At 36.4% G+C, this 71,965-nt stretch overlaps 1 protein-coding gene across 4 annotated transcripts; it reads right to left on the bottom strand.

Moving 5' to 3' along the window:
- Nucleotides 1–13,959: 13,959 nt before the first annotated feature.
- On the bottom strand, nt 13,960–64,580 carry LOC110441112. Of its 4 annotated transcripts, none has more exons than XM_021484228.1 (10): nt 64,545–64,580; nt 57,846–57,937; nt 57,566–57,634; nt 53,435–53,456; nt 52,746–53,242; nt 46,932–47,009; nt 43,494–44,170; nt 41,725–41,764; nt 41,237–41,302; nt 13,960–14,547 (listed from the first exon to the last, which is right to left on the bottom strand). In XM_021484228.1, exons 3-10 carry the CDS (start codon nt 57,606–57,608, stop codon nt 14,528–14,530), a joined length of 1,443 nt encoding a protein of 480 aa, XP_021339903.1. In that variant the 5' UTR covers nt 57,609–57,634; nt 57,846–57,937; nt 64,545–64,580; the 3' UTR covers nt 13,960–14,527. The 4 variants fall into 4 exon arrangements, with proteins under 4 accessions (XP_021339903.1, XP_021339890.1, XP_021339897.1 ...); XM_021484215.1 differs by lacking the exon at nt 13,960–14,547 and adding an exon at nt 36,601–39,011; XM_021484222.1 differs by lacking the exons at nt 13,960–14,547; nt 64,545–64,580 and adding exons at nt 36,601–39,011; nt 63,969–64,027.
- Between the last annotated feature and the right edge of the window lie 7,385 nt (nt 64,581–71,965).

The raw sequence follows: 71,965 nt of genomic DNA, 5'->3' as shown, positions 1-71,965 counted from the left end.
CCCCATTCACACGCATCAAGTTAACCGTTTGACAGGTTCCATCCCAATGTACACGCATCAAGTTTTCCAATTTTCTCTTTTGCAAACCACGTTTGAACTTGAAGGTAAGCTTGCATTCTATGCAATGCAGCAGCAACTGATGTCGGTGGCAAAGTCTGAACTTGTAAAAAAGTTTTGTTAGTTAATGCACGATTTTTGAACTTCCTGTATCTTAATTTGTCAAGTCTCTCGAATTCATGGCCACCTGAATAGGCCGAAATAGGATATTCTCCAGCATTGATTACTTCTTCTGTTGTGCTTGCATTCTAAAGGGTGGCCGTTGGTATAAAGGCAATGTGGGTTTTTTTGAACGATCGTTTTAAATGCTGCTCCTTTTCCAACTCCTATCAAACGTGTCGTCGTGTCACAGCCACTTAAGGCACACCTTCCATATACTGAATCCAAGTACAAGTCTGTTTTTTTTAATAGTTTTTGGCTATATTTTGGTTGTAACTGCGAGCATTATAAGTAAATTTAAAACTACGTAATATTTTAACGAGTAATGGTAGAAGCCATATGGTGACTTATAGTCTAGTCATTCTAGCTGAAATATGGCAAAACCTCAAACAAATTGCAACAGAAAAGTTTTGGTGTTTTTCTGAATTAATAACATATGGACATCACCAGAAAAAAAATCTAGAAAATTATAATGTGGGAAAAATTGTTTACTTCCGGTTTAATTATCTCCCCTTGCCAACTTTTTTTTCGTTTTGTCGGAGACTAGCTTTAAGCTTACACGATCAAAATAGACATAAAATTAAACTATTTTATGACTTGAGAGTTTATTTTTTGTTCACAAAAGCGTATTATTGCATAAATAAGTATATGCCCATAACAATATGGAATAAAAATGGCTGATTTTGTCCGACATGTTCAAGTTTTACACAATGTTGATGGGAATATTGACATCCAGGTTTCACTTTGAGAGGTAAAAATTATTTCAAAAGTCATCCAAACCGAGCAATGGCACTAGTTGCTGAAAATATGTCTTGAAAACACTATAAGCACTCATTTCCAATATGACAATCAGCGTCAAGGACTGCTTCTGCATTGGAACAACTCAATCCTTTGCACTCTCCACATGCCTGTGAACATTCCAAACCATGCTTTCTGCATGTACATCGTTTCGAGTCACAGTTAGTTTTGCAGTTGCAGCGAATAATTTTAATCAGGTGTTCCGGAGCAGGAGGGGAATGTGTCTTGATGGGAAGAAGCTTTCCATTGTCGAGATACCATCCCCATTCCTGTTGAGGAATTGTGTCGCCATTTCCCATCCATATTTGGGTTTGGAGATAAACTCTTCTGCTGTGGTATTCTGCTGCAGCCGAAGTTGGGGGTAGCGATTGCACTTGCACGCACGATTTTCCAACGAAAACTTTATCAACAAATTTCTTATATCTTAGAATGTTAAGTCCTTCTTCTGGATTGCCATTGTAAAGAGAAACAATGGCCTTTTCCCCGGCTGCAATAACGTCTTTTCCAGAGGCAGAATCATCGGCAAAGACTCCAGCTAGATCCTTGAAATCTGAATCATTTTGTTCTTTCTTCAGTGCTGCAGCTTTCCCAATCCCAAAGATGCGTGAGGTTGTATCACAGCCCGTAACTGCATGAAGAAATGGAAGATGGTAGCATGTTTCTGATCCTAGCATGTGTTTCGTTTTTTGTATATCCCATACCTTCATTTTTCTTGAACATGATTCTACAGAGTGGAAGAAGATGTTGTGAAATTCCAAACTGGTATGGAATAGAAGAAGAATGAGAAGGTCTGTATCTTCTCCAATCACAACAGTGATTCTGTTCAGTGCATTTTCTGTAGCTTCATTCACAATGAGGACATCGGCATCACTTGGAGCGTGAATGGTTCTACAGCCGTTTTCTTCCATTGCCTCTGCTAGCATGTAGATGAAGGCTTGTTTGTTGACTTGGTTTGATAGGAAGTGTTCCTTTTTAGACCGGAAAGTGGTATTTTCTGTAAAGTCAAATCGAGCTCCTGTCGAACCCCCGTTGCGCCTGAGGTGGGCTGCATCCTTTGTTGACGGACCGGAAGAATACCCATCAAATACGATGGATGGTTTGTCATATTTCTTTGTAACGTAATCTACATACTTGGCACATATGGAACCGAATGAGAATCCCCTATTCCAAGGTAAACGATGCAGTAAGGATCCCCCGTCAAGCACGTAATGTACATCTTCTGGTACGGGAGAGGTGCAATCTCCGAAACTCCAAATTGCATCTGCAAGAACTGATTTTTGTGCAGCCCTCATTAGACCTGACGGTTCAAATAACGAAGATGGACGGGTGGCAAGTTCATATGAGAAGACAGTAGATACGTCCTCTGGTAATCCATTTGCTGCTGCCATTAGCCTTTGAAATAACAGCTGTGGGTCAACTTGGACATCATCATTTTCTATTCTCAAAGTTGCAGGTTTCGCACTCAACGTAACAGCTTTGTTTGCTTTCTTAAACACATAGTTAGCCATGTTCTGTCCCTCCATTGACTTTACAATTGCTTCTCCAATTGACCTAGCATTTTCTGTGTTTGCCTTTCCATCATCAGTTTCTCCAGTTTCTATATTTCTGAGAGAAGCATCTCCCTCAAATGGATTTCTTTCAAGCAGAAAGGCAAGGATGGTTTCTGTATCTTTCCCGTCTTTTTCCTTTCTTGATTTCCCACTTTCTTTGTGTTGGTCATTTGTAGCATAGCTCACGTTACACAGCTCTTGCATCGCATTGTTCATATCCGCGCAAGCCGGCATTGAAAGTAGCCATACTGCTCTCTGAGTTTCACTCATGCCACGACCCCTCGTCAAGCCTCCAGTTGATTTCACGCTTCTCATAAGAACTTGTTCAATGACAAGGTCAGTTGATAGACCTGCCCAAAACCTATCGCTTCTTCGTATAACATGATGGCCCGTTTGGAAGGCATTGAACACTTTAGGATTATCCTTCTCAAGTGTGAGCATATTTTGCAAATACGCGTAGGCCGATTTTGTGTATAGATTGTGTCCTGCTGCAGCGAGGTAGGGCAGCATCTGCTGCACGGAAACTAAATGAAGGTTCCAATTTCCGGTTCGTTCTGCCTTGATGAAACGTTTGAGAATAGAAATCATTTCCATGTACTGGATCCACAACTTGGCTGTTCGATTGCAGGAAATTGAATCCATCCTTGCTTTCAATTTTTCTTGAATTTTGTCTAACAGATCTGAATGTATAACCTCGTCTAATGATATTTCTCCTGACAGCATCACATCGTAGAGTTGTGAAGCAACATCCAGGTCGTTTTCATGCAATTCTGACGATCCGCTGGCGTGCTGAAGTTGTTCATCTAGTATTGTTCCCTCCTCAAAACTGGTTGGCTCAATATGAAGTTGACTTTCCTCTGTTGAAGACGGCAAGACTATGTCGTACATACTGGACAGTAAAATTGCATGCAATGCAGCGTCTACAAGAAAATGCCCTCTCACTGCTCTTGCCACAGCTTTACCGGTCATCATATGAGAAACAGTCGTTGGTGCATAAACAGTTTCCAGTACATGTTGCAGGCCTGATCCTCTCATTAGTTCGCCAATGCTTCCAAGGAAGCTCATTTCCATATGAAATCCGCCGAGCCGAAGGACAATCTTTTTGAGTTCACTGTCAGACGGTTCACTCGCAACAATCATCAAGGCCTTCCAATAGAGCGGCTGATCAAATGTCAGTATCGGGTGAGACCCATATTTTGCTGCTTCTCTACTTACAAAGCGCATGGTTGAGTATATGCAAGAAAGATCCCCTGGATTCATGTCTATCATTGGCAAGAACACAACAGAAGACTGGCCAGGAAACATGCCTTGATTAACAGCCTGCATTGTTGCAGACCATCCTGGGCGAGTGGGTCTCAGTGGCCAAACAATGGACGACAGAAAATCAATCTTCCAACAACCATCACACCCCTCTAGCCTGGTAAGTTTCTTGTATGTCATCATATCAAGAGGATTGGAATGAAGCTTGAAAAAGTCAATGTTGATTTTACATATAGCTGCAACCTCATCCAAAGATATGTCCTTTCTAGGAACAGGTCTGCGTCTAGTCGTCGTGCTCGGAGTAATGCCAGCGATGATTCCCATTCCATGGAAAGTATTATGGCCATCTAATGTTCTGAGGTTGTGATCGACGTTGTCGGCGATGTACTGAATCACATGGTCATTGGTGATTCCATCAATATCAAATCCTTGAGATTGAGCAGCATTAGCTTCAAACTTCTGTACCTCCCTATAAGATACACAAAACCCAAGGCTGTGAAGCGTGTCTACCAGAAACTTCGATGCAAACTGGTGATGTGTTTGAACCCCTAAACCAAGCTGGAGTGGAGCGATGAGAAGTCTTGGTCGAGAGGCTTGAATGATTGCTTGCCCTATCGCTGCTATCTTTAATTCAGCTTCATTTTCGCTGAATAAGCATCGCAAAAATTGCTGCAAGCTTTTAGGAACAAATTCAACATTAGCATTGGTAGATGAAACATCTGGTGTCGAAGGATATGTTTCTTTCGATGCATTGATTTCCTTGATGTCATTCATAATTAATTTTGCCGCGGTTTCAATTACATTCTGTTTCTCACACTCGGTATCTTTGTTTTTTGGAAGCTGGTAAAAATCTCTGAGTATGTATGATGCAGTTTCTTTGAAGGTTACAATGTTTGCACTACCGTTGATTTCTGTGATTATGACCGAAGGTCCAAAGTGTTCCTTTAGTTTAGATTTCATGTAAACTGTACTATATGCATCTTCTCCAACAATGGCTCTCATCCTTTCCACGAGGTCGCAAATAGACAGTAAATCTGCTGAATGTTCATGCAGGCACTTCACAACCGTCAGGAAAGCGTCAGCTTGGCGATCATTCTTTGGTCTTCCACAAGATTTTCTCTGCTGCTTGGTTGGAGTAAATGCTACTGGGATATGTTTATGTGTACGGAAATTCACGCTACACAGCTGATGGTATACAGCATCAGCAGCGGGTAAGTCTCTGATAAATTCGAGGCGTCCTTTCACATCATTTGCCCATTGGTCTTTTCTGTGCTCACACACTTGCTCCACTGTCTTCTGTAATTCCAGAGTTCTCACAGGATAAACATCTTGACCTCTTTTCTTATCAGAATGTTTAGCCATCCTTCCACAGAAGAAGCAATGGTCAGAAAACCGGAACACTGTCTCTTCCATCGAGCGAAGGGAACACCCCTGAGGAGAATCATTTGTGATATCGTCCTTCGAATTTTTGGCATCACGTTTTATAACATTTGCGTTACAGTAAAGACGTTTATTAATCAATAAAATAAATACGAATGTCACCTTTTTCATTCACATTTTTGTTTAAGTGTTTTTTTTTTTAAATGTATGATTTTTCACACACTGTATTCAGGGAGGTAACTCTTCCTCACATATTACTTTCTAGCCTTAACACAGAAAATGTCAATAATTATTTTTACATAATACTTTTTAATTTTTTAAATCAGAAATCATGCAACTTGTATGTGCGCCTACTATTAAATCCTACTTGCAGTATGGGTGTTCTAACAGTACCAACGTATCTGCATGAAAATAAAAGCAGATATCATGTCTATCTTTATTAAGATAAATATAACTCAAACTACAACTGGCAAATTTGTTTTAAAACCTTTATTTTACTAAAACGACAATCAGTATTTTGAAACCATACAACTTGTTATAAATAAATACGGACGGCAATAGGTAGTGAATTGTGGAAATCCAGACAGGATACAAAACGGCAATTAACGCAAAATCAATATCGAATTGTAAACTTGAACTGTTCAGATAGGAAACACAAATTTCCTATTATACAGCCAAATTAGAAAAAGCTAAATAAAGACAAATCACTCGCCAAAATGTAGAATGTTGTATCTATTTATTAATTTGCGGCGAATGTTTCCCTATATCAACTAACGAAAACTGGGTATAAATTGTAGAAACCAATAATATGGATTCAAAAACATGTTTAGGTAACGCATCATTGATGAAACGTTTCGATGAAAAGGTGTCGCATACCATTATAAATGTTAAAACATGTATTTGAATCCTTAAATATATCTTCGAAAGGACAAAGAAATATGTATTTCATATTTTGTTACGATACATGTCGTGTTTTCGATGGTTACCAGTTCCGTCAATTGGAACGATTTTGGAATTTCCGTCATAATTTGAATACGACGTCATATCACGATTCATCCCCGATTACTGCTTGGTGAAAAGACCTGAACAGTTTTCGACTAGGTAACATTTACGTGTAATAGTTCTTCCTGTTACTTGTTTATATAATATACAAATTACAAATTATATAGGGCGCTATATAAATGTTATAAATGTTGTATAAATGTTATAAATGTTGTATAAATGTTGTATATAAATGTTGTATATTATAATATAAAAAGGCAAAGCCTTAAAAGAGCGTAGCTTTTGTTGATCTCTGATATTTCCCGATTCAGAATACAACTTTCAAAATGAGATAAGATAAACTTTATTTAAAGTCGGCTAGTCGAAGAATAACAATAAAACACAAGCTCTAATGAGATTAAGACCGACATAACAATAGGGAGGCCGGGGCAATTTCGGCCTTTTTTTATTATTAAAGTCCGTTCTAGGAAGCATGGCAGCACGTCCTTTTTTAAACATATTTAACTTTTCCTGTCGGAAGATCGGATGGCCGAACGAGCCCCGCCATGGAGTAAGTTCGGACAGGCATTCGGGTAAGTTCGGCCCATTGGAATCAGCTTAATTATGACGTCATAAAGCATGCAACGTCAGATGTCACCGCCAATTTTACGACTTTTTATGTGTTAACTACACAGGCCGACCTTGCCACGGTATTATTGGTCGAACCTGTTCGGGCCCAAATTGATATTTCAATAAATTCTTATCGTACAGCAGTATGGTAGTGAGTGATTGGCTTGGCCTTTATATATTATCACTTGAAGCTGTCAGTGTGTTAAACGTTTGACTGTAAAAAAGTAGCAATTCCGTTTCAATGTGCATATTACATATTTGACGATTAGTCTAAGTAAATTTATAGAGATGTTAGTTAAAAAGAAATGAAATTAAAAAAAGAAAACATTGTAATACTTTGATGTAACTGAAATTATCTGTATATCGATATGTAGTCTCAATTACTGTTCCATCTTGATACACCGGATTGAATTTCAAATTTTGTAACTGTCACCGAGGTTTGACAGGTAATGATGCCAAATAAAATTACAGTGTCTGTCTGTAACTAGTTATAAATCGGCACGCGTTGTGAAAAAATGATACGTTCCTGGAAAAGGGCGTTGCACTTGGGTTGGTCGTCTGGAAAATTATTGCTAATTTCGTCATAAATGCATTTCCCATTGCTTCTTTTATGAATAGTGATGCATAAATAATGTAAAGACTATTACCAGCCTTTGAAAAATGTTAATTATTTCGTTCATATTCTCAACATATGGAAATCAAAAGCTGATTTTAATTGATCTCTTTTAGAAGATATCTCCCGGTAGAAATATCAACAGAACCGGGTTGATGACAAACAAGATCTTCAGAAAATATACCCTTTTTTACTTTTTGTGCCTGTGGAAACTGAAATAAAAAAAGTCTTGAAGCACTGACAAAGAGATAAATTAAAGAGCTTCGCTCGGGCGCCTTCGGCGCCCGAGAGCTACGCTCTTATTAATAATATACAACATGTATATAGCGACCTATATTATTTGTAACACTACTCTAAAGTACAAAGACATAATTAAAGCGTATCACGTTCTTGGTTTTTAGGTTTACTTAACGTCACAAAAGTAAATGTCGAGTGTGTCCCTTTACTATGAAAATCTGATAGTCTACAACTAATGGGGGGATCTCAAGGACATTGTTAGCCAATTGCTAAACACGGGATGCATCAAATATCAGCGATTTTGACCAAAACATAGAAAAATTGAATTCACACGTATTATAATCTTGCGATGTAAACATTTGAAGGAATTACATTTTTGCGGTGTTTTAGCATAGAGATGGGACACTCGCCATATACAGTGCCAAATAGTCAAATGAATAGGGTTTATGACAGCATATAGAGCAACAAGTAAGTGTAATTTGTTAAACAAATCATCAACAAAACTATTAGATGTGTTTTCAAACATAATTACTTTTACTATTTATACATATGAATCGTCACAACCACACGCGCGCTATTTAATAACGACATTACCGTTATAAAGTTTATAATCGTGACTCATTTTTACGCTTGGCGCATTATTCTGCGGAGCATATTTTCGCGATCATGTTACTTACCGGAAAATCGCGAAAATATCATCCCTGCGTAATTATCCTGCTACATTTGTATACAGTATTAGAAATTTGAGACCGATTTTAGCTAATCATCTTAAATAATTAACCACTTAATACTAGTAGTATGGATTAGCAAGATGTTCCGAAAATAATATAATCACTAAAGAGATGATATAACTAAAAACTTGTTTTGGTGAACAAAAACATATGTCTCCCCTTATAAGCCAAAAGACAAATTTCAGTATATATTTTTTACAAATGTCCCCATCTCTTTATATAGTTGGGCACGAGACCCGAATTTAGAATGCGACACCCCTACTTCCCGAGATAAATTACAATAGCAACTTTGGTCAACGTAGGTGAAATAACATGGAAGTTTTGGCTTGGACAAACTTCGGTATTAAAAATAAACAAAGGGGCCATAACTCAATATAAAGTGGGACACGAGACCCGTTTGCAGTGCGAACCTTCCAAAGATACATAAATATGGTAATGTTGGTCAACATAGGTGAAATAACATGGAACTTATGCTCCAGACAGACTTCGGTATTCAAAATAGACAAAGGGCCATAACTCTGTATATAGTGGGGCACAAGACCTAACTACAGTGCACTGCACACTTTCACTTTCTGTGGGTGATACAGGTATACTTAAAGTTTGATTAAGATATCTTTAATTGTTTAGAAGGTATGCCGTGGACAAACTTCGGTATTAAAAATAAACAAAGGGCCATACCTCTGTATAAAGTGGGGCACACAACCCGATTTCAGTGCGACAGATTCCGCCTTCCCAAGATACATGAATATGGTAAGTTTGGTCAGCATTGGTGAAATAACATGGAACTCATGCTCCAGACAAACTTCGTTATTCAAAATAGACAAAGGGCCATAACTTTGTAAATAGTTTGGCACAAAATCTAACTACAGTGCACTGCACACTTTCTGTGGGTGGTGCAGGTATGATTTAAGTTAGATTAAGATATATTTAACGGTTTAAAATGTATGGGCCGGACAAGAATTTACTGTAAATGTTGCACTTATTTGACCTTTGACCTTTATATGAAGATCACAGTGACCTAATTATAGTGCACTGCACACCTTCTGTGGGTGATGCATGCATACCTCAAGTTTCATCATTATATCTTTAACAGTTTAAAAGTTATGGCCCGGACAAGTTGCGATTAGAAAAACAAGAACCAGAAGAAGAAGAACCAGTACTAATATAATATGTCTTCCTTCATTCGTTCGAAGGGGAGACATAATATTATTATTTTGTGCAGACAAGTTAGGGGGTTTCTTTTCTTAGAATTTAAAACGCATTGGCACATATCAATTGGATTTATGTTTAATACTGAAATAAGTTTTTGATTTATTGACTGACCTCTTTTACCCGGATAAAAAATTGGTATGTGTATATCTCTATTTAGAATTTAAATGTTTTAAACTAAAAAAGGCGTCTTGCAAGAACGCCTTGTTTCAGAGTTGATTTTATTTGATAATAGAAAATCAAGCCTAAATATCTGTAAAGATAACACCGTAAAAGGAAAGTAAAGGGGTCAATGAAAACAAAAACTAAGTTAGTTCACAGATGACCCTTCCCTGTTCATTATCTCACCCCAACCCAGGCTCTGCAGATATAGTTTTAAAAAGGGAGGTATCGGGTTTGATATTGAATAAGTAATAATAATAATAATTTGAGGTTCCTATCTACCGCTTTACCACAACTTAGTTCGTAGGTCGTCTCAAAGCGGTTCCCAAATTATTATCCGTGGTTATAGGGCCTTTGTGACCAGGTATATTTGAGCGAAAATATCAAGTGTAAAAATTGTCTTAATATGCGGAAGGTAAGCGAACAAGCATTTATCGCTAAAAATTGTAATCAATATTTAAAACTAATTATCAAATGTACTGTATAATCACAGCAAACGTTTGCGTATTTTGCACAACCCAAGTAAGGCAAAAACAAACAGGAAGTGGCATGGTCATCTTACCTATTGGAGTGAGATTTGCATTATCAAAACATTGCTTATTTCACAATTTAATCATCTTTTGATAGCTCTTCCGAACCCACATGACTCTTATATATAAAAAAATATCATACAAACTTTTATGGTGCGGAAAGACTGATAAAGTTAAACATGATGTTAAAATTAAGTCACACCAACAGGGTGGTTTGAAAATGATTCATTTAAAGTCTTTCATAACAGCACTAAAGGCAACGTGGGCAGGAAGGATCTATAAAGAAGATGCTAGCTGGACTTTCATTACTGAAAACTACTTTAGCTAATTGTGGAATTCATAAATTGAAAATTACATGTGAAGAATGTAAAAATACATTTTGGAAAAACATTCTGGAAGCAAGGTATCAAACAATAGTGTCTTCCAGTATATATAATGAAAAAATATGTGAAAATCCTTTGTGGTATAATCACAATATCCAAATAAACAATAAGCCTGTTTTCTGTAAAGAGTGGTATAGAAAATGAGTGCTTTTTATATATGATGTTATTAAAGAAAATGGTCCTTTTTATAATTCTGTAGAATTTCAACATGGATATGATATTAGGTCAAATATTTTAACTTTTCACAGTATAACTAGTGCTATAAAACAGTTTATAAATAGTAAACAAGAAATCTTTGCTTTAGAAAAGAGTATTTGTTTACCTTATATACCTTTAAATATTAATATTATATAAAGGAAGACTAAAGGGGCACTTGACATTTATGCTGTTTTATGCCAAAATGATACAAAACCTACGTCATAAAGGAAATAGTCTACAGTTTTTAACATTCAGGACAAATTATGGAAAAAGATTTATGCATGTCCTTTTAAAACTACTGATAGTACTAAATTAAGATGGCTTCAATACCGAATTAACCATAGAATCCTAACTACAAACACACTCCTACACAAAATGGGTATAAAACAAAATCCAACTTGTACTTTTTGTAAAACATTTCAAAAACAGTTAAACATCTATTTTGGGATTGTGGTAAAGTATTTGAAATTTTGAGAGAACTAAAACAATTCCTTGCGACCAGTAATATTGATTTGAATTTTGACAAACAGGAATTGTATTTGGACAATTCAGTTCTAAGGATGCTGATTTGATAGTGGATTATATTGTCCTATTATTGATTAAACAATACATTTTTAAAATGAAATGTCTATAAATGGAACTTAATATAACGAGTTTAAAGAATCACATACTTTTTGAAATTAAATCTCATAAGTTCTTGATAAATAAGCATAATGACTGCAAAAATAATATAGACTTACATAATAAATTGGAAAAATAGCTTCTCTTATAGAATAACATGAACTTTATCATTATACTATAAAGAAAAGAAAAAAGGGATGTTTGCAATCACCCCCATCCCCCTGTGTGTGTGTTTATGTGTATGTGTGTACAGTATATAATTAGTCTCTTGTAAAGAGGTGTCCGTTGTGAAGGGAATTGTCATCAATGTAATGTATGCTTGTTGCTTTGTGTGTAAATGTGTTGTTTATAAAAAATAAAAATTGAATAAAAAAAAAACAAAAAAAACAGGAAGATAATAAGAGAAAATTGTAACTAATTGTAAGTTAAACTTTAATAATAAACTGAAATATAATATGAGGAGGGTTAATCTTTCCGGACAGAGAAACATACGAATAAAATGGTTTTGGCACTAAAATAATGAACCCTAACTTAGTGGAAAACTAGTAAACATTGAAAACTTTTTTGTATATTTGAAATAAACAAGACAACATCACATTCCTACTTAATATTGATTTTTTTTTTATTAGGAAGTAATATCTACTTGGATTTCTACAGGATGGGTTCAAAACAGAAAATCTTGTTTTGCCAATTTGAAAGCAGAAAGCAAATAAAGGGGAAGAAAAACACCAAAGTACACAAAAAAGCATTCGTTTAAACTAAAAGGATAAAGTCGGATATACGTTTAATCGATGACTTATTTGAGACAGGTTCCTTATCTCAAAGAAAGATCCAAGCACACTTGAACAAGAGGCTCAATGGGCCTGCATCGCTCACCTGGTATTAATCTCACACTTGTTACCTTAAAAAGGATCTAAAATAAAACTACAGGCAAAATATCAGTATTTATGACTTTAAGTCATTCAAAAGAACCCGTTAAAAGATTTTAAAACATTTGATCCCTGTGACCTTGAAATAGAATAAGGTCATTACATTGAACATTTGTAGTCATTCATCTTCGAATGTCACTTGCCAAATATCACCACTCTAGACCTTTTGTTTATCAAGATAAGGTTATTTAAAGGTTAATACATATTTAACCAAATTTGACCTTGAATGTGGGTCAATGTCATTATAATGAGAAACCTTGATAGCCATTCATCCAAGCATGCTACTGGTCACTGAACATACATGGAAGCCCTTCATCCTAGCATGCTACTGAATAAATATCTACATCCTGGGCATTTTGTTATTCAGACAATTAAACCCTGTGACCTTGACAATGAGTGAAGGTCATTCATTTGAACAAAATTCGCAGCCCTTCATTCCAGCATGCTACTGACCAAATATCTACATCCTGGGTAATTTGGTGATTCAAAAGAAGTTGTATAAATCTTTTAACATATTTGACCCCTGTGACCTTGAATATGGGCGTAAATCATTTATTTGAACAAAATTGGTTGACGTTCATCCCAGTTTGCTTCGGGCAAGTGAGCTAAAAATAAGACAGAATTATCACTGGTTTAAACGTTAAGCAAAGAGATTGGATAAACATAACTTAAGCCTTATACCACCCAAAATGATACAATGTAACACAATTTTAAAAGTTTTAAATTTAAATTCTTTTTAACAAGATATACGGAAAAGATGCATTTAACATACATGTATTAACAAAACAAAAATATACGAATCATGGGATTAGGTAGTCAACAAACCAATAACCAAAACAACATGGAATGCAAGTTCATGATTTATAATAAAAAAATAAACAAGATAAAATAATTATTAAATTCATGTATAACATTATTGTCCAAATAAATTCTGCTCAGCTACAACTTTAAAAGTGGAAAATTACAGGTAACCCTACTTGTAAACCATGTCGAAAATGTGTGGATTCAAAAAGCTTTTTTATAGATTGAGCTTACTGAAAACCTTTCTTGAAAACAGAAATTTGTACACGTATATGCATAAGTAACTAAAGTAGAATGTTTGAAATAATAGTAACAGCAAATACCATAAATATGATATAGACCATAGTTTGATACTCATCCCACAGATCTTACCACATAAGCAAGTGTGAAACATTGCCAGTCAACCTTGCAAAAATCCGGAAAAAAATAAGCACGGGGAAACAAAACAGTAAAACAAAAAATACGGAATGAAAGGATGATTTTTTGAAAAAAAGAAGTGAGTGACAGTATGTGAGAATTAATGAATGATATCACTCTATTTTTTCTCATTGTCGTGTCCTTGTTCACACCGGGATCTTCTCTACATGAAATAACAGCCCAATGTTGGTATAAACCTGCGTTGGGCGTAGTTCTGTTCCAGGACGGATGGAAGGGTGCTACAGGGAGCAAGAATAAAGTCATATAAATTTACTGTCAAATCAATACTTTGGTACAATTTGATTCAAGTATTCAATCGTCATAATGAAATGCTGTTAGGAATAAATAACGTATTTATACAGTTTTTATGCAGCGGCATTATAACACTTCTCATGACGTAGGTTCACGCACTGGCAGGCTAGCATTATATAAGAAGGTACCAACCACAGCTGCTTGAATAAATGAAACAGTTGGTAACGTCATCAAGCGTTGTGTTTAACTTAGCCTCGTGACAGAATATACCCAGCCCCATTTCAACCGTCTGTAAAACACACGTATTCAAACAATCACGGTCCATGTAAAGCCAGAACGGCCTATAAAATCATTTATCTTACACCTACCGCGTCATTCACTAGGAAAATTCACATCCAAAACACCATTATCCAGGAAAAATATGTCAACAGCTTTGGAAGCCCAATCTTGTGATCATTTCACTGTTACCTTTAATTTTGGTATACATGGTCGTACAATGAAGGTCAGCTACCAGAAAAAAATGCGACCATTACTTTATTACAATAGTCCGAAAAAGAAATGTATTCCTTATCCATACCGAAACGCATGCCTCTAGCATGTTTCCCGGAATGTCGGTATCGTAAGAAATATTAATCCTCCTCGTCAGTTACTGCAACACAAATAAAACGTTTTAAAGTTAGTTTTTGAAAATTGATCGACTCAAGTGTATCAAAATTTCATATGAAAAGTCACATTTCTAAAAAGCGTATCTATTATAAATGAAATAACAAAACAAAACAGGTATGAATATAAGGCGAAATGTCAATCATAATAATATGAATTTTTTCATTGAGAACTCTTTCCATCATTGTGCAGCAGCCACAGTGAGAAGCTAGCATGTATGCCGGTAAAGTTCTATTTTATTTTATACTGATTTTCTTAAACATATGTAAGCAGGTAACAAGAGGCCAAATGGGCCTATATTGCTCACCCGGTACTAATCTCATACTTGTAGCTTTAAAACTAGACTTATATAAAGTTGCAGGCCATATTTCATTACCTGTAACTCAAAGTCATACAGATTTGATCCCGATGACCGTAAAGTAAGACTTAGAAAAAGTTTTTTGAAGTGTTTGACATATTTGACCCTTGTGACCTTGAACGCAGGTCAATGTCATTTTCATTCGCAAACGTTGTCTGTCTCTATCCAAGGAAGCCACCAGTAAAATATAAAAGTTATTTACCTTTTAGTTCTTCAGGAGATGTCATTTAAAGAGTTTGACATATTTGACCCCTGTGACCTTGAAAGTAGATCAAGGTCATTTTCATTCGCCGCAAACTTTGTTGGGATCCTACCAAGGAAGCTTTCAGTCAAATATCATGGCTCTACGCCTGTCCGTTCTTCAGAAGAAGTTGTTTAAAGGAAAAGTTGATGGACGACGGACGCCGGACGCCGGACGGACAGACGACGGACGCCGCACCATGACATAAGCTCACTTGCCCTTCGGGCAGTTGAGCTAAAAAGAGCCATGAAACGCAATAGCACCTATTTACTTGGAATGGATAAAATTGGTATAAGTTAACCCTGAGTCTGCAGAAGACTGAACAACTGTCGACTCATACGATCATGGATTAGGATCCATCAAATCTCTTCGTTTCTAAACATTAGAACTAGTTACTAGTTACACTTACTAGGTCGATCCTGCTGCGGCTGTGTACGATTCAAGGAGAGCTAAAACGATTCAGAGAAGTCTATTCAAAGTCCATGATTATGTAACAAATATAGACATAAGACAGCAGTTTAATTATACTTCTGTCAATAAATTATCTGATAGTAATAATTCAACGTCATTAAAAGCTTAAATACCTTTATCCAACTAAGAGGATAAAAAAGTACAAACAATCCATATTACCATACCAACTACAGCCTTAAAAACTGTGTAACAACATTCATTTCCCCTTCAGTGATATCTATGTATAAGGCATTATTGCTGGTGTGTTTGAATTTCACCCCCCACCCCCCACCCCCCTTCACAGGTGTGTCTCCCGTTTTAGCCGGGAAAAAATCCAGGTTTCACACCCTAGGGGGAGATATTCGCGTGCCGATTAACATGTGTTCAATTATGACGTCATCACAATGTGTCACCGGAGTAATTGTGACGTCTGCACAAGTAATTGACAATATTCATACCCCACATGTGTTTATGTTTACAAACATGGCAGACTACTGACGGTGGAGTTGTGACTGAAATAATAGGATGGGAGAATAATAATCACCACGATTGTTTGGGGTTAGACAACCAAAAACCTTACCCATCGGGTTGGAGATTTCTCTTTCACACCCTCAAGGTAGGGGAAGATTATATTATTTACCTAGTTTCTCTGAAACACGTACGTTTCAAAGTGTTTTTTTCTTTCTGAAGTCAGTATTTAAAGCACCGTGTAAATATATCTCACCAAACCTAAAAACATTCTATTAACCCCAAATGTAAGCTATGAGCACAAGATGTGTATCTAAACTTGTTCCAACTTACATTTGTTGCCATCAAGACCTGAGACAACAGAAGGTTCGGACGCATAATATTAACAGCGTTTTTACATAGTTAATATTTAATTCTCAACATTTCGTAACATTTTCTAAACACCAGAAATAACCCCAGTGTGATGCATCAAAATATTTCAGGAAGTTTTAAATCAACGATATTTCTAATCACGGAATAAATGTTGACGCCTGTCATACGTTGAATGAGCAGTTATTTGTGTCGTTGAAATGTATGAAATCTTTGTCAGTAATTGATGTTAAAGGAGACATATTTTCACATACCACATACACTGATGAGTGCAATAAAACATCTTTGAATGCATGTATTGTTGCATTAATGAAACTAAGGAGAATATCTTTATTTATTAAGTCAGATAATTGTAATTACGCTCACTCCACTCATTCGGGAGTATAACTGCTCTCATGGTAAATAACCTTCCTATGAAATTTGAAGTTCATCCGTTGAACATTACCCAAGATACTGAGCGGACACCAATCGCCAATTAGATAAAGGGGCAAAACTACGTAAATATCAGTCAAATAATGGTATTTATCGAAAAAACCCGAGCTCTCACGGTAACTAATCTTCAAAGGAAGTTTAAAGTGAATCCATTGAAAACAATTAGAGATATCGAGCGGACACCATTTCAGTTGGTGAATAAAAGGATATAGCTCCGTAAATTAGGGTCGGATAATGGTGGTTATCAGACTCGTCTAAGCTTTTATGGAAATAAACCTTCCCATGAAGTTTGAAGTCATTCCGTTGAAATTACTCGTTGTATAGAGCGGACACTGTTTAAGCTATTGAATCAAGGATCATAACGCCATAAATTACAGTTGGATAGCGGTGGTTATCGAACTTTTCTGCACTCTAATGATAATCAACCTTCCCATGAAATTTGAAGTTATTCCATTGATACTTACTCGAGATATCGAGCGGACACTTTTTCATGACTGATACATTGTAAAAGGGGCGTAACTCAGTAAATAACAGTCAGACAGTGGAGGTTATCTAATATGTCCGAGCTTTCATGATATTAACCTTCCCATGAACTTTGATGTTATCCGTTGAAAATTATTTTATATCGAGCAGACACCGTTCGCGTGATAACATAATACGGGAAGTCTCGTCTTTCGACGTATAAGAATCAAACAATCTTTAAGAGTGAAATTAAGGTGTATTTTGCATAAACTACCCTTCGAGGCAGAAATTCATGAAACATTTGATACAAAATTGAGGTACAGTAACAACTTAGGATAGGAAAATAGAAGTACATACCTTCTCAAGTTTACCTCTGGTTACTTCAAGTTTTTTGTCTTCATTTTGGATTATAAGGGCTTCTTCGTATTTCCTTTCAAACGTTTTAATTTCTCTGGCCTCTCGCTCATGAATTTTGCCACCAAGAAGACCATCCATCCTATACCAGTAGAAAGAATCAGGCTTCCAAGCATCAAGGCTCTTCAAGGCGTTGATACCGAAGGGTACATCGTATTGTCTTTTTGCAAGCGGTGATGTATGAAATGGTACCACCCGCCATTTTTTTTATCTTGTTTTTAATAGAATCGATAAGTATTGACTCTGCAACTAATGTATTAAAATCACTTTCACAAAAGGATTTCGTCAAATACAGAAAAGCATATGTACTTTTTTCATAAGCTAAATCAACAGTTTTGAATTCAGATTTCCAAAATCGTTCGTCGTCATAAAACACTGCCTTTACCTTTGCTTGCCTCCCGTTGTCCGGTCGAGTAAGGTCGCGGCCGTCTATACTTTGTCGGAATTTCTCAGCATCATCACGGTCATTCTCACTGTATACAACCATAACGTCAGCTTGGGGAGCTGCCAGTTCTAATGGGAATTTGTGCTTGTAATTTTTGATCAGGCTGATATTTTCATTGGCAATCGCGCGCTCCTTGGATGAATAACGGTCCAAAAACCAGTACTCCACCTCTACATCTGGTTAATTGCAATCAAAAATCAAATCAGGATGATAATTCACATTAGAATTGGTGTATAATGAACTTTCAATCAAAATGTAGGTATATTATGTATAAGCGATATTATTATGATTATCTAACCATTCAATACTACAAATACGAGGGCCTCGTACCAGCCAAATTTGGACGAAAGCAATTCAGAAAATTCAAGGTAACAAAAACGACTGAAAAAGGGTATTCCTGTCAGTTATAAATCAATACAATGTATTAGTAAAAGTATAAACTGAGAATTTCATTAGAGTTTAATTGAAGCAAATTATGACATAGCATCATAGCACCAGGACAGAATCGGAACTCGAACTTGCTATAATTCCGTCTTTGCGTATTGCAGAGTTATCTTCTCTTGGGAGCAGGTATTGATTGTTACGTCACTTGTTTGTGAGAGTAACGTCATCATTTGTGAGAAAACAACGTAATTTTATCACACAAACCAAGGACGTACCAATCAATACCTGCTCCCAAGAGAACATAACTCTGCAATACGCAAAGACGGAATTGGTTAACAAGAGATCCTAGAAGGATCTAGGCGCCAACCATGAGATGATTTTTGTCATATCTACAAAATAGTATTTTGTTACCTTCTGTGCTCTTTATTTTTTTCCCACTGGTAATATTATTATGAACCATGTAGTAAATCCTAAACGAGAATCTTGTACATTAAATTAAACCTCGTAAAGTCGTATGTTATTTGCAACTATGACAAATGTTATTGTATAAGGATTGATAACATAACTATGCAAAATTTAAAAAATGTGTAATTTTTACATAATCGGTGACAGAAGAATTCTCATTAGGGATAGGGGTATTTTGACAAAGGGGCCAAAGGGAATATTCATTTAAAACAGTGATAATAATATTGAACTGTCAAAAATTCAAGATGGTTGTCTGGTGGCTATCCTGGTTTTATGTAAGACACAAAAATTAATGTACCCTAGTAGGAACCATGGGGAACCTTATGATGAAATTTAGAAAAAAAAAGTTTTCTGAGAAATAGAGCTAACAAAGATAAACTCTCAAAATAAAGATGGCGACCTGTCGATCATCTTGGTATTCCAATCATTTATCAATCCCAAAATTTGATATTCGTAAATAAGGACCATGTGTGGAAACTTAATGTGAAATTTGAAAAAAGATTTCTTCAGTAGTTTTTGAGGAATAGCGCTAACAAATTTCAACTCTCAAAATTCGAGATGGCTGCCTGTCAGTCATCTTTTTTTTTTCTGATCAGTCCTCAAATCTGATATGCGTAACTTGAGACTATGGGGAACCCTCACGTGAAATTTCAGAAAAATCCCTCCAATAAGTTCTGTGAAAAAATGCTAACAGGAATTGTTTAATGACGGACGGACGGACGGAATGACGGACGAACGGAGCACTGATGAACCAAAGACCACGGACGAATGATGATTGGAATAGCCCACCAACTGATGATGGTAATATAGGTTGCAATCGATCATTGGAGACACAAAACAAAAGGAAAGACACTATAATCCCTTTTAATTCTCTTTTTTGTCTCCTGTTTTCAAGTCTAACCAGGAAGGTATGTTATTATTATTATTTATGTATAACTGTCAATACCTGAATTTGCCGGTTATACTCCAGCGAATTGTCATTACAAAAACACATACAACAAAGCAGAAAAAAGATAATTATAAATGAAACAGCTTCGGTACATCAGAAAGGTCGCGATATTATAATAAAAATAGTAAAAAATCAGACAAAAACTAAAATTTAATCAATCAGACACCACCTAACATAGGCCATTTTGCCGGAAAAGCAAAATATGTCTTTTTTCATATATGATAACACGTAAACATATCTTTCATCAACTTTCAGTACGATCTATAATAATGACCAATTATGAAAAAAACGATGAAAAGACAATAAGAAGAAAAGCACCGATTGTGACTTAAAAAATAGCATTATGGCCATAAGGCCCGAATCGCTCACTTAGTATTAATATCACACCAGTAACCTTCCAAGGGAACCATGGGTGAAAATATTAAAATGGACTAAAAACAACAGCCAAATATCACAATCCTGTGCCTTTTGATTATAAGGAAGATTGTTTTTAATATTGGATCCCTGTTATTTCCATAGTCGATTAAGGTCATTTGCTTTTTCTAACTTTGTAGCCATTCATCCCTGTATGCTAGTAGCCAAGAAACATTACCCTGGGCAATTTGGTAATTGAGAAGATTTTGTTTCAGATTGTGACCTTTGTGACCATAGTCATTATTCGAAAAAAAATATGTTAACCATTCATTCAAACATACTATTGGCCAAATATCATTACCCTTGACCGTTTGGTTATTAAGAAGAAGTTATTTGAAGGGTTTAACACATTTGACTCATATGACCGTGAAAGTCAATTATTGTCATTTATTTGAAAATATCCCAGCACGCTACTGGCCAGATATACATGTAAACACCCTGGGCCTTATGGTCATTCAGAAGATGTTGTCTTATGATATTTCAAACATTGGCAACAAGTCACCTTAAAGGTCATTCATTTGAACAGATTTTGTAGCAGTATTTTACTGCGTATGTGTCATCAAACCGTGTCTTTTGATAATTGATAAGCAGTTGTTTAAAGATTTTAACACATTTTACCCCTATAAACTTTAGTGTGGGTCAAGGTAATTCATACATTTTTTAGCCCTTAATATCAGTATGCTACTGGCAAAATTCAACAACCTGGGTTTTTTGGTTATTCAGAAAGAGTTATTTGAAGATTTGTTTAAAACGTCAACATTGAAAATAGTTAAAGGTCAGTCATCTAAACAAGTTTGTAACCATATACCCGTGCATGCTACTGGCCAAATATACCAAATATCAACACATTTGGGCCTTTTGGTTATACCGAACAGCTGTTAAAAGAGTATTAAACATTTGAACTCAGTGACTTTGAAAGAGGGTCAACGTCATTCATTTGAACAAACTTTAGAGCCCTTCATCCCAGCATGATGATGGACAGATAACATCATCTTTGGCATTTTGCTTATACAGAAGAGGTCGATTCAATAGTTTTAATCATTTAACCCAAATGCCCTTAAAGGGAGTTCAAGGTTATTCATTTGAACGAATTGTGTGGACCTTCATGCCAGTATTCTCCTGGCCAGATATCGTCACCCTTTGGCCTCTTCATTTTTCAAGTGATACTGTTTTAAGATTTTTTTCATCATTTGACCCTTGTGACCTTGAAAGTGGGTCAAGGTCAATTATCATCAAAATGTGGTGTTGATACATCAGTATGATACTTGTCAAATATCATCACTGGGTATTTTTGTTTTTCAGAACAAGTTGCTTGATTTATTTTATACATTTGACCCCTGTGACCTCGAAAGTCGGTTAAGGTAATTCATTTTAACAAATTTGGAAGCCCCTTGTCTGAGCCTGCTTCTAGCCGATTGTTTTTTTTCACTGCGGGCCTTTCAGTTATTCAAAAGATATTGTAAGATTTGTTAAACATTGTCATAAGTGACCTTGAAAATAGGTCAAGGTCATTAATTTGAACAATTTTATAGCACGTCATGTAAAGGTTACAAGCTTGGTCAACTTAATATATAGTTGATATGTATCATATATTCTCACTCCACATCTGCTGCGAAATAAATGGAAATCAATATCTATCTTACTACTATCTATGCTGGTTGGGTATTCGTGTGGTGGTTCGTCTGTGTCCACTTGTGACGACAATCGATTATACACTGTAAACAAACAGTTTAGTTGGTATTTACAGATCGCATTAAATAAAATCAGGGCCCGTATGCATGAAACTATTCCCATGCTCAAGTATGGTTTATGTGTTCAAACCAGCTGCTTTCTTGTTACTCACTTAAATCATGTAAAAAATCAGAAAGTCAAATGTAAACGTTGTGAACAGTATTTGGCTTTACATCTCTTCAAATCCTTTCCAAATCATTGAAAAATTAGAGTACTTTATTAGTTTATAACTGAAACAAGAAATAAGGCTTGAGCAGAAAATATTATGCTTAAGCATCATAACAGCTCCTGTATACGGGCCCGGTCTTAACAATATCATCTGCAGATGTCGCAATCTCATTGAAGCTTGCGTTCCGACTTTCTTCAGCAGCCAATGAGATAATTGGGTCACGTGCTCAACATTGTTATACTATTTAAAGTATACATATATTACAACAAAAATGAAACATATTAATCAATTTTTTTCTAAAGCGTTATCAACTATCAAGTACAGAGTAAATAATTTAACAAAAAAGATTTGATATCGTTGACTATTTCATTGATATAGATTAAAGCATATATAGATTAAACAAAGGTCCAAGTATTGAACCCTGTGGAACTCCAGCCTTAATTTCAGCCCAATCAGAGTGAATATTATTGATAATAATTCTTTGTTTTCTATTCTTTTAAGTAGCTTTCGAACCATTTTGGAAGCGATCCAGCTGTTCCAATTTCTGATAATTTATACGACAACCCTTTGTGCCAAACCCTATCAAATGCTGATGTCACAAAATACTACTCTTACCTATCTCCTCTTCATCCGTTTTAGGCGGTGATTGTGCCCTGTTCAAACAGAAGTTTATTCAAATAGAATAAACTGGAATAAAAAACGTGAATTTCAAACATATTTACCTGCAATTAACATCAGTGAACCCAAAACAGGACAGTTGTGGGAAAGCGACCCAAAAACATTTTCATAGCAAATATTCAGTATTTCATGTATGCAATTTTCACTTCATGATACGTAAATGTCATAAAATCAAGCAATAAGCATTTTTGGCTGATGATAATAGTTAGACGGAAAGTTCAAAGTCACAACTTTTAACTTTCAATAATTATCCGCCTTTATTGATCGTGTCTGTCCCCAATATTTGCCATGATACCAAAGTGTCCCTTTTTGGGTTCAGCTAAAACCTCTTCATTATACCTATTCAAGAGCCTACGTGACTCTTGACAGTATTTCGTGTTCAGTTTATAGAACCATGTGTCGGAAATATCAATTTGTAAAAAAAAAAAGGAAAATGGAAAATGTCTTTTTGTGAATAAGGAGCAAACGTTTTTTAAATTGATACTATATGGCATAAAATGCATTGATACTTTACTAAAAATCCCATTTTGGGAACACTGATGGTAATATTTAAAACAAAATACCAGCATAATTATTTTGATTATATGCCTAAATACAGTATTTTGGATTAACAAAGATATAAAGAAAATAATAAAAATCTTATACAAACATCTAGGATTAAAAAAAATATACTCACTCTCCCATATTACGAATAGTTTCTGTAAAAAAAAGAAATTACATAAACTTGAGCTATTATCTTCTGGAGAACAAACTGCCTCTTTGTGTGTATTTATATAATTTGATGCAATACATCACAGTGTCGGCCATATCACACACCACTATGTATATATATCACAATATCTTGTACCACTACTCTTACACAATGACATACCAATACGAAACCACTGCGGACACCAAGACTTTAAACAAATGTAGAAAACACTATAAACCCTCACAAATTGAGGGTGAACACTTCGTTTCCTGCATCACACAGTGCTTATGTTGAACTCTCATTCTAGAAGTACATGAAATGGGGCAATTATTTAAACAAAAGTTTATTTCTTCGGCTCATGTTAACAATTATACGTCCAAATATACAACAAGCAAGTGCACTTAAGGATAAAAGTGGTGCAAGTCTTGTTATCTTCTTTGCTGTTACATTAACATAATGCTAAATCAGCTTTCTAAGCCTCGGTATGTATTTACATATTGCAGCAGAGTTCATCTTTCCGATGTTCACAGTTACATAGCACTGCCATCAACGTCAGCTCTAAAGACCATATTTAAGGGAACTACACGTACTGTTGTCTGAGCATTGTATGCAAAGGTGTAAACCTTTGATCTCCAAATCTGAATACGATTGACCTGCATCGCTGTTTATTAGACCAGAATGAATGGAGTAAGTGATTGCACTACTGAGTAAATTATCTGGGAATTATAACTGTAAACGTAGGACACACAAATGGGATTGCACATATAAAATGTGTTCATAGATACAGTAATCCACAAACTGAGTAACAATTCACCACACAGCTGTTTTGTTCCAGTTACAGGACTTATCGGTGATGCTGGGAGCATAGAGGTGGAAACCACAATTGATGTATTAGATCGATGATGGTAACGAAATTAGATTAGTCGTTTGCGACGTAAGCAAAGACTTTGGCCGAGTCATGAACCGTGGAAGTACTGTTTCTTAAATCTTTTTACTTGTCATTTTTTTTGCCAAAACTCTTCCCCACCCTTACACACGAACAAACTTTCGTGGACTACAAACTAATCGCAAAAAAACGATTTGTAATTAATAAGGAATTCTCATCTTGAGAAAATATTAAACCCGGCGGCCTACAAGGTTCTATACTAGGGCCATTATTTTTTTTAGTGTACACATACGATATAGTTATCGAAATAAATGCCATATTTAAGTTGTTTGCGGACGATAACTCAGTAAGGTTATTGTTGATGCACCTGCAATCAGTGCCGATCTTTTGAATAAGGATTTCGACAATTTTTTGTATTTGGTCTAGGAAATTGTGTAAATAATCAACTAAAAACCGAAAAACTGTAAACAAGAGATCCCAGAGAGATCTTGGCGCCCACCATCCTACCATCTTCATTAGTTCTATGTCATTTTTATCTTATCTGTTTGATCGAGTCATGAACATAGTAAATGCCCATTGAGGTAGCTTTCGATCTAAACTTCATACTGCTGTGTATAAAAGACAACCTTCAAAGCGAGTTGTCGTTTCACATATTTACTAGTATAGTACTTGATATGAAAGAAATAGAACCGATTATTGATATATCAAAAGGGTCTGTAAAGTACTTCCTGGAAAAAGTGAAATGTCAAAATCCAGTTTTTTTCAATCAGTTTCAAAATAATACATGCACAATTATAGACCAAGAAGACTATTCAAATCAAATTTTATAACTGTCTTACATGTGTTTTTTTAGAAATAGCGATAACAAACTTTTCAAACTTTTAAAATGGCCACCTTTACGCCATTTTGTTTATCCGATCAGTCTCAAAAGTTAACATGCACAACGAGGGACCAGGGGAAACCTACACATTTTCTGAGAAATAACGATAACAAACCTTTACTGTCAAAATCGAAGATGGCCGCCTTATATCACCTTTGAGAAAGATACTCACAGTGCTTCATGAGAAAATAAACATAAAAGATTTTGTTTTCCCCATCAGTCTCAAAAGTAGTGCATATCTAAGGACCAAAGGAAACTCACATACCAAATTTAAAAAAAGATCTCTTCAGTCTTTTCTGAGAAATAGCCATAACAAGAATTGTTGAAGGTCGGACCACGGTCCACGAACGTCAGGCGATTGAAAATTTAACTTCCTTATGTCAAAGAAAATGAACACAATCCTACTGGACATGGTTAATCATTGTAAACCAACTGACCAATCAGTTAGAATTCCGACTAGTAGAATGGCTTTTTCAACTATTCGCTTCGTTTGATGAACACATTTAACTTCATATGTCTACCCTCCAGTATATATAGTACCAAATTGGAGTCACACCCTGGTTGATGTTTAATGATCTCCAGGCTTGTATGTGTGAGTTAATAGATACCCCATATCAAGTTATAAGACACTTGTCAAAGTCTTTGTTTATAAAAGTAGATAATATTTCATGAAAAGTAACACAAACATATATGTAGTTAGTGGTCGCTCTAGATCTGCAAGTTTTCCACAACTTCAAAGGATATGGGAAATTTATATACTATTAACATGATTGAAATTTAAACCCTTACATACTTGTCTCTGCTTTGTGATTGAACTTGACAATAGATTATAAATATGTAAATAAGGATAATAAAGATATCATTACCACTATTCATCTCCAGATTTGCAAATATATCGTTATAGGCCGTCGCTGTTCCGTATCAACGACTCGACTTTGAGGTGATTTTTGTCGATGTCTACTCGGAAAGTTCTAATTACTCTTTATTTTAGCGGCTATATTTTTTTGTAAATCGAACAGGTGACAATATTTATTTAAATTTGTTGGATCCAACCGGAGGTGTACCGTAATTAATTTTAAAATTAACCCACAAAACCAGTTACACTTCAATAAATCCAAATCCAAATGATATCTATAGATATGTGGCAATATGTAAGTTTGACTCACCTTCATTAACAATGCTTTTTATTGCCTTTTCTGCATCTCTCACATATCTCACCAGGTTTGGATGTGTACGTTTAAGTTGCGCTACAAATAGTTTGTAGTCTCCCACATCTATCGTTTCGTATTTCGTAAGACATGCGAATAGGTTAGAGATGGTTTTAATCGAAGCAATGTCGACTGGGGTTAAAGGATTATGTCTGAATAGATCCCTAAGTTGAGGAAATTCGGTCTCAACAATCTGTGTTCCAAGATAACGCACCAGTTCGTTGTGGATTTCTATAGCCGTTGTTGGAAATTTGGAAGCCATTTCCGATGTTTCTGTACAACCCTGAAATATAAAGTGTATCAAATCTGATGACAATACCTGGATACATTCCAGGCATTATATTACAAAAACAAGAAGTATTAGTGTTTTCCCCAGACTTTAAACAAACAAGAGGCTCGATGGGCCTGCAGCGCTCATCTGGTAATAATCTCATACTTGTTGCCTTAAATGTTGACTAAAATATAGCTACAGGCAAAATATCAGTGTCTTGTCTCAAAATCTTTCAAAAGTAACTGTTCAAAGATTTAACCACATTTGACCCATGTGACCATGAAAGTCAAAGTTGAACAAACTTTTAAAAGGAGGTGCTATTTGGTAGTTATGTTTAGGCATACCTTCCTGGTATGTGCATAAACTCCTGCTCTGAAGAAACACTACATCATCAATGTTTTGTCAGTTATCAAGAATCTTTGACAAAAAGATGATCTCAAAACCTACCTGTCATAATTAGGGTCCCGTGTTGGAGATACGGGTTCCCTATAGTTATCACTGTCTGTCTGTCTGTCTATCAATCCACAAATTTAGTTCCTTGCTGATAGCTTTGGTATTAAATGACCGATTTACATGAAACTTGGATGTTCAGTTCAAAAAAATACATACTGAGATTAAGAGTCAAGGTCAAAGGTCAAGGTCATTAGGTTCAAAGGTCCAGGTAAATTTTGCATCTTTTTACTGATGAACATTTTGTTATGACATGATGAAGCAAAGTTGAATTAAACAAGGAGTCAACTGACCAAAGGTCAATGTCATCTCGTCAGAGGTCAAGGACAAAGGTTAAGGTCAAATTTTGTAACTTTTCACTTATGAGCATTTTATGACATTTTGAAGCAAAGTTGGCCAGAACTAAGCACTGAGGTAAAAAGTCAAGGTCAAAGGTCAAGGTCAAATTTTGTAACTTTTCACTTATGAGCATTTTATGACATTATGAAGCAAAGTTGGTAGGAATTAGACAAATAATCAACTGCCCAAAGGTCAAAATCACTTGGTCAAAGGTCAAGGTCAAATTTTGTATCTTTTCATTGATGACCATTTTGTTATGAAACTATGAAGCAATGTTGGTCAAAATTAAACATTGAGTCAACTGACCAAAGCTTAAGGCCATTGGGTTAAAGGTAAAGGTTACATTTTGTATCTTTTCACTGGTGAACATTTCGTTATGAAGCTTTGAAGCAATGTTGCTCAGAATTAAACAAGGAGGCAAGTTACCAAAGGTCAAGGTCACTGGGTCAAAGGTCAAGGTTAACTTTTTTATCTTTTCCCTGATGAACATTTTGTCATGACATTATGAAGCAAAGTTGGTCAGAATTTAACAAAGAGTCAACTAACTTAAGATCAAGGTCACAGGGTCAATGTCAGCGTCAAATAATATTTCTTTTTGCTGATGAACATTTTTTTTATGTTATTATGAAGCAAAGTTGTTCAGAAATTACCACGAAATCATCTGACCTAAGGTCCATGTTACGGGGTCCAAAGGTTCAAGGTCTAGGTCATGTTATGTTTATTTCAATGACGAATATTTTGTTATGATATTTGCATTTCTGTTTGCCCAGCAAATATGGAGGTGGAAGCTTGATATTTGACATTTGGACTTCAAAAAGAATCGCAAGGAAGCAAAATATACATTTTACATGTACTATGATGTGAGTCTTTGTTTCCTTCCACCTCCATATTTGCTGGGCTAACAGAAATGTAAATACCGGTGCAATACTCATTTGTTAGCTTTGATTTGTTTTATTTCACCTAAAATACATCCTCCATCAGGAGCCAGGGTCAAAGTAAGAGATCCACTTTGTCTTTGACCTTTGGACCCAAATGACCTTGACCTTTAACCCAGTGACCCTGATCTTTGGTCAGTTGACTTATTATTTAATTCCGACCAACTTTGTTCATAATATCATAACTAAATGAGTATCAGTAAAAACTACAAAACTTGACATTGGCCTTGAACTTTTGGACCCAGTAACCTGGACCTTCGGTCAGTTGACTCCGTGTTAAGTTCTGAACAACTTTGCTTCATAATAACATAATAAAAATGTTCATCAGTAAAAAGATACAATATTTGACTTTGACATTGACCCAGTGACCTTGACCTTAAGTCAGTTGACCCCTTGTTAAATTCCGACCAACTTTGCTTCATAATGTCATAACAACGTTAACTTGTCTGTATATATTGGTATCTTTATTAGAAAATTGATACACATGACACCAGTTGGGGTATATGTACTCGCTGGAACCTCCAGTGTGACTGATACGAACCACAGTGGTCTCTCATTTCAATAGCCCGACTTTCCTCCGACCCTGACACCACTGAGGCTGACTTAAGACATATGTGGTGTGTGTTATAACACATTATCTCTACATGGAGTAGAGAACTGCTTTCAGGTCCATATATCGGTTTGAAGGTGAAGGAAATTCACTCACGTGTATTCAGCTTGATGTCAGGAGACCAAGCGCGGTTAGCAATCTAAGGGAGGTAGCTCTCCCTAACATTCACTACAGTATCAAGTTCAATTCCGTGAAAGTTAACGAAGTCTTACACATTTCGGCAATTGAACTTTACAATAAACATTACAATTTATGCTAAGTTATTATATGTATATCTATTCTGTCTTGTTCATAAATAGTTACTCGTATTTTGAAACACCTTGTTGAGTTATTTAATCGATTGATTGTCTTACCAATGCATCCATTATACGAACCNTTGTTTCCTTCCACCTCCATATTTGCTGGGCTAACAGAAATGTAAATACCGGTGCAATACTCATTTGTTAGCTTTGATTTGTTTTATTTCACCTAAAATACATCCTCCATCAGGAGCCAGGGTCAAAGTAAGAGATCCACTTTGTCTTTGACCTTTGGACCCAAATGACCTTGACCTTTAACCCAGTGACCCTGATCTTTGGTCAGTTGACTTATTATTTAATTCCGACCAACTTTGTTCATAATATCATAACTAAATGAGTATCAGTAAAAACTACAAAACTTGACATTGGCCTTGAACTTTTGGACCCAGTAACCTGGACCTTCGGTCAGTTGACTCCGTGTTAAGTTCTGAACAACTTTGCTTCATAATAACATAATAAAAATGTTCATCAGTAAAAAGATACAATATTTGACTTTGACATTGACCCAGTGACCTTGACCTTAAGTCAGTTGACCCCTTGTTAAATTCCGACCAACTTTGCTTCATAATGTCATAACAACGTTAACTTGTCTGTATATATTGGTATCTTTATTAGAAAATTGATACACATGACACCAGTTGGGGTATATGTACTCGCTGGAACCTCCAGTGTGACTGATACGAACCACAGTGGTCTCTCATTTCAATAGCCCGACTTTCCTCCGACCCTGACACCACTGAGGCTGACTTAAGACATATGTGGTGTGTGTTATAACACATTATCTCTACATGGAGTAGAGAACTGCTTTCAGGTCCATATATCGGTTTGAAGGTGAAGGAAATTCACTCACGTGTATTCAGCTTGATGTCAGGAGACCAAGCGCGGTTAGCAATCTAAGGGAGGTAGCTCTCCCTAACATTCACTACAGTATCAAGTTCAATTCCGTGAAAGTTAACGAAGTCTTACACATTTCGGCAATTGAACTTTACAATAAACATTACAATTTATGCTAAGTTATTATATGTATATCTATTCTGTCTTGTTCATAAATAGTTACTCGTATTTTGAAACACCTTGTTGAGTTATTTAATCGATTGATTGTCTTACCAATGCATCCATTATACGAACCTGTAGTGAAAACAGGAATGTTACCTGACGAAGAGAAGAGTCTAGAGAGGGTAGCAGTGAACGTTATTGAGTTGTATTAATTGCCAAGAACGTAGACTATACGATCACATTTCAGATGTTACGGAGTGACAACTGGTACCCATGCACCCTCTCCGGATTATGTTCTCCCTACATTACACAACTACATTCCTTATCAGTGTATTGTATTAATTATACATAGCTACAGTATGCCCTTAATCACTAAATATAACTATTTTCTTGCTAATTTTTCTAGGTTACTGTTCTTACTCACCTATATTGTCTGTATTTACTTTCGTTTAATACGACATTCCTGTATTATAAAGGGGTTTTCCCTAGTCTCGTTCAACCAGACGCTTGATGACTTGTAATTCTCTCTTCGGCGTAGCTTGCGCAGACAACAAGAGTCTGGTTGAACGTGACTAGTTTTCCCCAAGTTTGCCACCTTTCGGTAATAGACTTGCAAAAGCCCATATCAACTATCATTTTACGGGAGTACTTTTTGTCGTACGCAACATCTTGTTGTGAATCGGCGTTTAAATGATAAGAAATGATACCATTGCCACGCAATTAACCATTGTAGAAACATAAAATTACAATGATTGATAGCACATACAAGAGGCACCCTTAAAATATAAGAGTCAACTAGATGGGGGAGACGGAGGCAGGTTCGGCCTATTTGTATTTAAGTCGTCCCGGACCTTATAACATTTGTTGAAATTTATGTGTGTTTATACCATCTTGAAGAGAAATTCCATGCTTTTCATTAAATAATAACAAAGGGGCAAACAGGTCTGTATTTGACCAATTATTTAACTTTTTCCACCGGAAAGTGGATGACAGAAAGGCAGACTCGGGCAAGTTCGACCAACATAGGAATTGATATAACTATGACTTTCATATACTGATTTGCTAAACCCTCAAAATTGTAAGTATTGGCTCAAAACAAAATATATCAGGGGTGGCCGAACCTGCTCCGGTCTCACCTACATTAATTACTGTAATACTAGCAGATAGCATTCTCAAGTTCATATCATCCAATATGAAAAATACTAAATTTGAAGCCAAATGACTTGTGCTGTACTTTATACTGAAACATCACGTAGTCGAGTTGGCATCAATTGAATTGGCTGGACGTTCACATGCAAAATTGCGAATTTTCTAACGGTAAACCGAATTGCTACCCTTAAGGCAATCGCGTATAAAACTGAGAGAAATAATTCTTAAAATACGGATATGTTTGCCCCCCTGTTTTTTTATGAAAAGCATGCGATTTATCTTCCAACTGGTGTAAATTCACTTAAATTTCGACAAAAATTAAATAAAATTGATCAAAATTGCCCCCGCAATCTCCCCCTGCCCCTGTTGTACTGAAGTTGTTACAGTACTAGATAATCAGTTAAATCTACAGTAGCAGAAGATGCACTTCTTTTTATTCCTTTAACTGTATATTTTGTTTTAAGATGCACACGGGTGGCTTTCTGGTTGTATTCGAAGTGTGCCCGACTCGGATATTTTGTGTCCGATATTACCCCTAGATCACCAATACTCGATGACGTAGGGCACATAACAGTATGAAACACAATTCCAGCGAATCTGATATATTGTTTATATGTATGCTAGTCAAACTTCGATGTTTCGAACTTTGCGTGACCATCTGGAAAAAGTCGAAACATCTGGACTTCAAATCCCGAATAATAACACAGAAGGTGATTCTTTAAAAAAAATGACGAAACACAGGCTTCGACATTCTTATCAAATTCAACATTTATTTGTCAATTACAATTCCGAAGCTTGAACAGGTAAAATAACCACGGGACTTTTTAATGTTTTTGAACAAGTTAACATTTCACATCGATTTATTAGTTGTAATTTTCAATGTTTTTTTTATAACGAATGATCCTTGATTTCACATCGAAACAGCGAGAAATTCGACGCATAAAAGTACGATACATGTGTACATGAAAAGAATACAAGTAGTGCTATATAAGGGAACAATTATAGACTTTGTCGTAGCTTCGGTACATCGAGAAGTTCGAATCTTCGAATTTCGATTTATGGAAGTTTGGCTGTATTATAACAGGCTTGACTGCCTTTTTTGATACACGTTGAGAAACGATGGGGCCACTTATTAGTATCAACCAGACGGACTTAGTTAGCATCTAATCTAAGCCCGTGGTATTAATCCTCCCTGATGGCATCGGCAGAAAAAGGTCAAAATTAAGTATCCCGGAACGGCTTTAAGTCTTCAGGGTACCACTTAATAAAATAAAAATAATTTAGATTTTCAAAAATAAAGAACGTGTCCGAGAGGTACCCCGATCGACGTTATTATTCCCGGAATAGTCCAACTACTTGTTGATCCTGTGTTTTCCTGAAAGTTCTGTGACTGATTGATAAAAACGTAGCTGTACTATGACAGCTATTTTTAAGCACTGGAGAGAAGCTGCTACATGTACGTTGATATAAGTTGCCAAGACTGACAGAGCCCCAGCGATTCGACCCAAGCTTACTGGTACTGGCGACCAGTATGATTACAATATTTTGATGTTGAAAAAAAGCAGCAAAAGTAGGTTCATGCCTAACCTGTACGTTTTTCCTGGAGGTACTGCCCACGAAGTTGACTTTTCGAAAGAATGGGTAGATGTTTTCAATGACTGCAACAGAGATAGGTTGTTTGAATTCACGAAGCGTGGTGGAACTGGATAACCTATGGTTAAATAGACGACGCAGTCCAGATTTTGAACACGTACCAAGTGAGCTAGCCTTTCGGATTTGTGCTATACGAGAAACATTCGAAGAATTTGGAGTCTTATTAGTGAGAAATGCTGACGGGTCACTGAAGAGCAGTAACTTCAAAGACGTTCCTCTAGCAGTCTTTCAAAGTCGATTATTCAGTTTTGAGACCAAGAGTGATTGAAGATGCAAAAGGGTTCTTGATAATGTGCCAGAATTTGCAGGTTATGTCTGATTTTGGTCACTCCACGAGTGGGCCAATTGCATTGGTTGACCCCTACAGGAGTGTAGCGTCCATAGAAAAAAAAGCCCGCGCTTACACATGAACAATCCGTGAATACCAAATGTCTAAACAATGACAACTTAACAATAACAAAAGATGACATCATGCTTACAGTGCTATATTGATGTGATATCAAAATATCCACTAAAAACTCTTCGGTTCTTTATGACCTTTATTCTGTTTATTAAAAAAACCTGCAAGTACAAAATACAACACATTACACATTCACTCAAATCTCTCACATAGTCTGTTTACATCAATGGACATAACTCTTACATATATACTTAATTTATCATCGTAATGCATAAAAGATACATTTTTTATTTAATGAACTCCATATAGCAATATGATATCATTTTTACAATGTACATTGCATTATATTGCAATTAGTTCTACATATCAATAACAGTTGATATAAAATTAAACGTACCCCACAGATCCTGCGGGGGTTTACAGAAATTCCCTTTGTCTTAAGCGACGGATGAAAGGTGAACAGTTTTAACAGTGTTATACATGTACTACTGAAAATGAAATAAATACCTTATAGAAACAATACTAATCACGATACATGTACTGTATAATTTGGAATAAAGAAATTATATACAGGTCGAACGACTGAAAACTTACACTTTATCCATTTCTTCACATTTAATCAGAATATTATGATTAAAAAGTGAAATAATAATTCAAACATTACATAATACTAATATTCTGATAATACCTTACAGAATATACATATAAATAATAATAATGGAACATACATGGTTAAAAACTCACCCAGTTCTCTAATTCCCCAAATATCTTTAAACACTTCCAATATCTAAATGTTGTTATATATCCTGCAACGCCTTTGTGCTGAGTGATATTAGTCAAGTTAAAAAGTATGCAGTTGTTAGCTATGACCAATAAAAATGTCCGTTGATGTCTCGTGACTAAAAGTACTCACATTCCACACATTCTTACATACAGGTAACACACAAACATTAAGGGTCCTCGCACCACATTCTTTCATCACACAACTATACTACCAAACAACCATTTGAGGTTCCTTACACCAAGACCTTTCAAAGTCTTACATACAATAAATATATATATCCCTGTTACACAATCAAGATAATAACATGATTGCATTTAATCATTAACTAAATACGTATATAGCCATTACCTAATGCTTAAAAGTATGAACACTAATAACTGTCTATAGCATCATGGGAAGTGACTGTCTGAGGCGGCACGGAACATTGTTGCAACACATTGTATTCAATTTAAATGTACATTTAAGAATGAAATTGTGGATTAACTGTCTGAGGCGGTATAAAGCATTTCATTGTGTTAATGTCATGCACAGCATTATATGTGATGGACAAAGTTGATCCTAATTTGTTGTGCCTTTCCGAAGGTAAAATATGTAACATTGCTCAGTATTCCCAAAGTTCAAGGGTGACAATTGGCCTGGAAAACTTGATGAATGATTGTCTGAGGCAGCACGAAACAAGTTTATCTGGTAATGAGTAAAATTGTTACAGACATTATTATTTTTCCTTCATTTTTCCTATACTTATGTTGGCATTTTAAAGACATGTTAATTATATATACCTATACATACATCCATGTAATATTTTGTTTAACATATAGAGTGTGACATGGTTAACATATATATTATATTGTGACTTGACTGTCTGAGGCAGCATGAAGCAGTATGATACATGTATAATACTTATCAGATAAAGGTGTCTGCTGGTAGCAGACTTAAACAACATGGAGAAGTGTTTTTTTTCTGATAGCTTGGTTAACGTTGGAATCATAACAAGGCAAGTTTCTGTCTGTGACAGCTGCCAGTAACTGTCAGAAATGTTAATAAGCATATGGTGCAATGTCTTTTTCTGATTGTTTGATATATCTTATATGCTTTTGTAAATAGTGACACAATATTTTGCATGGTGCGATATTGGTATATTATAACATACACAGGTTTCTCTGGAGTGGGGCACTTGAACAGAAATATGGTAATATTTAAGTTCAAGTTTGTGGCGTTTATTTTGAAGCAAGCCCCATTTTGTTTGGTTCTTTGTACACCTTATTATAAAAATCAACACAAAGATGTATACATATGTTCGATTTCTGGCATTTAGAATAAATGCTCATTTTCGACAATTTAAGTGTTTGTTATTTTATCGACAAAAAATATAGCAGAGTATAACCTGTGTGTGCTGTTGGGTTTAATGCAGACTAAACACGATTATATAATCCTATAATATCTTTTCCGGAATCTATTCGTCTATTACTTCCAATCCGGCTTTTCCGGTGTAATGTTGTGGTCCGGTAAATTACAAACATCAATTAACGAAATGAAGAAAGCAGCTTATACTTGTCTTTCAACATCAAAATAGTAAAAACATGCCATCATAAAGTGTCTCTCTTGAACCCTTAGCCATAACGCTTTCTCTTTGATAGAATTAGTCTATCTTTTTCCTAAATAACTAGTACTACCCCCACCTATTTCAAAATAGACATCACATGAACGTAAATAATGAAATTATGAAAACTCCTGCCCAAATTCTTTTAATAACCTCTTTTATACGGATGAAAAAATGGTATGTGTTATAATAGCTCTATATGGATTTTAAATATTTCAAACTAAAAAAAGCCTCATCACAACACATGCCAATAGCTCTTCAGATAAAGTTTTCCTAAGGGAAGTATCGGGTTTGATATTGAATAAGAACAAAACTAGTAATAATAATAATAATTCGAGGTTCTTATATACTGCTTTAATACAACCTAGTTCGTAGGTCGTCTCAAAGCGGTTCACACATTATTATCCGTGGTTATAGGGCCTTCGCAACAAGCCAATATCTTTCTCAACTCACTGGGGAGCATACAACCGCAGCTGCCATTTCGGCGCTAACAGCTCTAGCATTCTACAATGCTAACACTGCCCAACCACATACCCATTTACAGCCTATTAGACCGGAACAAGCAAAGTAAAGGTTCTTGCTCAAAGATACAACACAGTGCCGTGCCATGACTCGATCCCGCAACCCTTCGGTCACGAGCCCGGCATCCAACCACTAAACTACCGTGCCTATACGGAAAACTGATTGTCTCTGGATTAAACAAAATATGTACACAAAATGTATGTGAAATCATCTAGCCTGAAGTATTGACGAAGTCTCTAGGTGTATAATTTGGTAAAAGCAAACATGGATGTGACCAGGTATATCTGAGTGAAAAAATCAAATGTAAAAATTGTCTTACTATGCGGAAGGGAAGCGAACAAACATGTATCGATAGAAACATTAATAAATGTATAAAAAAAAATATGTACTGTATAATAACAGCAAATTTTTGCGTACCTAAATAAGGCAAAAACAAACAGGAAGAGAATAAGGGAAAATTGTAAATAATTGTAAGTAAAACTCCCAAGTGAAATATAATATGAGGAGGGGAAATCTTTTCGGACAGAGAAACATACTTCTAAAATGGTTTCTGGCACTAAAATAATGAATCCTAGCTTACTGGAAAACTAGTAAATATGGAAAAGACTTTTGTATACTTAATTTAGAATTTTTTTTATCAGGAAGTAATATTTGCTTGGATTACTACGAAAGGGGTTCAAACAAGAAAATTACAAAAAAAATGCCAAATTGAAATCAGAAAGCAAATATAGGGGAAGGAAAACACCAAAGTACACAAAAAAAGCATTCGTTTAAACTAAAAGGATAAAGTCGGATATACGTTTACTCGATGATGTTTTTAAGACTGGTTCCTTCTCTCAAAGAAAGATTCAAACACACTTAAAAAAAGACAGAATCATCACTAGTTAAAACGTTAAGCAAAGAGATTGGATAAACATCATTTTAGTCTGATATCTCCCAACATTACACAATGTAACACAATTTGAAGTTTTAAATAAAACCTCTAATACAACAATTCTGTTTAACAAGTTTTACAGTAAAGCTGCATTTGATATATTGATATAGCAAAAATATATGAATCATGGAATTAGGTAGTCAACTAACCAATAACAAAATCAACATGGGATGATTTTTAATTGAATAAACATAAGATAAAATAATTGTTAAATTCATGTACAACATTACTGCCCCAATAATTTCTGCAACTTTAAAAGTGGAAAATAACAGGTAATCTTGCTTGTAAACTATTTGGAAAATGTGTGGATTTAAAAACCTATTTTATTGATTGTGCTTCCTGAAATCCTTTCTCGAAAACAGAAATTGCTACATGTATGTAAGTAACTAAAGTAGAAGGTTTGAACTCATAGTAACAGCAAACACCATAAATATGATATAAACCATAATTTGATACTCAATCAACAGATCTTACCACATAAGCTAGTGTGAAACGTTACAAGTCAACGTCACAAATACTCCGAAACAAAAAATTATATTACACGGGGTAACAAAACATTGAAACAAAAAATACGGAATGAAAGGATGATTTTATGAAAGAAATAAGTGAGTGACAGTATGTGAGAATTAATGAATGATATCGCTCTACTTTCTTCTCATTGTCGTGCCCTTGTTTACTCCGAAATCTCCTCTACACGAAATAACAAGGTATAAAACCTGGGCTGGCGAAGTTCTGGCCCAGGACGAATGGAAGGGTGCTGCATGGAGCAAAAATAAAATCATAAATATTTACTGACAAAACACTACTTTGGTACAATTTAATTCAAAGTACTCACTTGTCATAATGAAATAAATCACGTATTTATATTTTTGTTGCAGCGACATTATAACACTTATCATGAAGTAGGTAGCAAATACCAACCAGAGTTGCTTGAATGAATGAAACAGTTGGTTACGTCATCACACGTCATATTTGTTGGTTACATCATCACGCGTCGTGTTTAACTTAGCCTCGTGACAGAATGTACATAATTTATCTAACCACATCTGAACCGTCTATAAAACACATGTATTCAAACTGTCATGCTCCATGCAAATCCAGAACGGCCACTAAAATCATTTATCTTACAGTTACCACGTCATTCACTAGGCAGATTCACATCCAAGACACCATAATCCAGGAAAACTTTGTCAACAGGTTGGAAACCCAATCTTGTGATCATTTCACTGTTACCTTTAATTTTGGTATACATGGTCGAACAATGAAGGTCAGCTACCAGAAAAAAACTGCATTTATTACTTTAATGCAATAGTCCAAAAAAGAATGTATTCCTTATCCATTCCGAAACGCATGCCTCTAGCGTGTTTCCCGGAATGTCGGTATCGTAAGAAATATTAATCCTGCTCGTCAGTTACTGCAACACGAATAAAACGTTTTAAAGTTAGTTTTTGCAAATTGATCGACTCAAGTGTGACAAAATTTCATATGAAAAGTCACATTTCTAAAAAGCATATCTATTGTAAATGAAACAAGAAGCCCAATGGGCCTGAATCGCTCACCTGGTATTAATCTCACACGTGTAATCTTAAAAGTGGACTAAAATACAACTACAGGCAGAATATCAGCGTTTGATTCACCAGAACCTATTAAAGGGTTCAAACATATGACGCCCGTGACCTTGAATGTCGAACAAGGACATCAGGTTGTAAGAGTTTATAGTCTTCCAACCCAGCATGCTTCTTGCACGATATCATTACCCTGGACCTTTTGGTTATACAGAACAAAGTATTTAAAGATTAAATATTATCACCCTTGGCCTTTTGGTTATTGAAAAGAAGTCATTCAAAGGTTTCAAACAGATTTGACCCCTGTGACCTTGAATATATGTCAAGTGCATTCATTTGAACAAACTTGGTAGTCCTTCATCCCAGCATATACATGTTACTGGCCAAATACAATCACCCTAGGCCTCTTGGTTTATTTTAGAAGTAGTTGTTTCAATGTTTTAAACATATTTGACCCATGTAACCTTGAATATAAGTCAAGGTCATTTATTTGAATTAACTTGGTAGCCCTTCAAACCAGCATGTTACTGGCAAAATATCATCACCCCTAGGCCTCTCGGTTAATCATAAGAAGTTGTTTAAAGATTTTAACATATTTGACCCCTGTAACCTTGAATATAAGTCAAGGTCATTTATTTGAACAATTTGGTAGCCCTTCATCCCAGAATATTACTGGCCAAATATCATTACCTTAGGCCTATTGGTTATTCAGAAGAAGTTGTTTAAATGTTTTAAACATATTTGACCCCTGTGACCTTGAATATGATTCAAGTTCATTTATTTGAAACTTGGTAGGACTTGGACACGGCACTATGCCATAAGCTCACTCGGGCCAGGTGAGCTAATAACAAAACCAAGCAGGCGAAATGTTACTCATAATAATATGAATTGTATCATTGAGAACTCTTTCCAACATTGAGCAGCAGCCACAGTGAGAAGCTAGCATATATGCCGGTGCAGTTCTATTACATATTTTATACTGATTTTCCAAAACATATGTAAACAGCGGCCAAATATGCCTATGTTGCTCACTTCGTACTAATCTCGTATTTGTAGATTTAAAAGTAGACTTATATTAAGCCACAAGCCATATATCATTACAGGTGACTCCAAGTCATACAGAGGCCCCTGTTAAAAGATGTAAACACATTTGACCCCGATGACCTTGAAGTAAGACAGACAAGTTGAACAAACTTTGAAAGCGGGTCAAGGTCAACAACTTTACCTTAGCATATTACTTATCAAATATCATCACCCTGTAACTTTTTGTTATTCAGGAAAATTGTTCAAAGTAATCGATATATATTTGACGCCTGTGACCTTGAATATGGGTGAAGGTTATCAATTTAAACAAATATGACAAACTTCCACTTAGCATGTTTCTAGCCCAACACCATCATCTTGGCCTTTTGGTAATTCCAAATAAGTCTTCAAATGTGTTTTTTTAAGATAAGTGAAACCTGCGACCTTGAATATGGGTAAATGTCATCCAATTGAACAAAATTGGTAACCCTTGATTCCAGCATGCTACCGGCCATATATCATCAGCCTAGACTGTTAAGTCATTCAGATGAAGTCGTTGAATTTTTAACATATTTGACCCCTTGTGACTTTAAATATGAGTCAAGGTCAGTCATTTGAACAACCTTGATAGCCATTCATCCTAGCATTTAAGTATATCATCAATCCAGCCCTTTCAGTTATTCTGAAGAAGATGTGCAAATGTTTTCTAAGACACTTGACCACATGACCTTTAATACAGGTGAATGTCATTCAGTAGAATAAACTTGGTAGCCTTTCATCCCAGCATGCTACTGGCAAACTACCATCACCTTCGGCGCCTCATGTCTATTTAAAAAATTGTTTAAAAAATGTTGACGCCGGATGCACTGGGCTCTTTGGGCAATCTAAGCTAAATAATTATCATGGCAGTATGAACAAAGAAAAAATACAAATTATAGGCGTAAATGTTATTCAATACATTAATTATAAACGATATTAACATATAATGAATGTTATTAGATCTGTATTTTTCTACTATCGTTTTATTTGTGAAACTAGCAAAAGTCCTTACCATGGCACGAGTCGCATGACGCAGACACGGAATCGTCGGGCTTTGGCATTGGTTGCACAACGCTCCCTGTAATAATAAGTTATTGTATATGTGTATTGCCTACCAAATCAAACTCAACACTGATTCAGTTAAAAGTGAGTATCCAGATTGTGAGATCAATGTTATTCAAACCTTTTGATAGCATTTAATACCGCCTAGCGGTTCTTCTATTGTGTAAAAAATGTTTAAAAGCCATAATTATCCTGACACCAGATGTTATCCAGTGCTTTAAGAGCTTAACGGGCTTGGCAGATTTGCAATAAATCAATTTATCATCACTTTTAAGAATAAAAAAGAGTCATGAAACGCAATAGCACCTATTTACTTGGAATGGATAAATTTGGTAAGTAAACCCCGAGTCTGCAGAAGACTGAACAACTGTCGACTCATACGATCATGGATTAGGATCCATCAAATATCCTCTTTTCCAAACATTTTGATACACTTACTAGGTCGATCCTGCTGCGGCTGTGTGCGGTTCAAGGAGAGCTAAAAAAAATCAGAAATGTCTATTTAAAGTCTGTGATCATGTAACAAAAATAGATATTACACGGCAGTTTACTTTTAAATATGCCAATAACTTATCTGATAGTAATAGTTGAACGTCTTTGAAAGATACCTTTATCCAACTAAGAAGATAATAAACAACAAACAATGCATATTACCATACCATCCCCAGCCTCAAAAATTGTGCAACATCAGTAGGGCCTTTATATAAACCATATAACCATTTCTCCTTCAGTGATATCCATGTATAAGGCATTATTACTGGTGTGGATGAATTTAATGTTTTCCCACCCTTCACAGGTGTGCCTCCCATTTTAGCAGGGAAAGATACTTGTCACTTCCTAGGGAGAATAGGCTCGTGCCGATTAGCATGTGTTCAATTATGACGTTATAACAATGTGAATGACAATATCTATACCCCACATGTGTTTTATGTTTACAAACATGGTAGACTACTGCCGATGGAGTTGTGACTGAAATAATAGGATGGGAGAAAATTATCGCCCCCATTTTGTTTTGGTTGGATAACCAAAAAATTTTTCTCAACATTTCGTTATATCTACTTAAATTAGAAACAACCGCAATGTGAAATATTAAATTATTTCAGGAAGATTAACATCAACGATATTTCTAAACACGAAATAAATATGTTCTTTATGAAAACAAGGTTACTGCGAAGCAGTACATAATACGCCTGTCACAAGTTGAATGAGCAGTCGTTGCAATACAAATGTATGTGAAATATTTGTCAGTTATTGATGTTAAAGGAGAAATATTTCCACATACCCGGTAGATTGATGACACTCACTCCACTGATTTTGGGGCTATAACTGCATAGAATACAGTCGGATATCTAGCTTTTCCGAGCTCTTAGGGAATTAACCTACCGAAATGAATCCATTGAAAACAATAAAATATCGAGCGGACACCATTTCAGCCAGTGAATAAAGGGATATAGCTCCGTAAATAAGGGTAGGATAATGGTGGCTATCGGACTCGTCTAAGGTTTTATGGAAATAAACCTTCCCATGAAGTTTGAAGTCATTCCGTTGAAATTACTCGTGGTATAGAGCGGACACTGTTTTAGCTATTGAATAAAGGATCATAACGCCATAATTTACAGTTGAGCAATGGTTATCAAACTCGTCTCGTCTGAGCTCTCACGATAATTAAACTTTAAGTTAGTTATTCGATTGAAACTTACTCGAGATATCGAGCGGACACTTTTTCAGCCATTGATATATTGTAAAAGGGGCATAAATAAGAAAATAAGAGTCAGACAATGGTTGTTATCGAATTTGTCCGAGCTCTCACAGCATAAACCTACCTATGACGTTTGATGTTATCTGTTGAAAATTACTTGAGATATCGAGCAGACACCGTTCTCATAATAATATAATACGGTTTCGTCTTTCGACGTATAAGAATCAAACAATCTTTAAGAGTGAAATTAAGGTGTATTCTGCATAAACTTCCTTTCGAGGTAAACTATATAGAAACTACAATTGCCACAGTATTATTGTGTAGACACATATCATCTTTCCAATAGTGGAAACTATTGCTGAAACCAGTAAGACGAATCTTTAACATGTTAAATACATGATAGCACACATCAAAATAGTGTAGCAATATTTGAATAAATACACCAGAACAATTTGATACAAAGTTGAGGTACAATAACAACTTAGGTTAGGACAATAGTGGTACATACCTTCTCAAGTTTACCTATGGAGTCTTCATGTTTTTTGTCTTCATTTTGGATACTAATGGCTTCTTCGTATTTCCTATCAAACATTTTAATTTCTCTGTCTTCTCGCTCGTGAATTGTGCCACTTAGAAGATCATCCATCATTCCCCAGTAGTATCTATCCTGGTTCCAAGCATTCAGGCTCTTCAAGGTGTTGATACCCAAGGGTACTTTGTATGGTCTATTTTCAAGCGGTGATGTATGAAATGGTACCACCCGCCATTTTTTGTCCTTGCTGTTAATGGACTCCATAAGTAATGACTGTGCAACTAATGCAGTATAGTCATTTTTAACAAAGGATTTCGTCAAATACAGAAAAGCATATGTACTGTTGCTATAAGCTGCTTCCAAAGCGTTCAATTTGGTTTCCCCCAATCCTTCCTTGTCATATAGCATTGCCTTTACATTTGCTTGCTTCCTGTTTACAAGACTAAGAACGCGGCCGTCTATACTTTGTCGGAATCCTTCAGCAGCATCACGGTCATTCTCACTGTATACTACCATAACGTCAGCTTGGGGAGCATTCAGTTCTAATCGGAATCTGTGCTTGTATTTCTCGATCAGGCTTATCCTTGCTTTGTCAATCGCACGCAGCTCCCCGGATGAATTACGGTGCAAACAACTGTAGTCCATCTCTTCATCTGGTTAATTGCAATCAAAAAGGATAATAATTTACATCAGAATACTATTACCGGCCAATTGGACGAAAGTCATTCAGAAAAAAACGATCATAATAACAATTTTGTCAAACAAAATTTCAAAACACAAAAACGACTTCAAAAAATATTTTTCTTGTCAGCAATAAAAAGACACAATGAACCAGGAACCTATAAATTTAGGATTTCAGTGGAGCGAAGTTTAAGAAAAGTATGACATAGCATCACAACATCAGGAATGAACCTGATTTTTGTTGATAACGAACAAAGCTTTGGAGACACCAAACGAACGGTAAGACATAATGTTTCCTTTGGTAGTCTATGTTTCTTGTCGTCTGCTCTCTGTCCACCAGAAAATACATTATATCATATTGAACAATCTTAACACACACGGTTGATTAAAACAAAGAAGGAAAAAAAGCAGTTCTAATTATAACGATTACCGTATCGTAACTTCAAAATATTTCCCCAATGTAGGACCTAGTCGCAAATGTTGCAGTAGAAAAATAGCGATACTCCAATATTACAACTTTGCAAAATCCGCACACTAATAAAAATTCGACCAATCAAAAGCCATTGTTCAAAGATTTAACGGGTGTTGAGTAAATGTTTTCAGTTCCATTATACAGCTACGGATAGAAATATTACACTGATTTTCAATTACAATCGATCATGATCAGAAGCCAGTGAACGACAGTATGGATGTTTTACAGACTCATGGAAGATTTAGGAACAAACCAAATGTGTTCGAAATAGGCCGAAATCTAACCTTTGACCAATTCGATGCCTGGCTACAGCTGGCATTTTGCTGAAAAAAGTGAGCTTTATGTGGGTTTTTTTTAAACAAAATTGGTAAGTATCAACGTAAGTTTCTCTCTCAGAAACTTCCATTACCATCAACAAGGGAAAACATTCTATAGCCGGGTATGTCTCAGCAGATCAGAAGCCATGGAGGCTATTATTAATATCCAACCTAAAAAGAAAAAGCGATACGTACCACTACACATAATTAATATCTATTGAATTCACTCATAAGTATCAGGCACGTAACATCTCGTCACCAAACAAGAGGCCCAATGGGCCTGAATCGCTCACCTGGTATTAATATCACACTTGTAATCTTAAAAGTAGACTAATATAAAGCTACAGGCAAAATATGTGTTCGATCCATTTGAATCTATTAAATGATTTAAACATTCGACGCCTTTCACCTTGAAAGTTTATAACCTTCCGTCCCGGCATACTTTCAAAACAAGTCATTTAAAGATTAAACAATATTTGATCCCTGTGACCTTGAATATGAGCAAAGGCCATTCATTTCAACAAACTTGGTAGCCCTGCATCCAAGCATGTTACTGATCAAATATCATCATCCAAGGCCTTTTCGTGATGGAGAAGAAGTTGTTTCAAGGGTTTAAACATATTTGACCCCTGTGACCTTGAACATAGATGAAGGTTATTCATTTGAATAAACTTGGTAGTCCTTCATCTGAGTATGTTAATGGCCAAATATCATTAGCCTATGCCTCTTGGATATTCAGGAGAAGTTGTTTAAAGGTTTTAAACATATTTGACCCCTGTGACCTTTAAAATGGATGGAGGTTGTTTGTTTGAATAAACTTAGTAGCCCTTTCTCTGAGCATGATACTGGTCAAATATCATTGTTCTAGGCCTCTTGGGTATTCATGAGAAGTTGTGTAAAGGTTTTAAACATATTTGACCCCTGCGGCCTTGAAAATAGATGAAGGTCATTTGAGTGATCAAACTTGGTAGCCCTGCTTCCCAGCATGTTAATGGCTAAATATCATCAACCAATGCCTTTTTGTTATTAAGAAGAAGTTTTTGAAAGATGTTTAACATATTTGACCCCTGTGCCCTTGAAAAAAGATGAAGGTCATTTGCATTTGTTTGAACAAACTTGGTAGCCCTTTATCCCAGCATGTTACTTGCCAAATGACATTAGCCTATGTCTCTTGGATATTCAGGAGAAGTTGTTTAAAGGTTTTAAACATATTTCAGCCCTGTGACCTTGAATATAAGTCAAGGTCATTCATTTGACCAAATTTAGTAGCCCCCCTATTACGGCATGCTACTGGTCAAATAGCATCATCTTAGGCCTCTTGGTTATTGAGGAGAAGTTGTTTAAAGGTTTTAAACATATTTGACCCCTGTGACCTTGAATATAGGTAAAGGTCATTCATTTTAACAAAACTTAGTAGCCCTTTATCCTAGCATGTTATTGGCTAAATATCATTATCCTAGGCCTCTAAGTTATTCAGAAGAAGTTGCTTAATGATATTTTAAGACAATTGACCCCCTGTGACCTTGAACATGGGTAAAGGTCATTCATTTGAACAAACTTGGTAGCTCTTCATCACAGCATGCTACTGGCCAAATATCGACATCCTCGGCATGTTGGTTATTCAAAAGAAGTTGTTTAAAGATTTGTTAAGACAATTGCATGACTCCTGTGACCTTGTCTATGAGTGTAGGTCATTTTTTTGAATATTCTTGGTTGCTCTTCATCCCAGTTTGCATCTGGCCAAATATCATCACCCTATGCCTTTTGGTTGACGATAAGAAGTTGTTCAAAGAAAATATTTGACGCCAAACAGACGGACGACGGATCCTGTGCCATGGCATAAGCTCACTTGACATTCGGGCAGGTGAGCTAATAACTAAACAAAATATTATCTAATATTTTCACGCTATAAACAGCTAGAAAATATGCATCTTTTTAAGTTACCGATATCGTTCTTGCCTCTGTGTTCGTCTTCTTCTTTGATAGCATCTGGTTCCACTTGTGACGGCAACCGTTTATACACTGTAAAAGTTAAAAAAGAACAGCGGAATTCATAATAACAGGTCATGTAAAATCATGTAAAGATTTCAACAGAAGTATTTGTGACTGGCTGACTCCCAAATGAAGCTTGCATTCTGACTATCTTCTGAAGCAAATGACACAACTAGGTCACGTGCTCCAAAAAGAAATATAAATTTTGTATTTTCCACAACAAATATGAAATGAGATTTATCAACTTCATATTGATCACTCCTGATGATAGCACGCAAGGAGAGGAAAACAGATTACCCGGGGAAAATCCTTGTAGTAAGGCATGCGACTCCATACCTATTCAAGTCTGATGAGCTATCTGCTGCGCCGCCTGACCAGCCGTACTCTGAGGTTAGTACCTTTGTGATGTTTTACTTGGCGATAGCTGTATGAGATTATCATTTTATTCCTAATACCTCTTTATTGGCCCCGTCCCTAAACCTCACAGGGCTCCATCCTCCGTTTATCGAGGTTGATTTCGCTTTGTCCTTGGATACTTCTGATAAAACTTCCTTAAAATCCCTCAATTCGTACAGAAAAGGGATTTTAAACATTTTCCGTTATGTTCCCCCATGAAGCCGCCCCCCAAACGAAAGGTTTTATTGGAATAAATCAGAAATGATAACATCGCTACAGTCAAACACCGCAATTGTCACGTTGTGAGATTGAAAAATATAGAGACCAATTAAACAGGCCTAATATATTTCATTTTAACTGTTTCGTTATATTTTAAATGCCCAATTAGTTAAATGAAATTTTCATTGATTACCAATTATAACGAACAACATACAATAGTATTTTCTGGTCAAATCTGATGCGTAGCAATCGTGTGTATTGGTTTGTTTCCTTCATGTCACATATCATATGACATATCACTGTTTCGGACAATTTCACTTCTCAATGTTGAGGGCAAGATATTTCTAGCGATCCTTGCAAGAAGAATGGCCAACTATCTACTCGGCAATAAGTACAATAATAAATCAATATTGCAGTTCAAAAAGGATATGGGGCTGTCTGGAACATACCAGTGGGATATCAGAGAACATAAGAGATGCCAGGGAGAACAAAGGAGAACTAGCTGTGGTTTGGCTTGACGTAGCAAATGCTTATGGATCAGTGTCACACCCAAACTGGTGGACTAAACACTGGAAAGAAACCATAATCCAGGGAAGTTCAGAGAGATGTTGAACGGATATTTTGAGAAGCTCTGACTAAGATTCACAGTAGATTGGCGAGAGACGAAATGGCAGAGACTTAACGTTGGGATAGTGACGGGCTGAACTATCTTAGTCACTCTCATTGCAGCAGCAATGAACCTCATTGTCAAATCAGTAGAGAAGATGAGCACAGGGCCTTACTTGTCAACAGGGATAAGGCAACCACCAACGAGGGCTTTTATGGATGACATGACTTTAACAACGAAAACGGTCACCGAAGGAAGATGGCTACTGATATATATCTGGAGAAGATGGTCCATTGGACACGAATAAAGTTCAAACCAGCGAAGTCAATGAGTATAGTGCTGAAAAAGGGCAAGACACAGAGTTGAAGTTTAAGATCCAAGAAGAAAAGATGCAAACGGTGTCTGATAATCAGATGTATCAGCATGGGGTGCTCCCAAGGCTACTGCAACCTCTGCTTATATACGAGGTCCCTCTTACAGCAGTGGAAGAAATAGAGGGCATGATCAACAAACATCTTCGCAAATGGCTTAAAGTTCCTCGTAGCTTCAGCAGTATTGAGCTGTACGGGAAAAGTAACAAGGCAAAGTATTGCAATGCAATCTATAGTCCCCCATCGGTTATGATTTCTATATTTAACAAATAGTACACTTATGTCAAACAAAAGAATAGGTCAAAGGTCAAGTCATACATCACAGTGACCTAATTATTGCACTCTGTATTCCGCCATCCCAAGATGTCCTAGTACACCAAATATTGTTCCTGAGGGTGTAATATAAAGATATGCACTGGACAAACTTTTTAAAAGTAAAGGTCAAAGGTCAAAGCATAAGGAACAGTGATGTCATAGTGACCATCTTCGTGCACTGGTAACTGCCAGTGATAAACCTTTTTTCAAAATTTTAGTCCAAAGGTCAAGTTATAAGGTCAGAGTGACCTAATGTTTGCACTCTGCACTTACATTCTGCATTCCACCATCCTAAGATGTCCTTGAACATCAAAACAGGTAAATCTAGGTAAAATAGTACAGAAACAGTAATCTCGAACATGTGCTTTCATCTTGTCAACTGGCTTTGGGAGATGGTCAATACACATGCAGGCATGGCAATGTCCAAGCAAACATTGCAGATTCCCTGGAAAGAGAAAGGAAAAGAAAGAGAACAACAACATCCAGTTTAAAAATACTGAGTTTCATCAAGACAGAACAGCAAGGACAGCGTGTAGATCAGGCTAGTGGGGTCTTTGGTTCAGCAGTAGACTGGCATATGACGGTAGACCTGAAAGGGAGATCGACGTTTCCGGCAGAGATTGCTGTGACAACTCAGCGACCTGATATTGTCATCTGAACACGGACAACAAAGCAGGTTGTGATCCTGGAGCTGACTGTGACATAGGAAGAAATGATTGAGGGAGCGCATGAAAGGAAGATGGCCAAATATGAAGATCTGGTCAGAACCTGTCACAAGAAGGGCTGGTGGACATGGTGTATGCCTAGGGAAAATGGCTGCAGAGGGTTTTCGGGGCACTCGTTGTGAAGAGCAATGAGTACTCTTGGTGTAAAGGGTCAGGAGAGAAGACAGGTATGTGAAAAAGCAGGCGGGAACGCAGAAACATCGTCCATGTGAATTTGGAGGGTTTGAGACAGAGAGTGGAAATTGGCAAGTTAGTGATGTGTGTAGCAGTGGCAATGAATTTTAAAATTGCAGGTTATGGACAGTGTAATCCGTATTCACTGCAGCAGACCACCCGCAAATGATGGCTACGAAGCTGAGCAGTTCCAGATTGAGACTGATCACCTCAGCCAGCGAACCTTCAGAGGCCGCTGCGTAAGCGCCGAAACGACCAATGAAGAAAGAACCCAAATGGCGATGTATATAAGGTAATTACCTTATAATAAAAATAGTATTCCTGTTGACCTTAAGCTAGTAACATCAATACCTGCACATGTAGCTTTGAATAATATATATATATATCATCCATGTAAATATATAAGTTTTAGGCTATCTGACATCTTCTACATAGGTACAGTTTTATGTGATATTAAATAATGAATGACACTTGCTACACCTAGCATTGTGGAAACTTAGCTTAGGTTTTAATTGAAGTAAGAAATCAAATCAGACGAGTCAGGTCTCCGACTCGAGAGATTACACCCTCCTCGGGAAATTTATATGTTCTATCTCTATAAAATCTATGTTACATTGTACTGAACAATCTGTGGAATTCTTGAATACAACACATTTGAACAACAATCATTTCTTTGTGTCATCATTCAGACTCCGACAACAATTATTAAGACGCCTAAACATTCAAAACAATTGTCGTTGTTTCACAAGACAAATTGAATATTCAATTTCTCCCTGTTGAAAACCACATGACAGAATATGTCTTAGATGTTATTTTTTTTATTCGCAATCATGTTATAACTAACATGAATTATTTACAAAAATCAACTAATCTTCAAAACTTGATTATAAAAACAACAAGAGGCCCAGAGAGCCTTATCGCTCACCTGGATATCTAAGCAATCATGGCAAAATATTCTCCAAATGAGATCCAAGGGAATAAGCCAGACCCAAAGGCCAGTCATTGTAGCATATCTGTATTAGAATTGTCATGCCCAGCAATTTTATGTATGGTTATGGGGTGGGGATCTCAAATGTTTCCAAGCTTTGACTAAGAAACTGGGTCCTTAGTGTTGTGGCCAGACCCCAGGATCAATTCTAATATCATGACTGCATTCGTCTCTTTATGCCAAGTATTTGTATACATAGTTTTGGGGTGGGGATCTTAACCGTTTCAAAGTTATGACCCAGGGGTTAAGTCTCCAATGGTTGGGCAGACTCCGAGGCCATCCTGGAAGCGTATGCGCATTCATCTCTTTATAATCAGCAATTGTATACATGATTATAGGGTGGGGATCTCAACTGTTTCCAAGCTGTGACTCAGAAACTAGGTCTCGAGAGGTTCGGTCAGACTACAGGGTCTATTCTGATATCATGACTACATTCGTCTCTTTATGCCCAGCATTTGTATATATAGTTTGGGGGTGGGGATCTCAACTGATCCAAGGTTATGACTAAGGACCATTTCTCTAAAGGAGGGGTTAGAGCACAGGGCCATCCTTCAAGCAAATGTGCATTCTTCTTACGGTGGGGATCTTAACTATTTCTAAGTAATACACCTTTTTTGGCCCCACCACTTAGCCCAGGGGGTCAGCCCCACCATTTGTACAATTTTGAATCCCTGCCTCCCATGAATGCTTCCGACCAAATAAGATTGATATCCATCGCACAGTTCTACAGAAGAAGTCTTTTAAAGCAATAGAGCCAAGATGCCCCCTTTTGGCCCTACCCCTCAGCCCCCTGGGGGGTCAGCCCAACCATTTGTACAATTTTGGATCTCCACTACCTAGGGATGCTTCCATTCAAATATGGTTGATATCCATCTCTTAGTTCCAGAGAAGAAGTGGCTTAAAGCAATATGGCAAAATAACCCTTTTTGGTCACGCCCCTCAGCTCCCTTAGGAGTCAGCCCCATCATTTGTACAATTTTGAGTCCCCGCTTCCCAAGAATGCTTCCGGCCAAATATAATGATATCCATCGCACAGTTCTACAGAAGAAGTCGTGTATAGCAATATAGCCAAGATGCCCCCTTTTGGCCCTACTCCTCAGCCCCCTGGGGGTCATCCCAACCATTTGTACAATTTTGAATCCCCACCACCTAGGGATACTTCCAGTCAAATTTAGTTCTAAATTCCAATAAGTGGTTAAGAAGAAGAAGTCGTTCGAAAAAAGTGTTGATATACGGATGACGGATGCCACAGTTTGACATAAGCTCACCTTGGTCCTTCGGACCAGGTGAGCTGAAAATTGTATGTCTGATAAGGTATCAGCCAATATCCATATTTTTAACCTTATCGTGCCTATCTTCAACGGTTTCAAAGTTTACAGTAAAGACAAGACTTCATTCAAAAGTTGTTACTTACCTGACCTTCGACCTAGAGGTGAATGTCATCAAGACCTTATTACACATTACTACCAATCACTGCGTAAAATATTTGGCTGATGTAGTTATACTTTAATCAGAAATCTGTGGGAAATTTCACTTGTTTGATCTTTGAGGTTAAGGTTACAGAGATCTAATTACAGTGCTATACACACCTTCAGCTGGTGATCAGCAATTTTGAATTTGCAATAAATGTAGAACCCTTGAAGATGAGAGTCAATATTGTATTAATTGTTCAATGTTGAATAACTCACCTGACGCACTATTTCAATGAACTTAAAATAAAAAATAATCATCTTAAATTAGGACATTATTGTATTAACTGATAGTGTTTTCTACAGAAGGAATGAGTTTGTGTAATGGGTTGTGTCAACTTGTGTGTATGTGTTTGTGGATGGATAGATGCCTCGAGATGTGCATACACGTGTCTGTATATGTAGGTGAGCAGGTAGGAGAGTGTGAGTATGCGTGCATGTGTATTTCAAGTAGTACAAATGAACTAATAATGTTCCAAAGACAAAAAAATACTATTCTAACCTGGTGTAAGTAATTCATCGCATGTGACATCCAGATCTGCATGAAAGTCACGTTCAAATTTCATCTCTCTTTGGATATCTTGAAAAGCAGTTGATATAAGACGAAAAAGTTCATGAAAGCTGAACTCTCCTTCTTCGGGACAGATAATTACTTTTTTACGGAACAGCGCAATTCTCTGTAGAGAACCAAACAGGGTATGATTGTCGTCAGCAACTTTGGAATTCCATCTTTCTTTATTAGGGTTTATCCCATTGATCTGCCTGACCACTTGTATACACAATGCTACGTCGAAATTAGAAATGTTTCCAGAAGACAGTATCTCTCGTTGATTGGTTGTGAATGTTCTACGTCTCTCAGATACTTTCCGACAAAACAACGAACACTGTGGTCTGCCAACTTTACAGTAGATCACTTGCCTCAAAATGTCAGCACAATTTGATTCAGCTATATGTTCCAAACATTGCTTTTCTTCGTCTGTTTTAGGCGGTGATTGTGCCCTGTTGAAACAGAAGTTTATCAAATAGAATTATCACTCACTGTCTTAGACGGGTATAAAATTGTGAATTTCAAACATACTTTTTATACATACAATACATTTAATGTCGGTGAACCCAAAACGGGACAGTACCCAAAACAGAAAATAATGAACACCTTATAGAAACATCTAGAAACTAAAAAGAAATACTCACTCTGCCATTTTATGAATTATTTCTGTAAAGAAAATGAAGAGAAATTATGTTAAATTGAGTTTCCAGGGTATTAATTTCTGGAGAACAAACTGGGTTTTTTGTGTGTAATAACTGTATTTATATAATTTGATGCTGATAAAGAATAGAAAATACATCAAAGTGTCAGCAATATCACATATGTATATATATTTATTACATTTTTGCCAGTTAAATATTGAATTCTATCAACTTGAAAAAAATGATATTTTTCACACTGTGACAAATATCACTTTTTGGTATTGACCAATCATAACGTTATCTTTTTTTCGCTGCATTCAAAGGCAACCATTTTCTGTTCAGATTCAAATGAAGCGACGGTATAATAAGTAGTTATGTTATGGTAAATTTTTGGAACACACACTAAGTATTTGCATATAAATATACAATTAATAACATTTGTATAAGCAATCATACCAGAAAATAACAAAAAAGTCGTAATTGCGTTGAGTATCCCATTCAAAATTATCCTTGTTTTCAAGTATGACGTCATTAGCATATGGCGCTAATTATAACGCTTCTGATTCCCGCCCTTTTTTAATGCATTAAATTTCTCATGTTTTATGCTTTGAAAATGTAATAAATAGAATTAATGGTGTCTTCAGTTATGATAAATATATTTCACTCATGTGGCTAATATTTTGATATTTTTCACTCGTGTGGCTTATATTTTGATATTTTTCACTCGTGTGCAAAAATATCAAAATATTAGCCATACTCGTGAAATATGTTTGTTATTACTGAAGACACCATTTAATGTCCTCTATATATGACAATATCTTGTAATACTACCCTTTTCCATACCTATTAATATTTATTTTACACAATAACAAACCAATACGAGAACACAGCAGACACCAAGACATTAAAACAATGTAAAAACATTTTGTAACCTACAAAAAATGTATCAAGGGCGATAATTTCGTTTCCTGCATCACACAATGCTAATGTTGAACTATCAGTCAATGAAATGTGGGCAGTTATCTAAATGGAAGTTTTTCCTCCTCGGCAGGCGTTAAAATTCGTCCAATTTTAAAACAAGCAAGTGCACTTAAGTATAAAAGTAGTCACATGTGTTATCTTCTTTAATGCTACATTAACACAATGCTTAATCAGCTTCGGTATTCTACAGTGATTAACCTGATAATGATAGCTACATAAAAACAGGCTACAAAATTGTTGCGCTCTTGATTAATTTTCGGCGTAAACATGTATGAAATTTTCCACAATCTTAATAATCAACATGCATTTTCCTAAACTATAATTATATTTTCGAGACCTGAGCAGCGCTTTTTTAAATAATTAATTAGTCTGTATCTTATTCTAAATAATGTCTATATTTGATGAGCACTGCCATCAACGTCAGCTCTAAAGGCCATATATAAGGGAACTGTACGTACTGTTGTCTGAGCTTTGTATGCAAAAGTGTCAACCTGTGATCTCCAAATCTGAAAACGTTTGACCTGTATGGCTGTTTATTAGTACAGAATGAATGGAGTAAGTAAGTGATTGCACTACTGAGTAAATAATCTAGGAATTATAACTGTAAACGTAGGACACACAAATTGAGATTACACATATAAAATGTGTTTATAGATACAGTAGTTATACTTCACCACACAGCTGTTTTGTCCCAGTTACAGGACGTATCGGTGATGCTGGGAGCATAGAGGTAGAAACCAAAATTGATGCGTTAGATAGATGATGGTAAAGAAATTAGTTTAGTTGTTTGCGACGTAAGCAAAGCCTTTGGCCGAGTCTGGAACGTGGTACATGTAGTACTGTTTCTTCAATATTTTTTACTTGTCATTTTTTTTGCCAAAACTCCTCCCCACCCTTATACACGAACCAACTTTCGTGGACTACAAAGTAATTGCAAACAACGAGTTGTAATTAATAAGGAATACTCAACTAGATAAAATATTAAACCCGGCGTCCTACAAGGCTATAGGGCCATAATTATTGTACACATTCGGTATAGGTATCGAAATAAATGCCATATTTAAGTTGTTTGCGACGATGCCTCATTATGTGTTATTGTTGATGCACTGCAATCACTGCCGATCTTTGTAATAGGGATTTCGACAATTTTTGTATTTGGTCTAGGATTTGTTTTATAAATAATAATCAACTAAAAACCGAAAAACTGTTTATCAGTAAACAAGAGATCCCAGAGAGATCTTGGCGCCCACCATCTTACCATCTTCATTAGTTCTATGTCATTGAACATGAACATAGTAAATACCTATTGATGTAGCTTTCGATCTAAACGTCATACCGCTGTGTATAAAAGACAACATTCAAAGCGAGTTGTCGTTTCACATATTTACTAGTACAGTACTTGATACGAAAGAAATAGAACCGATCATTGATATATCAAAAGGATCTGTAAAGTACTTCCTGGGAAAAAGTGATATGTCAAAATCCAGTTCTTTCGATCAGTTTCAAAATAATACATGCACAATTATAGACCAAGAGGACTCCCCATGTACAATTTTATAACTATCTTACAGGTGCTTTTTTAGAAATAGCGATAACAAACTTTTCAAATTCCAAGACGGCTGCCTTTCGGCATTTTGTTTATCAAATCAGTTTCAAAATTAAACATGCACAACTATAGGTCAAAGGGAGCCTACATATTAAATTTGAGATAAATTCTTTCATTCCCTCTTGAGAAATAGAGATAACAAACCTTCACTGTCAAAATCCAAGATGCCTGAACTTCGGCCATTGGTTTATCAAATCAGTCTCAAAAGTAAATATGCACAACCAGGGACGATCCTTCAATTTCTTACTGAGAAATAGCGATAACAAACCTTCACTGTCAAAATCTAAAATGGCCACCTTGGCGCCATTTTGTTTATCCGATCAGTCTCAAAAGTTAACATGCACAACGAGGGACCAGGGGGAACCTACATATCAAATTTGAGAAAGATCCCTCGACCATTTTCTGAGAAATAACGATAACAAACCTTTTTCTGTCAAAATCGAAGATGGCCGCCTTATATTTAACCCTTGAGAAAGATCCTCACAGTGCTTCATGAGAAAATAAAGATAAAAAAAAATGTTTTTCCGATTAGTCTCAAAAGTAGTGTATAACTAAGGACCGAAGGAAACCCAATTACCAAATTTGAACAAGAGGCCGAGAGGGCCTGTATCGCTCACCTGAATATGTTAAAAAATGATTGGTATGAAGTAAAGATTTTGCACGCCATGGTAGGTGCTGTAAGTACATATGAAATTTCAGAAAGATCCTTCCAGTACTTGATATATAACGAGAACAAACTTCAAACAGAGCCCCACCCCTATGCCCCTAGGGGGGTCATACCCACCAATTATACAAAATTGAGTCCCCTTGGCCCAGGGATGCTCCAGACTAAATTAGGATAAAATCCCTTAATCCCTATGATAGAAGAAGGATTATAAAGGTTTTACCTCTATTTCCCCTATTGTGCCCCGACCTTCATGTCCCAGGGGGGCCAGACCCACCGTTTATGCAAAATTGGTTTTCCTTTACCCATGGATGATCCACACCAAAAATGAACCAAATCCTTTCATTCCTACAGAAGAAGAAGGATTTTAGAGAATAATTTACTAGGTTTCCCCTATTGGGCGCCGCCCCTAGGGCCCCTGGGGGCGATTTATACACAATTGGTTCCCCTTCCCCCAAGGATGCTTCAGACCAAATATGTATCCCCTATTGGGCCCCGCCCCTTAGACCCAAGGGGGGCAAGACCAACCGTTTATACAAAATTTGGTGCCCCTACACCCGAAAATGTTTCAGACCAAATGTTGAACAAATCCTGTCATTCCTACAGAAGAAGAAGGATTTTAAAGAATTTATGTTTCCCCTATTGGGCCCCGCACCTCAGCCCCCAGGGGGGTCACAACCACCATTTATACAACATTGAGTCCCCTTGGCCTAAGGATGCTCCAGACCAAACTTAGTCAAAATCTACTTGGCTGTTCAGGACAAGTAGCGTTTAAAGGAAAAGTTGACGGACGGACGACGGACGCTGCGGTATTGCATAAGCTCACCATAGTCCTTCGGACCAGGTGTGCTAAAATATTCTATTACAGGAAATGTTTACTTACCTTTAAGATCAACAGTCTTGACAGGGATTCCTTCTTGGGTCATGGCACAGTCGACATTGAACTCTGGAGCTATAAAAGAAAGTTTAATTAAGATAATTTATATCATGTGCAGTACTTAAATACATGTATATAAATTATTTATATTAAAATTAAGTACAATATGATTTAATTTCAACATAAATATTTACTTTTTTACAATAATGACATTATATACACCGAGTTATTGCAACTCCTACCATAACCACGTACTGTAGAATATTAAACTAAATTCAATACTCACTTTTAAGATCACTAGAGATCTCTAGTAGATATCTCTAGATCTAGCATATTTGCTTCTTTCAGGCCTGGCAACTTTGGCATCAGGCTTCAGAGCTAAAAAAAATCATAAAATTTAATCAAAATTCATATATGCATCAATATATACAGACCCATTAGAAATTAGAAAACTATTATAAACAAGAGGCACAGAGGGCCTGTATCACTCACCTGGAAATTTTAGCAAAGTCGAAGTTAGAATAGCGTGAAGTTACTGGAAGTGTACATGTATTACATGGTTATTCAGGTGTTATATTTATAAGCAATTGGACAAAATCTTGTCATTCCTAAAATAAAAGGAGGATTTAGAAGAATTTGCTATGTTTCCCCTATTTGGCTCCGCCCCTCTGTCCCCAAGGGGGTCAGACCCATCGTTGATACAAAAGTAGGTCCCCTTCACAAAGGATGCTTTAGACCAAATATGGACATAATCCTGTCATTCCTACAGAAGAAAAAGGATTTAAAAGCTATTTTCCTCTTTGGACCTGCCTCTCTGTCAAAAGGGGGCTCAGACCCACTATTTATAAAAAATTGGTTTCCCTTCATCCAAGAATGCTTCATACCAAATTTGGACAAAATCCTGTTATTTCTCCAGAAGAAGGATTTTGAAGAATTTGCTATATTTCCCCTATTGGCCCCGCTACTTGTACAAAATTGAGTCTCTTTTGCCGAAGGATGCTCCAGACCGAATTGGCATTTTAAAGGTTTTACCTCTATTTCCCCTATTAGGACCGCCCCTCTGCCCCCACGGGGCCACACCCACCATTTATACAAAATTGTGTCCCCTTGGCCCAAGGATGCTCCAGACTAATAAGAATAAAATCCTTAACTCCCTACGGTAGAAGAAGGATTTCATAGGTTTTACCTCTATTTCATCTTTTGTGCCCCGCCCCTCTGCTCCCAGGGGGGCCACATCCACCATTTATACAAAATTGAGTCCCCTTAGACCAAGGATGCTCCAGACTATATTAGGTTTATTGTACATCACATGGTAATTTCTAGGATAGCTATTGGATAACTACCCTTGTTCTATTTGGTATAGTTAGCATCCGCCCTTGACAACGGGAACTATACCTGGAATCTGGCACTACACCTTTTTATTGGACCGCTGAGACTGCGGGAAAAGTAGCGTGACCCTAAGAGTTGCGCCCCTTCTCCAGAGGGCGCTGTACATATTCTACCTTCACTTCATTGTTGTCGTCTGCCAAAATGGCTTCGAATTTCGGGACCAGGAATGCCGATTGCTTTGCAGAGGCTTAGCAATGCATAAAGACGAAGTAGGCGACACCGTTTGACGTCGCAGTCCTTAAAGACTTCCTACTGGAAAAGGGGGACCGTACATTGTATGTGACCTAGCGGTGATCTCAATCCAGTGAATTGAATATGCAACAAACAAGAAGAGATCTACTCTAAAAAATATCTTATATTAACATTTGTTGTTAATTATTAAATACGTTACTTTTTATTGTCAAATGACAGTCATGTGATGTACTAAATCTATTATGACTCTTTCCCTCGGGAACAGTTCTCTTATAGTGTTGTCTGGAGAGGTATAGTGCCCTTGCCCAACGGATAGGGCCATAATAGAATAATAATCTTTTAATCCTTACGGTTGAAGAAGGATTTTAAAGGTTTTACCTCTATTTCCTCTATTGGGGCCCGCCCCTCTACCCCTAGGGGGGCCACATCCACCTTTTATACAAAATTGAGTTCCCTTGGCCCAATGACCATCCAGACTAAATTAGGTTAAAATACTTTAATCACTACGTTAGAAGAAGGATTTTAAATGTTTTACCTCTATTTCCCCTATTGGGCCCCGCCCCTCTGCCCCAAGGGGGCCCACACCCACCATTTATACAAAATTGATTTACCTTCCAAATATGATGTTTCTGTTTAAATTTGATCAAAATACCTTCATCCCAACGGAAGAAGAAGGAAATTAAATATATTCCTCTATATCCCTTTTTTGGCCCCGCCTCTCCGCCCCCATCGGGGTCAGACCTACATGTACTGTTTATACAAAATTGCTTTCCCTTCACCCAAAGATGCTTCATACCAAATTTGAACAGAATCCTGTCATTCCTACAGAAGAAGAAGGATTTTGAAGAATTTGCAATGTGTCACCTATTGGGCCACGTTCCTCAGCCCCAAGGGGGGGGGGGGGGGGCACATTCATTGTTTATACAAAATTGAGTTCTTTTTTTTCAAGGATGCTCCAGACCAAATAAGGATAAAATCCCTTAATTCCTACGGTAGAAGAAGGATTTTAAAGGTGTTTCGTCTATTTCCCCTATTTGGCCCAACCCCTCTGCCCCAGTGGGGGCCACACCAATCGTTGATACAAAATTTAGTCCCCTTGGCCAAAGGATGCTCCAGTACAATTAAGGATAAAATCCTTTAATCCCTATGGTATAAAAAGGATTTTAAAGGTTTTACCTCTATTTTCCCTATTTGGCACCGCCCCTCTGCCCTCAGGGAGGAAACACCCACCTTTTATACAAAATTGAGTCTCCTTGGCCCAAGGATGCTCCAGACTAAATTGGGTTAAATTCCTTTAATCCCTACGGTAGAAGAAGGATTTTAAAGTATTTACCTCTATTTCCTTCATTGGGCCCCGCCTCCCTAACCCCAGGGGGACCACGTCCACCGTTTATACAAAATTGAGTCCCCCTGGCCCAAGGGAACTCCAGACTGAATTATGTTAAAATCATTTAATCCCTACGGTAGAAGAAGGATTTAAAATGTTTTACCTCTATTTCCCCTATTGGCCCCCGCCTCTCTGCCCCAAGTGGGCCCACACCCACCATTTATACAAAATTAATTTCCCTTCCAAATAAGGTGCTACTGTTTAAATTTGATAAAAATACCTTCATCCCAAGGGAAGAAGAAGGAAAATAAATATATTCCTCTATATCCCTTATTGGGCCCCGCCTCTCTGCCCCAATCGGGGTCAGACCTACTGTTTATACAAAATTGCTTTCCCTTCATCCAAGGATGCTTCATACCAAATTTGGACAAAATACTGTCATTCCTACAGAAGAAGAAGGATTTTAAAGAATTTACTTTGTGTCCCCTATTGGGCCCCGTTCCTAAGCCCCCAGGGGGCCACACTCATTGTTTATACAAAATTGAGTCCTTTTTGCCCAAGGATGCTCCAGACCAAATAGGATAAAATCCCTTAATCCCTACGGTAGAAGAAGGATTTTAAAGGTTTAGCCTCTATTTCCCCTATTTGGCCCAACTCCTCTGCCCCAAGGGGGGCCACACCCATCGTTTATACAAAATTTAGTCCCCTTGGCCAAAGGATGCTCCAGAACAAATAAGGATAAAATCCTTTAATTTCTACGGCAGAAGAAGGATTCTAAAGGTTTTACTTCTATTTCCCCTATTTGGCACCGCCCAGCTGCCTCCAGGGAGGACACACCCACCTTGTATACAAAATTGAGTCCCCTTGGCCCAAGGATGCTCCAGATCAAATAAGGATATAATCCCTTAACTCCTACGGTAGAAGAAGGATTTTTAAGGTTTTACCTCTTTTCCCCCCTTATTTGGCCTCCTACAGAAGAAAAGGATTTTAAAGAATTTGCTATATTTCCCCTATTGGGCACCGCCCCTCTGACCCCATGGGGCCAGACCCATCATTGATACAAAATGTGTTTCTCTTCCCCCAATGATGCTTCTGACCAAATATGGAACAAATCCTTTCATTCCTACAGAAGAAGAAGGATTGAAAAAAAAATGCTATATTTTCCCTATTGGGCCCCGCCCCCCAGCCCCAAGGTCGGCCAGACCCACCTTTTATACAAAATTTGTTCCCCTTTACCGAAGAATGCTTCTGACCAAATTTGGTCAAAATCTGCTCAGTCGTTCATGACAAATAGCAATTTTTAGAAAAAGTTGACGGACGGACGGACGAGGGACGGACGATGGACGCTGCGGTATGGCATAAGCTCACCATGGTCCTTCGGACCAGGTGAGCTATAAAGATCTCTTCAGTCTTTCCGAGAAATAGCGATAAAAAGAATTGGTTAAGGTTGAACCACGGACCACGGACGACAGGCGATTGAAAATTTAACTTCCTAATGTCAAAGAAAATGAACACAATCCTACAGTTGACCAATCGGTTAGAATGCCGACTAGTAGAATTGGCTTTTTCAACTCTTTGCTTCGTTTGATGAACACATTTCACTTCATATGTCTACCCTCCAGTATATATAGTACCTGGTTTGAGTCACACTCTGGTTGATGTTTAATGATCTCCGGGCTTGTATGTTTGAGCTAATAGATACCCCATATCAAGTTTTAAGACACTTGTTTATAAAACTAGATTTCATGTCATGAAATATAACACACACATATATGTAGTTACATGTAGTGGTCGCTCTAGATCTGTTTCCACAACTTGAAAGGATATGGGAAATTTATATTCTATTATCATGATTGAAATTAAAACCCTTACATACTTGTCTCTGCTTTGTGATTGAGATTGACAATCGATTATAAATATGTAAATAAGGATAAGAAAGATATCATTACCACTATTCATCTCCAAATTTGCAAATATACCGTTATAGGCCGTCGCTGTTCCGTATCAACGACTTGACTTTGACGTGATTTTTGACGATGTCGACTCGGATAGGTCTAATTACTCTTTATTTTAACGGCTATATTTTTTTGTAAATCGAACAGGTGACAATATCTATTTAAATTTGTTTGGTCCGACCGGAGGTGTACCGTAATTAATTTTAAAATTAACCCACAAAACCAGTTACACTTCAATAAATCCAAATCCAAATGATATCTATAGACATGTAGCAATATGTAAGTTTGACTCACATTCATTAACAATGCTTTTTTTTGCCTTTTCTGCATCTCTCACATGTTTAGGCATACCTTCCTGGTATGTACATGAACTCCTGCTCTGAAGAAACACTACTTCAATATATTGTCAATTATCTAGAATTTTTGACAAAAAGATGATCTCAAGCTTTAAAATATCTTACATTCCATAACCACAAAACCTACCTGTCATAATTAGGGTCTCGTGTTGGAGATACGAGTTCCTTATAGTAATCACTGTCTGTCTGTCTGTCTGTCTATCCGTCTACACATTTTGTTCCTTGCTGATAACTTTGGTATTAAATGACCGATTTACATGAAACTTGGATGTTCAGTTAAAAAAAATACATACTAAGATTAAAAGTCAAGGTCAAAGGTCAAGGTCATTAGGTTCAAAGGTCAAGGTCAATTTTGCATCTTTTCACTGATAAACATTTTGTTATGACATGATGAAGCCAAGTTGAATTAAACAAGGAGTCAACTGACCAAAGATCAATGTCATCAGGTCTGAGGTCAAGGAAAAAGGTTAAGGTCAGATTTTGAAGCTTTTCACTAATGAGCATTTTATGACATTATGAAGCAAAGTTGGCTAGAACTTAACAAAGAAAAACACTGAGGTAAAAAGTCAAGGTCAAAGGTCAAGTTCACTGGGTCAAAGGTCATGGTCGAATTTTGTAACTTTTCACTTGTGAGCATTTTATGACATTATGAAGCAAAGTTGGTAGGAATTAGACAAATAATCAACTGCCCAATGGTCAAGATTACTGGGTCAAAGGTCAAGGTCAAATTTTGTATCTTTTCACTGATGACCCTTTTGTTATGAAATTATAAAGCAATGTTGGTCAAAATTAAACATTGAGTCAACTGACCAAAGCTTAAGGCCATTGTGTTAAAGGTCAAGTTTAACTTTTGTATCTTTTCCCTGATGAACATTTCGTTATGATGCTTTGAAGCAAAGTTGGTCAGATTTTAACAAAGAGTCAACTAACTTAAGGTCAAGGTCACAGGGTCAATGTCAGCGTCAAATATTATATCTTTTTACCGATGAACATTTTTTTTATGTTATGATGAAGCAAAGTTGTTCAGAACTTACCACGGAATCATCTAACCTAAGGTCCAAAGGTTCAAGGTCTAGGTCATGTTATGTTTTTTTCAATGACGAACATTTTGTTATGATATTTGCATTTCTGTTTGCCCAGCAAATATGGAGGTGGAAGCTTGATGTTCATAATATCATTATAATACTCACGTGTATTCAGCTTGATGTCAGGAGACCAAGCGCGGTTAGCAATCTAAGGGAGGTAGCTCTCCCCAAAATTCACTACAGTATCAAGTTTAAGTCCGTGAAAATTAACGAAGTCTTACACATTTCGGCAATTGAACTTCACAATAAACATTACAATTTATGCTAAGTTATTATATATATATCCATTTTGTCTTGTTTATAAATAGTTACTCGTATTTTGAAACACCTTGTTGAGTTATTTAATCGATTGCTTGTCTTACCAATGCATCCATTATACGAACCTGTAGTGAAAACAGGAATGTAACCTGACGAAGGGAAGAGTCTAGAGTCTAGAGAGGGTAGCAGTGAACGTTATTGAATTGTATTAATTGCCAAGAACATAGACTATACGATCACCTTTCGGATTTTACGGAGTGACAACTGGTACCCACCCTCTCCGGACTATGTTCTCCCTACATTACACAACTACATTCCTTATCGGTGTATTGTATTAATATACATAGCTACAGTATTCCCTTAATCACTTAATATAACTATTTTCTTACTAATTTTTCCTACTAGTTTACTGTTCTTACTCACCTATATTGTCTGTATCTACTTTCGTTTATAAAGGGGTTTTCCCTAGTCTCGTTCAACCAGACGCTTGATGACTTGTAATTCTCTCTTCGGCGTAGCTTGCGCAGACAACAAGAGTCTGGTTGAACGTGACTAGTTTTCCCCAAGTTTGCCACCTTTCGGTAATAGACTTGCAAAAGCCCATATCAACTATCATTTTACTGGAGTACTTTTTGTCGTACGCAACATCTTGTTGTGAATCGGCGTTTAAATGATAAGAAATGATATCATTGACACGCAATTAACCAGTGTAGAAACATAAAATTACAATGATTGATAGCACATACAAGAGGCACCCTTAAAATATAGAGTCAACTAGATGGGGGAGACGGAGGCAGGTTCGGCCTATTTGTATTTAAGTCGTCCCGGACCTTATAGCATTTGTTGAAATTTATGTTAGTTTCTACCATCTTGAAGAGAAATTCCATGCTTTTCATTAAATAATAACAAACGGGCAAACAGGTCTGTATTTGACCAATTATTTAACTTTTTCCACCGGAAAGTGGATGACAGAAAGGCAGTCTCGGACAAGTTCGGCCAACATAGGAATTGATATAATTATGACTTTCATAATACTGATTTGCTAAACCCTCAAAGTTGTAAGTATTAGCTCAAAACAAAATATATCAGGGGTGGCCGAACCTGCTCCGGTCTCACCTATATCAATTACTGTAATACTAGCAGATAGTATTCTCAAGTTCATATCATCCAATATGAAAAATACTAAATTTGAAGCCAAATGACCTGTGCTGTACTTTATACAGAAACATCACGTAGTCGAGTTGGCATCAATTGAATTGGCTGGACGTTCACATGAAAAATTGCGAATTTTCTAACGGTAAACCGAATTGCTACCCTTAAGGCAATCGTGTATAAAACTGAGAGAAATAATTTTTAAAATACGGATATGTTTGCCCCCCTTTTTTATGAAAAGCATGCGATTTATCTTCCAACTGGTGTAAATTCACTCAAATTTCGACAAAAATAAAATAAAATTGAACAAAATTGCCTCCGCGATCTCCCCCTGCCCCTGTTGTACTGAAGTTGTTACAGTACTAGATAATCAGTTAAATTTACAGTAGCAGTAGATATACTTCTTTTTATTCCTTTAACTGTATATTTTGTTTTAAGATGCACACGGGTGGCTTTCTAGTTGTATTCGACTTTCGAAGTGTGCCCGACTCGGATATTTTGTGTCCGATATTACCCCTAGATCACCAATACTCGATGACGTAGGGCACATAACAGTATGGGACACGATTCCAGCGAATCTGATATATTGTTTATATGGATCCTACAGTCTAACTTCGATGTTTCGAACTTTGCGTGACCATCTGGAAAAAATCGAAACATCTGGACTTTGACTCCCGAATAATAAGACAGAAGGTGATTCTTTAAAAAAAAATGACGAAACACAGGCTTCGACATTCTTACCAAATTCAACATTTATTTGTCAATTACAATTCCGAAGCTTGTACAGGTAAAATAACCACGGGACTTTTTAATGTTTTTGAACAAGTTAACATTTCACATCGATTTATTAGTTGTAATTTTCTATGTTTTTTTTATAACGAATGATCCTTGATTTTACTTCGAAACAGCGAGAAACTCGACGCATACAAGTACGATACATGTGTACATGAAAAGAATACAAGTAGTGCTATATAAGGGAACAATTCTAGACTTTGTCGTAGCTTCGGTACATCGAGAAGTTCGAATCTTCGAATTTCGATTTATGGAAGTTTGGCTGTATTATAACAGGCTTGACTGCCTTTTTTGATACACGTTGAGAAACGATGGGGCCACTTATTAGTATCAACCAGACGGACTTAGTTAGCATCTAATCTAAGTCCATGGTATTAATCCTACATGATGGCATCGACAGAAAAAGATCAAATTAAGAATCCCGGAACGGCTTTAAGTCTTTAGGGTACCACTAAATAAAATGAAAATAATTTTGATTTTCAAAAATAAAGAACGTATCCGATAGATACCCCGATCGACGTTATTATTCTCGGAATAGTCCAACTACTTGTTGATCCTGTGTTTTCCTGAAAGTTCTGTGACTGATTGATAAAAACGTAGCTGTACTATGACAGCTATTTTTAAGCACTGGAGAGAAGCTGCTACATGCACGTTGATCTTAGTTGCCAAGACTGACAGAGCCCCAGCGATTCGGCCCAAGCTTACTGGTACTGGCGACCAGTATGATTACAATATTTTGATGTTAGAAAGAAGCAGCAAAAGTAGGTTCATGCCTAACCTGTACGTATTTCCTGGAGGTACTGCCCACGAAGTTGACTTTTCGAAAGAATGGGTAGATGTTTTCAATGACTGCAACAGAGATAGGTTGTTTGAATTCACGAAGCGTGGTGGAACTGGATAACCTATGGTTAAATAGACGACGCAGTCAGGATTTTGAACACGTACCAAGTGAGCTAGCCTTTCGGATTTGTGCTATACGAGAAACATTCGAAGACTCTGGAGTCATATTAGTGAGAAATGCTGACGGGTCACTGAAGAGCAGTAACTTCAAAGACGTTCCTCTAGCAGTCTTTCCAAGTCGGTTAATCAGTTTTGGAGACCAAGAGTGATTGACGATGCAAAAGAGTACCTGATAATGTGCCAGAAATTGCAGGTTATGTTTGATTTTGCTCACTCCACGAGTGGGCTAATTGCATTTGTTAACCCCTACAGGAGTGTAGCGTCCATAGAAAAAAAAGCCCGCGCTTACACATGAACAATCCGTGTATACCAAATTTCTAAACAATGACAACTTAACAATAACAAAAGATGACATCATGCTTACAGTGCTTTACTGATGTGATATCAAAATATCCACTAAACACTCTTCGGTTCTTTATGACCTTTATTCTGTTTATTAAAAAAACCTGCAAGTACAAAATACAACACATTACACATTCACTCAAATCTCTCACATAGTCTGTTTACATCAATGGACATAACTCTTACATATATACTTAATTTATCATCGTAATGCATAAAAGATACCTTTTTTATTTAATGAACTCCATATAGAAATATGATATCATTTTTACAATGTATATATAAATTATATTGCAATTAGTTCTACATATCAATACCAGTTGATATGAAATTTCATTATACTAACATACAAAATAATCTAAATATAACAAATATACATTTTAAACGTACCCCACAGATCCTGCGGGGGTTTACAGAAATTCCCTTTGTCTTGAGCGACTTATGAAAGGTGAACAGTTCTTACAGTGTTATACATGTACTACTAAAAATGAAATAAATACCTTTTAAAACAATACCATTCACTATACATGTGAAAGACCTCGCAAAATCTGCAAGTAGAGCACTAGGTGCACTCATTGGAAAACATATCTCTCTGGGAGGAATGCCATTTGATGTATTCACCAAACTATATAAAACGGTAGTGGAACCGGTTCTTATGTATGGAAGTGCCATTTGGGGTACCAAGGAACATGCAGCAATAAATATGGTACAGAACAAAGCTTGCAGATACTTTTTAGCTGCTGGAAAATATGCATATAGNCTGTTGGAAAATATGCATCTAACACAGCTACCCGCGGAGACATGGGTTGGTTATCATGCTATACAAAACAAAAGATTACATTCTTAAGGCTGATGTGTAAAATCAAAAGAATGGAGGACAGTCGACTAATTAGTAGGATCACGAGATGGTCATCCAGATATCGGAAGGGATGGTATTTCGCGGTTAACAAATTTATGAATAATATAGATACGGACAATCTAGTGAATACTGTGAACTTTTCTACACAATATGTCGTAAGAAATCTTGTGAATAAATTACGCGCTGCAGATAGTGCAGAGTGGCAAAAAGTTCTATGGAACGAAAATTATAACGTGAACGGAAATAAACTCAGAACATATAGGCAATACAAAAATGATACAGGCACAGAGAATAATGTGAAATCGGACATTCTACGAACCAACAGGCGATACCTAGCCCAGTTTCGCGCCGGATGTCTTCCGCTAGCTGTGGAGACTGAAAGATATGCCAGGCCGCCCATTCAACTTCATGATAGACTGTATACCCATTGTGATATGAGGAAAGTCGAAGACGAAAAACATGTCTTAATTGAGTGCAAACTGTACAGTGATTTAAGATATAATTTGCGAAATCAAGCCTGTGATGTTATAGAGGGGTTCTTAATGCAGGACTGTGACACACAGTTCCTTAACATAAAGACAAATGGTGTACTCCATCTAAATATAGGTCAATTTATTTTTAACGCGTTTTAGCATCAATGTGCTAGAATAACTTAGTGAAAGTTGGTATAAGTACTGTTCTTTCAAAACGCGATGACACTTGTTCTTTCGTATTTTATTGCATTTTGGAGTCTCATAAGTCATACTTTACTTTGACAACAATGTATATTGAAATAACTTAAACCTATACATGATATAATAAGCTGACAACTATCTGGTGAAACTTATTCCAAGGTTTATATAATATTGCCTTTTAAAGTATCATAAGTCAAACTAGCTTTGACAGGGATGTGTGGTTATAATGTATGATAAGCTAAAATAAGCTGACAAATATTGAGGTTTTTTTTAAATTGACAACTAACTGTTTTTAATGTATATTTTCTGTCTTTTTAGTGTCTCATAAGTCGATTAACTATGGCTGGATATTGATCTAATTTTATGTACATTTTAGCAGTTTTACATGTAGATCAATATTTGACACTTGAATAAAATAATTTATTATTATTAATATTATTATGTACATGTACTTTATAATTTGGACTAAAGAAATTATATGCATGTAGAACGACTGACAACTTACACTTTATACATTTTTTCAAATTTAATCAGAATATTATGATTCAATAGTGAAATAATTTTCTGATAATACTTTACAGAATATACATATATGTTATGTTGTGGTCCGGTAAATTACAAACATGCCATCATAAATTGTCTCTCTTGAACTCTTAGCCAAAACGTTTTCTCTTAGATAGAATATCAAGTCTATTTTTTTCCTGTATAACCAATACTACCACAACCTATTTTTATTTTCTGATGGAAATGTGGGTTGTACAAATTCCACGTCATATTAAAAACAGACATCACATGACCATAAATAATGAAATTTTGAAAACTCGTGGCCAAAATTCTGTAATAATCTCTTGTATCCGGATAAAAAAATGGTATGCGTTATAATAGCTCTATATAGATTTTAAATAGTTCAAACTAAAACAAGCCCTATGCAAGAATTCCCTGTTCCAGAGTTGATTTTATTTGATAATAGAAAATCAAGCCCTAAACATCTGTAAAGATAACACCATAAAAGGAAAGTAAAGGCGTCATTGAAAACAAAACTAAGTAAGTTTAATAAATATTTACTGTCAAAACATTACTTTGGTACAATTAAATTCAAAGTAATCACTTGTCATAATGAAATAAATCACGTATTTATATGTTTTTTGCAGCCACATTATAGCACTTCTCATGACGTAAGTACACGCACTGGTAGACTAGTATTTAATTAGCAGGTACCAACCACAGCTGCTTGAATGAAAGAAACAGTCGATCACGTCATCACACGTCATATTTGTTGCTACGTCATCACGCGTCGTGTTTAATTTAGCCTCGTGACAAAATGTACATAATTTACCTAACCACATTTCAACCGTCTATAAAACACATGTATTCAGACTGTCATGGTCCAGGCAAATCCAGAACGGCCACTAAAATCATTTATCTTACAGCTACCGCGTCATTCACTAGGCAAATTCACATCCAAATCACCATAATCCAGGAAAACTTTGTCAACAGGTTAGGAAACCCAATCTTGTGATCATTTCACTGTTACCTTTAATTTTGGTATACATGGTCGAACAATGAAGGTCAGCTACCAGAAAAACTGCGTTCATTACTTTAATGCAATAGTCCAAAAAAGAAATGTATTCCTTATCCATACCGAAACGCATGCCTCTAGCGTGTTTCCCGGAATGTCGGTATCGTAAGAAATATTAATCCTCCTCGTCAGTTACTGCAACACAAATAAAACGTTTTAAAGTTAGTTTTTGCAAATTGATCGACTCAAGTGTGTCAAAATTGAAACAGATTCGTTTTTTACATCTCCTATATACCAGTGGCAGTCATGTATCTGTTCTACACGAACGGATATTGAATATATATTATTATAAATGATCTTAGTAGATTTCTTCGTAAAAAGTCTTATCAACAAGGATAGCTCCTTATCGTTCATGAAGGTGTCGTTGCATAGATCGCAACACACGAAACGAATCGGGTCTCGTAGAGGAGGTGAGAGATTTTAAAAGCTTCATGGAAAACTCATAAAGTTGATTGTCCTTGTGAACTTATTTAGTGCACTGTCTGAAAACTTGATAACCATGCACATGCTCATTTTTTGTGAATTATTACTAAGTTAGGAAGCCTTTTTTATTACGATTGAATTTCCAATTTCTTGATCTAAGAAAATTCAATTGCATGGGCCGATGTAGCTAAGATACCATTAAACCGTTTCGCCTTTGACAGTTTTCTTTCAATACCTCGTCGACTATTTGTTCCCCCAGTCTGTTCTGAGGACGAAAGGCTCCGATTAAAAAATCTTTCTTAAAACTTTGATTATGGCCGATGCTTTCTTTTGAGGTTTCTGTGTACTCTTTTGTTTAGCCCATGTGTCGTTAATTAAAAAGTGACTAGTCATCGTTAAACCTACTTCATATATTTTTTTGTGCAAATATTGGAGTTTTAAATGACCACTAAACGTGTTTTTTTGGTTTGTCAATATTCTCTAAATATTGCTTTTTTATCCAGTGGCAACAAAATAAATATAACTCTATAAAATGATACAGTGTATTTTATTCACTTTTCTGACATTTTCAGTTTGGGTGTCCGCGATTATAAACATTCATATGTGCAGATTGTCCTGTGTATACACACATAAACTGAACACACGATCGTCTACCCAAACTATAATTATGTCATTACAACTCACCTGTGACCCTCCACCCGCAGCCCTACAATAATGGCAGTTAAAACACGTTATTTGTAAAGGATCGTTCATCATACACACACGTCTCCCGTCGTCTGCTCTAAAATATAGATAAGAGAGTTACTCATCTGTGACGCTCTACACCGATATCACACCTCCCTAGAAAATCGTGTATGTCAACCCCTCAAAGTAGCATGGTTTAGTAGGACATTCTCAAACCATGGTTCTCAAACCTCGAAACGACAATATTAGAATATAATACAGAGAGTTCCCATAATGTGATTGTTTTAGACGGTCTTGTGGCTGCAGTTGCCTTTTGTTCTGTGTAACGGCTCAGAACCTATATCTGATGATTAAGTTTTGGTAAATAATACATACTGAA

The sequence above is a fragment of the Mizuhopecten yessoensis genome, unplaced genomic scaffold (assembly GCF_002113885.1).
Source record: "Mizuhopecten yessoensis strain PY_sf001 unplaced genomic scaffold, ASM211388v2 scaffold1779, whole genome shotgun sequence".
Lineage (NCBI taxonomy): Eukaryota > Metazoa > Mollusca > Bivalvia > Pectinida > Pectinidae > Mizuhopecten > Mizuhopecten yessoensis.
The sequence above is the reverse complement of the archived record's forward strand: the minus strand, read 5'-3'. Positions and strand labels throughout refer to the sequence as shown.

Excerpts from the sequence above, each read along its gene's own strand:
- LOC110441112 (XM_021484228.1), bottom strand. The coding sequence starts at position 57,608 with ATGACCCAAGAAGGAATCCCTGTCAAGACTGTTGATCTTAAAG. Across the intron at positions 41,765-43,493 it reads CCATAGGTAAACTTGAGAAG|CTCTCCTTGAACCGCACACA; the intron begins GTATGTACCACT and ends GATTTTTTTTAG. Across the intron at positions 41,303-41,724 it reads GCCGCAGCAGGATCGACCTA|GGAGCGTTGTGCAACCAATG; the intron begins GTAAGTGTATCA and ends TTATTATTACAG.